This window comes from Glycine max, chromosome 3 (assembly GCF_000004515.6).
Source record: "Glycine max cultivar Williams 82 chromosome 3, Glycine_max_v4.0, whole genome shotgun sequence".
Classification (NCBI taxonomy): domain Eukaryota; kingdom Viridiplantae; phylum Streptophyta; class Magnoliopsida; order Fabales; family Fabaceae; genus Glycine; species Glycine max.
Window position 1 is genome coordinate 31101121 of NC_016090.4, and position 72089 is coordinate 31173209.

At 36.5% G+C, this 72089-nt stretch overlaps 3 protein-coding genes across 3 annotated transcripts; 1 reads left to right on the forward strand and 2 right to left on the reverse strand.

The window, feature by feature from the left end:
- Window positions 1–25052: 25052 nt before the first annotated feature.
- Window positions 25053–25963, reverse strand: LOC102669509 (zinc finger BED domain-containing protein RICESLEEPER 3-like). Its single transcript, XM_014773679.2, has 3 exons — window positions 25318–25963; window positions 25175–25231; window positions 25053–25096 (listed from the first exon to the last, which is right to left on the reverse strand). Exons 1-3 carry the CDS (start codon window positions 25961–25963, stop codon window positions 25053–25055), a joined length of 747 nt encoding a protein of 248 aa, XP_014629165.2.
- An 8316-nt stretch (window positions 25964–34279) lies between these two features.
- Window positions 34280–36283, reverse strand: LOC100779176 (hydroquinone glucosyltransferase). The gene has a single exon (XM_003520996.5). The coding sequence runs from the start codon at window positions 36091–36093 to the stop codon at window positions 34675–34677; it is 1419 nt and encodes a 472-aa protein (XP_003521044.1). The 5' UTR covers window positions 36094–36283; the 3' UTR covers window positions 34280–34674.
- An 18529-nt stretch (window positions 36284–54812) lies between these two features.
- Window positions 54813–57030, forward strand: LOC100779702 (hydroquinone glucosyltransferase). Its single transcript, XM_003520997.4, has 2 exons — window positions 54813–55586; window positions 56109–57030. Exons 1-2 carry the CDS (start codon window positions 54929–54931, stop codon window positions 56861–56863), a joined length of 1413 nt encoding a protein of 470 aa, XP_003521045.1. The 5' UTR covers window positions 54813–54928; the 3' UTR covers window positions 56864–57030.
- The last annotated feature ends 15059 nt before the right edge of the window (window positions 57031–72089 follow it).

Consider the following 72089-nt stretch of genomic DNA (forward strand, 5'->3'; position numbering starts at 1 on the left):
ATATGCATGTCAGTGTAGAGGGTGTCACAGCTTCTCCCCTAATGCTTGTGAGGAGTATGTTTGACTTGCCCCTGGTTGAAGGTCTTGCCAACCAGTCTAGGGGTAGGTCGCTTAACCTACAAAGTTTCTTTGTCGATGGTTATGAGGAATAAGTATGAGTTACACCTGATCAAAGGTCTTGTCACTCAATCTGGTGATGGGTTATTTTTTTCTCCGAAGCTTCTCCTCTGATGGTTATGAGGAGTAAGTATGACTTCCACCTGATTGAAGGTCTTGCCGAATAGTTTGGTAGTAGTTTGTTTTGTTGAACTTGGACCTTTGACGGTGGTTGTCGTTGTTGCTATGAGTGAGCGAACCAAAGGGATACCTTGGGTTTTGTAGGAGTACGTACCAAGGGTTGTCCTTGGGTCTTGTAAGAGTGTGTACCAAGGGCAGACCTTGGGTTTTGGTGCCAAGGGCGGACCTTGGGTTTTTGTTGTTCCAGTAGACTTGTATTTCTACACAGGTAAAAGTTAGGAATAGAAAAGATTGTCGAAGGTAGACTTTGCGTACCTTGAGTTCCTGTGGAGATGGAAATTAGCAACGGAAGGGCTCACCAAGGGTGAACCTTGGGTTTAACGAGCCTTGGACAGAGGACGTGTTTGTCCCGGGTTTTGATAAGCTTGTAGAGTTGCGTCGAGGATTACCAAGGACGAACCTTGGGTTTTACGAGCCTTGAATGTGCAACACATGTGTCGGTCTCTCGCATACATGCCCTTCGAGGAGTGGTGTGTATAGGCATTATAGTCATGCTCTTGCATACGTGTACTCGCAAAGTGGTACGTACTGGAGACATGGTGTTCTTGCAAACATGGCATTTATAAAGTGGCATGTACTGGAGACATGGTGCTCTTGCATACATGGCACTTATGAAGTGGCATATAGTAAAGGCTTGGTGTTGTGTTCTTGCATACGTGGCACTCGTGAGGTGGCACGTATTGGAGGCGTAATGTCATGCTCTCCCATACATGTCACTTGTTGCAGGTGGCACGTATTGGAGACATGGTGCTCTTGCATACATGGCACTTATAAAATGGCACGTACTGGAGGCTTGATGTTGTGCTCTTGCATATGTGGCACTCGTGAGGTGGCACATACTAGAGGCGTAATGTCATGCTTTTGTATACGTGTCACTCGCCGTGGGTGGAACATACTGGAGACTTAGTGGGGTGCTCTTGCATACATGTCATTCACCATGTATGGCATGTACTGGAGACTTAGTGCTAGAATGAGGGCTCGCCTAGGGCGATCCTTGGGTTTTGAGAACCTTGGAGCTACGATTGTGGATGTTTTTGTCTTGATAAGAAAACTATGAAAAGGAAGGGGTGTAGAATTTTTATTCAATGTATTTTATTGAGTACAAATTTCCTTCATTATCCCAGATGTGCCTCGTTAAAACCTCTCAAGCCAAAACCCTGATTTTTCTATTTTTGGGACAAAAGACTTGAGTAGGAAAAAGAGTACAACATTTGGGTTTGCATTAGGTTAATTGAAGTAAAACTTTAGGTGAGGGGCAGTCCATGTTCTTCAAATATCTTTGCCATTCAGTTCTTGTAGTCTGTAGACTCTGTTGTCTAGGCTTACTATGACCCCGAATGAGACTTCCCAGTTGGAACCAAGCTTTCTCGCTCGGGGATATTTTCTGGCTTCACCTTAGACTTGCCATACAAGGTTGTAAGGTTGAAAGGCTTGTGGTTGAACCTTTGTATTGTATCTCCTCACTGCTCGGAGTTTGGTGGCTTCTTCCCTAATCCTGGCCATGTCTTGGACTTCGTTTGTTGTTTTGAGCTCAACCCTTATATTTTTTTCATTTTGCTGTTGTTGGAATAGCAGTATCCTTATTGATGGTTCCCCAACTTCAACGGGGATCATGACATCTGTGTCATATGTGAGTCGGTAAGGAGTCTCGTTAGTTGTTGTCTGGGGTGAATAATGGTAAGTCTAGACTATACTAGGGAGATGCTCTTTCCATAAACCCTTAAACTTGTCGAGTCTAGTACGCAAGGCCTTGAGGATGACTCTGTTAGCTGCCTCTGTCTGACCATAGGTCTGAGGATGTTCGACAGAGGTGACTAGGTGCTTGATGCCTAGCCTTGTCAGGAAGTCTTCATAAGTCTGAGCTTTGAATTGAGTCTCGTTGTCAGTGACAATGGCGTGTGGGAGGCCATACTTGCATATGAGGTGTTTCCAAGTGAACTTTTCCACCTCACTGGCCGTAATTTCCCATAGTGGTCTTGCTTCTATCCATTTGGTGAAGTAGTCGAGGGTGACTAGTAAGTATTTGACTACTCCTGGGGCTTTTGGCAGTGGTTCCAATATGTCCATTCCCCACATGGCGAAGGGCTAAGGGGGGCTCAAACTGTGGAGATTGTCAAGAGGGGTGCGCAAAATGTCTACAAACTCTTGGCATTATCTGCATTTCTTTGTGAAGTCAAGGGCATTTGCCCTGAGTGTTGGCCAGTAATAGCTAGCACACACCACCTTTGTTGCAATGGAGCGTCCTACTGTATGGAGATCACAAATTCCTTCATGGAGTTCTCTCATGATAATGTGCTTGTAGGTTGTTTTTACGTTTAAGTAGAGGTGTTGTCAACCCTCTTTTGAATAGCCCGCCATCGAGGATGATGTAGTAGCTGACCTTCTGTTTCTAGCGTCAAACTTCATTCTCGTCTGATGACAACACCCCCCAAATTTGGAAATTCCTGTAGGGGGTCATCGAATCTAGTTCCTCCTCTTCTTCGACCATAACTTCTTCAATGTCTTTGGTGGGAGTTTAGAGTGTCTCTTGGATGATAGTCTTGAGGCCCAATCTTTTTAGTGCTAGCCAACTTGTAGAGTAGGTCTGCTCTGGTGTTGCTCTCCCTAGGTATGTAGTACATTTTGAAACATTCAAAATTGTCAACGAGAGTTTTGGAAATGTGGTAGTACTTGAGTAGCACTGTCTTCTTGGTCTGGTATTTGTTGGCAACCTATCACTAGACAAGCTATGAGTCTGTGTAGCATCGTAGCTTCTTGGCCCGAACCTTTGTTGCTAGTTTTAGACCTGCAATGAGTGCTTCATACTCTGCCTAGTTGTTTGAGGATTTGAAGTTGAGCTTGAGGGCTTGCTCTAGAGTGACATTGTTAGGGCCTTCAAGGATGATTCCCGCCTCGCTTCCTTTTACGTTGGACGCACCGTCCATGTAAAGGTTCAACCACTCTGGGGTTGTTTTGTCTTTTCCAGCAAATTCTGCCAGAAAGTCTGCCATGAATTGTAGCGAAGGTCAAATTTTGAAAGTTTGACTGACCATGCCACCATTATCCCTGCAAGTTCAGGTGATGGAAGCTTGCTTGTGGAGCTTCTATGGAGGCTGGATCTTTGAGCTTCAATGAGGTCCTTCAATGGTGATTTTTCACCATGGAGATGCAGCGGAAGGCAAAGGAGAAGAGGAGAGGGGAGGTGCCATCCACTAGGGAATAAGCCATGGAAGAAGGAGCTTCACCACCAAGATGAGCCTTGGATAAGAAGCTTGGAAGGATGCTTCAATGGAGGAAAAGAAAGAGGGAGAGAAAGAGAGAGGGGGGGAGCACGAAATTGAAGGAATAAAAGAGGGGGAGAAGTAGAACTTTGAAGTGTGTCTCATAAGACTTTCATTCATCAAAGTTACAACAAGTGTTACACATGCTTCTATTTATAGACTAGGTAGCTTCCTTGAGAAGCTTTCTTGAGAAAACTTCCTTGAGAAGCTTCTTTGAGAAAACTTCCTTGAAAAGCTAGAGCTTAGCTACACACACCCCTCTCATAACTAGGCTCACCTCCTTGAGAAGCTTCCTTAAGAAAATTCCTAAAGAAGCTAGAGCCTAGCTACACACACATCTCTAATAGCTAAGCTCACCTCCTTGAGATGAGAAGCTAGAGCTTAGCTACACACCCCCTATAATAGCTAAGCTCACCCCCATGACAAAAAAAACATGAAAATACAAAAAAAAAAGTCCTTACTACAAAGACTACTCAAAATGCCCCGAAATACAAGGCTAAAACCCTATACTACTAGAATGACCAAAATACAAGGCCCAAACGAAGGAAAAACCTATTCTAATATTTACAAAGATAAGCGGGCTCATACTTAGCCCATGAGCTCAAAATATACCCTAAGGCTCATGAGAACCCTAGGGCCTTCCCTTGGATCTCTAGCCCAATCTACTTGGAGTCTTCTACCCAATGCCCTTACGGGATAGGATTGCATCATTCCCTCCACCTTGGAAAGGATTTGACCTCAAATCCCAAGGTTCTTCATACTCTGGGCTCCTTCCCTCAACACCTGTAAAAAGAACAAAAACATATGTATTAGTGGTGTTTGGTATGTTGAAGTAAGGTAAGGTTTGAAAACCCATTTCCTGGGCATCTTCCCATGAAGGAACATGGTTTCTCACCAACTCAATGAGTGATGCTACAAGTATAGAAAAATATGGGACAAACCTTTTGTAAAAGTTTGTTAAGTCATGGAAGCCCCAAATTTTTCTTATACTTGGTGGAGTGGGCCACTCAGGAATGACCTTTATTCTCTTAGGGTTCATAGGAACCCCTTGATCACTATTTAAAAAATTAAGAAAAGTAACGCAATAAAACATACCTTTTTCTGTATTTTCATATTGATTATTCCTACCAAAAAGTATGACAAACCTAAGGTGTCCCATATGAGTACCTAAGTTTGTATTGAAACTAAAAATAAGAATAAACCTACCTAATGGGTCCCTATGTACACACACCATGAAGATGTTAGGTGTACGAGTGACTTTACAAAAGAGGGTTGCACCACTCAAAACATTCATCATACCACCTATTTTAGGGACTTGGTGCCTAATAATACCTATTTTGGGCACCAAAAAAGCACAAGGATTTAAGCTCTTGCGAACCAAACCCTCATCCAACAACTTCTTTACTTGAGGAATAAACTCAAGCCCAAGAGGTGTGGCAATGCTAGCAAGTGTCTTTTTACAAAAGAGAAAATGTGGAGGTTGTCTAAGAGGGAAAGTTTCTTTAATGTTTGTCTTTATTGTAAAATGAGTTTCCTTCTTAGCTAACCTCTTGGAGGAGACACTTACCTCCTTACACTTCTCTTTAACCACCAATGGTTGTCCATCTTCTTGGGGGTAGATTTCTTCACTAGATTCTTCCCCTTTTGCTTCTTCACTTTCACTAGAGGAAGGTGAAGTAGTAGCCTCATCTTGGCTACTATAAATGTCTTGGTCCCTCATAATCATGGTTTTTGTGGTGGGGCATTGAGAAGTAATGTGTCCTCTTCCAAGACATTTAAAGCACTTTATAGAGCTAGTTTTCTCTTGCATACTAGCCTTAGGGGCTTGCTTTTCTATTGCCTTCCCCTTATCATCTTTGGGCTTAGAAGGTGTCACCCCTAAGATGCCTTGACCTTGGTCTTTCTTTGGATAAGAGTGAGAGCCATAAGATTTTGAAGTAGACTTCTTTTTAAGTTGTTGCTCTACCCTTATTTCCCAATCTAAGTTAGCCTCTACATTGTCCTTCCCATGGAAGTATGAGAGGTTAATGTTAGCCTCTTGAGGCTTTCTTTCCTTTTCTCTTCTATGGGAGTGAGGTCTAAGATGTGACCTATGCCTTCCTTCGTAATAGTCACGAAGTTCTTCACTTAGGCTCTTGCAAGAGTTATGACTACTATAGGAGGCATATTTTTCTCTTTTCATTTCTTTCATTATTTTTCTTCTTTCTTCCTCTCTTATTTTCTTTCTTTCATCTTGACTTATTTCTTCCACTCTTTTTTTTCCTTTTTCTTTTCTCTCTTGTTTTTCTTTCCATAACTTGAGGGAACTCAACTCATCTAAGATTCTAGATAAAGGGTCTTTATGACTAGTACCCTCGCCATTAACACTAGATGAATGATGACTCATGTTGGTTCCTAAGTTGTGGTTCTTTCTTGTTGGAGGTTTGAAAACAAAAGGTAAAAAAAACTATGGTTGAAACTAGCCAAATAAACACTAAAAGAGGTGTGAAAGATAAGGTAAAAAAAATAATTGGTAAAATGCAAGCTATCTAGGCGGTTTGACAATGGAAGGTAAAAGAAATAAGCTATGAAAGTAAGCAAGAAAAGTAAACTAGGTGAATCCTAAGAGTGTTTGGATGACCACATTCAAGGTTCCCAACAAAACACTCACTATCCTAAGTAAAAATTGCTTAAAATTATTACACACAAATGGAAGTTTGGTAACCTATGGAGGCTCCCAACACACTTCCAATGAAAGGCCTTTTTGTTACAAAAACTTGAAAGCAATGAAGGTAAGTAAATTGCAAATTACAAAATTACAAAACGGTCCTTAATTTTGGTGGTTGTTCTCTCTTTGGTGATTCACTCAATTTGGAGTGCTTCTTAGTCCAATAGCTCTTAAGGCGGTTGGCCCCTTGCTTCTGGACTCAAATTCTTCAAGGGATGGCACCAATCCTCCTTCCAATTCCCTATATGGCAACCCACAAACAAGGAAACAAAGAGACAAGCAATAAACAAAGACCAAAAAATATGAAATGAAAGCTAAACCAATGGAGTTTTAACAAGACAATTTTTCAAGGATTATTCAACAATTAAAGCAATGAAAAGGACATAGAAGCAAGCTAGGACTCAAAGAGAAACTTAGAATGGCTCTAGAGTAGAGTAAAAAAAAACTGAAAAAAAAAAGACTCAACAAAACTCTAGCTTTGGCACTTGTCTTCACACTAATTTTGAATTGAAATTTCCAATTATAGAATAAATTTTGAGCCAAAACAACAAACACCCTTCCTTTTCACCTTTTTTTTTCTGGATACTGATTTTCCTGCCAACTTGTGCGATTTTTCGTATTTTTTCCTTTTATCCAAATCACTTGTTTATTTTTTTATAACTTTTTTCCAGATGTCTAGAAAATTCAGTAAAAATTTCAGCTCAAAATTCGAAGTAACCAATTCTCAGTAATTTTTACAAGTTTGTATGTCCAAGCTGCCAGCACCAGCGATTTGTTTCTTTAAGCATGGTATATTGATTGCCTTGGGCTTACTTTCAACCTTCCTATGTATGTTGAACTCACTAGGATTGTTTACCACAGTTTTCGGAGTTCAATATTCACTTAGGATCAACATTTCAGCCAGCAATTCAATCACCAAAACTCAAATTCACAATAGACACAATCATAAAGAAACCTAAAAGTTCAAGAAAAGGTTCACAATCAACGACTCTCTAAGAATTTTGCATGAACATGTTAAGGACTAATTAACATGAAAGATTTGACTCAAATCAAATAATAGGCTAAAAGAATTTCATACACTCATGAACAAATGAGTTAGACAAAGAAACAAGAAAATAAAATTCAGCAGAACATAAGAAATCTTATGTGACAAGTTTCATGACTAGACATGACTTCTATGACAAAACTACAATAGGTGAACAAGTCACTCTAGATTTTTGAGGTTTTCTTCTACTTTAATATTTTTGTAAGAATTTTATGGTTTAGGTTTCAGCCACAAAAAATAACAAGACAAAACTCAAAGGAACCTAAACTCAACACAATCCATGGTTCAAGAACAAGAACAAGAAATTTGAACCATAGAAAATCAAATCTAACTTCTATAGCAAGTTTAATCGGTGGAAACTCTAAAGAATCATGTTAACAACATTTAGAACAAGACATGTGAGGAGATACATGGAGAAAAATGAAGAAACAAAAATGGAAGAGAAGGTAAAGAAAAAAAATTAATGGAGGTTTAAGGAGCACCTACTTGAAGCTCTTGTGCTCTGATTACCACTTGATGGAATCTTGCTTGTGGAGCTTCTATGGAGGCTGGATCTTTGAGCTTCAATGAGGTCCTTCAATGGTGATTTTTCACCATGGAGATGCAGCGGAAGGCAAAGGAGAAGAGGAGAGGGGAGGCGCCATCCACTAGGGAATAAGCCATGGAAGAAGGAGCTTCACCACCAAGATGAGCCTTGGATAAGAAGCTTGGAAGGATGCTTCAATGGAGGAAAAGAAAGAGGGAGAGAAAGAGAGAGGGGGGAGCACGAAATTGAAGGAATAAAAGAGGGGGAGAAGTAGAACTTTGAAGTGTGTCTCATAAGACTTTCATTCATCAAAGTTACAACAAGTGTTACACATGCTTCTATTTATAGACTAGGTAGCTTCCTTGAGAAGCTTTCTTGAGAAAACTTCCTTGAGAAGCTTCTTTGAGAAAACTTCCTTGAGAAGCTAGAGCTTAGCTACACACACCCCTCTCACAACTAGGCTCACCTCCTTGAGAAGCTTCCTTAAGAAAATTCCTAAAGAAGCTAGAGCCTAGCTACACACACATCTCTAATAGCTAAGCTCACCTCCTTGAGATGAGAAGCTAGAGCTTAGCTACACACCCCCTATAATAGCTAAGCTCACCCCCATGACAAAAAAAACATGAAAATACAAAAAAAAGGTCCTTACTACAAAGACTACTCAAAATGCCCCGAAATACAAGGCTAAAACCCTATACTACTAGAATGGCCAAAATACAAGGCCCAAACGAAGGAAAAACCTATTCTAATATTTACAAAGATAAGCGGGCTCATACTTAGCCCATGGGCTCAAAATATACCCTAAGGCTCATGAGAACCCTAGGGCCTTCCCTTGGATCTCTAGCCCAATCTACTTGGAGTCTTCTACCCAATGCCCTTACGGGATAGGATTGCATCATCAGGCTTCCGTAAAATCTATTTGATGGGATATTTCATCTTGACTACCACCTGGTGACTCTTGAAGTATGGCCTATGGTGTCGAGACGAGGTAATGAGTGCTAGCACCACCTATTTTATCTTTTGGTAGCGCTTCTCGGTGTCATGAAGTATGCAGTTAGTGAAATAGATAGGGAGCTGGTGTTTTCCTTCCTCTTGTACGGGGGCTGAGTTAACAACTTCGTCAACTACTGAAAGATATAGGAGTAGGGGTACTCCTGGTCTGGGCTGACTCAGGATCGACAATGTAGCGATGGTCTTCTTGAAGGCTAAGAAGGCTTGTTGGCGTGTTACGTCCCATAGGAAAGGCTTGGTTCTCTTGAGCAATCTGTAGAATGATTTCGCTTTTTTCAGCGAGCTTGGGGAGAAACCTAGACAAGGATACTAATCTTCCATTTAGTTTTTGGACTTCCTGAACATCAGTCAGACTGCACATCTCCAAAATAGCAGTGCATTTGTTGGGGTTGGCTTCTATTCTTCAATGCATGATCATAAAGTCCAAGAACTTGCCTCTGTCAACCCCGAAAGTTCATTTTTCCGGGTTGAGGCGCATGTCGTATTTGCGGAGCTCTCTGAAGACCTATTCTAGGTTTGCCACATGTTGGACTATACTTTAAGACTTGATGACCATGTCGTCAACGTAGAGCTTGATGTTGTGTCCAATCTGTTGTTTGAAGATTTGGTCCATCAATCTCTGGTATTTAGCGCCTGCATTTTTTAGGATGAAAGGCATAACCTTCTAGCAAAAGTTGGCATCTTTAGTGATAAATGTCATTTTCTCCTCGTCTGGAGTGTGCATTTTGATTTGGTTACATCTAAAGCAAGCACCCAGGAAGCTTAGCACCTGGAACCCAGACGCTTCATTGACTAGCCTATTGACGTTGGGCAGAGGGTATGCATCTTTGGGGAACGCCTTGTTCTGATCTGTATAGTCGGTGCACGTTCTCCATTTGCCATTGTCTTTTTTTACCATGATGATGTTGGCGAGCCAGGTGGGATACCTGACTTCTTTAATGAAGTTAGCATTCAGGAGTTTTTCCACTTCTTCTTTGACAACTTTGCATCGTTCTTCTCTTATCTTCCTTTTCTTCTGTGATACCGATTTGGCCTGGGGGTATATGGCGAGCTTGTGGCAGATGATGCTGGGATGGATTCCCGGCATGTCAGATGGCTGCCAAGTGAACAAGTCCACATTTCTTTGTAGTACATCAGCGATACGCCGATGCTAATGGTTGGTCAGGTCCCTACTGAGTTGCATACACTGCTCGAGTTTGGGTCTGAGCTGTAGCTTGATGAGCTCTTAGATGGGCTTTTGTCAAAAGTGTCGTCACATGGATCTATATCAAATTCATCATCCAAGCTTGGTTGGTAGACGGTTAGGGCTCTGAGACCCTTCGCCCATCCTCGTAACTTAAGTACCTTCCGCCGCTGTGGGGTGAGGCTTGGTAGGCTCCTTAGTGGGAGGATATGGTGCTACCTTCTGGCTCTCTACATAGCACTGTCATGCTTGCTTTTGATCTGCCTTGATGGTTACAATCTCCCTAGTCAAGGTGGGAAATTTCATTTTCAAATGCAGCATGGAGACAATGTATGGCTCCAAGCTCGTTAAGTGTGTTCCTGCTGATCAAAGCAAAATATGATGTATCTGCATCAACAAGTAAATATCATACTGTGAAGCTCCTAGAGAGTTGGCCTTGATCGAAAGTGGTCATTAGGTCCATGTAGCCTTTGGTCTCTACTCTTTCGCCTGCAAAGCCAAGGAGTGGACCATCGTGAAGGTGGACAGTGTCAGGGGAGACCTCGAGCCTCTAAAAGTTTTTCAATGCAGGATGTCAGTGGAATTGCCTTGGTTGATGAGGAACTTTGACACCATGAAGTTTGTGATGATGATGAAGACAACCATGGGGTCGTCTTGGTTGATGGGGTTGATACCCTTGAAGTCCCTATCCATGAAAGTTATAGGAGGGAGACTTTGTTGTGATGGTGCGTTGATGTCCTAAATGGCGTGAAGATGACGTTTTTGGGACTGGCTGGACTGTCCTCCATAGGAAAATTTGCCCCTAATGGCATTGATTACACCTCTAATTTGTTGTGCAGCTTCCTATAGTTGTGGAGGTAGTTACTCGCTTCGCTACTGCTGGTGTCTTTCTCTACCTTAATCTTTCACTCTATCTCTTCTTGTGTCTGCATCATGATTCCTCTACTCCTCCTCTTGGTGTCCTTTGAGTCTTGCTCCAGCTTGGTGGTTGTTTGGCCTTTTAACAAATTGGGCTAAGTACCCAGCTTGTATAAGCTTTTCTATCTTGTTTGCGATAGTACCTACAGTATTTGGTCACGTCTAATCCCAGGCTTGGAGGTTTCGTCGGGGGTAGCCTGATAGGTACCTCCAAGTTGAAAGTTTCCTCTAGAATTGTAATGCGATTGGCCGTTAGGGGTGTGTAATGCTCGCACCTGGACACTTTTGGGAGAGATTGATGTTTGTCTAGCTTATGCCTTTTATCTGACTATGAGTCAGTCTTGGTGCCTCCTTCATGCTTGTCGCGATTCTGTCCAGCTTGTCTGACTTCATTCTTGAACTCGAACACTTCTTCCATTTGGATGTAGCCCTTGGTTCGTTTGCATAATTCGTCCATGCTACCATGGGAACTCAAACTTGTCGGACCATAGGGCAAGAAGCATGGAATGCAATGCTACCTTTGGGTTAAGATTTTGAATCTGGACGACAACACGCCCAAATCTTTCCTTGAATTTTTTGAGGGACTTGTCATCTACTTGTCAAAGATTGGCCAAGGCGGCAGAGGTCATGCGGTGAGATCTGCTGGTTGCGTACTACACATTGAAGTGTTTGACGAGGTTGTCAAAGTTATCTATGGATCTTGGTGGGAGTCCACTATACTAGGTCAATGTCACTCCCTTGAGGGACATTAGGAAGATGAGACATAGGATCGCATCGTCATTGGTGTATAGATTCGTTTGAGTCTGGAAGGCATCCAGATGCTCATCTAGATCAGTGGACACCAACTGTACTTAACAAAATCTGGAGCTAGCACACGTCAGGGTGGACGTGGCTAAGATGGGCTTCTGGACTTTGCACGTCGGCTGAAAGTGACCTTTGTTAGGAGGACAAGAGGGTGGACCTGCAAAACAAAAGATTCTGACGCTTAAGTAAGTATATGAGTTAAGAGAATAAGAGAGAAGAAAAGAATACACGAGTATGCAAGCGGGTGTGCATGTGTGTTTAGGATGCATTGAGGGTTCGATGAAACCTGGTATTTATAAGTATCAAACCCTAATTCTGTCCGGGGTCCAAAAAAAATACATTACAAAAAAGAAGAAAATTAAAAAAAAAGAACAACAACAAAAAAAAGAGAAAAAGAAAGAAGAGTAAAAAAAGACAAAAAGAAGACAAAAAAAGGAGAAAACGTAAAAAAAAAAGACTATGTGACCTATGGGGCTCTCAAGGAGAGCCCATTAGGTCAAGAAGAAGGAGCGCAAAGCATAAAAGAGGAAAAGAGGAAAGTTTTTGCATTAGTGGTAGAGAGGGGGCACAAATCCCTAGAAGGAAAAACAGACCAATCCGATAGTGCCATGTAGTAAGCTTTATCAGAGAAGGGAGAAGAGTCTCCAGGTAATCCCCTCATTGCCTCACTCTCTCAAGTTCTTCCCTCTTCTCCCGCTTCCTCTCCTCTTTTTCTTCTTCTCTTACGTTCTTCTCTTATTTATCTTTTTTTAGTCTGTAGCTTTGTTGTTTGTCTCGCCGGTGAGCTCCATGGTCCCCGACGAGATCTGTACATGCTGATATCATCATTTCTTTTCTTGGTGCTTTATTTTGTTTCATGAATTTTTTCGCATTCTGTCATCCTTTTCTTCTTTTTCTATTTTTCTTCTTTTTCTGTTTTTCAGTGAAGCCTCGGGATTTTTTTTCTTGGTGCCTCCGTCGCGTTGTCGTCGTTGCCCTCGTGGTGGCCTTATGCCATTGGGCCATGTACCGATGGCACCAAGGAGGCATGCCACCCTTTGTGGAGGTACTCCTCCTTTCACACCGTTTAAAGGCTGGAACACCTAGGGTTTTCCAACCCTATTGTCTAATTACGAGTTGGGCCGGGTTTCCCTGACCTGGTTCCAACCCTAGCCCAATAACCAAAAAAATGAAAAAAAAAAGAAAGAAAACAAAATAATATGCTGGTGGCCTTGGTTTGTTAAGCTTGAAATAAGCAGTGTTGTTTACACAATTCCTTTAACACATACAACCTCTTTCCTTTTGGGCCTAGCCAGTTGCTGTTAAGTCTGAAATAAAATCAAAATTGCTATATACACTTACCTTTTTTATACATACATTTTTTTTTCATTTTGGACCTAGCCCATTTTGTGAAGTCAAAATAAGATCAATACTACTAGCTTCACCCCTTTCTTCATGTTTGCACCCTTGCCACCAAGGCTGCTGACCAGGCCCACCATGTTAGCATTTTGTCAGTGTTGTCTAAGTCAAAGCCAACTTATGACCTTGACTTAAAAAATAAATAAATAAATTATAATAATAAGTAGGTAAATTTATAAGCGGTTCTTTAGCTTATTTTATTCTTTCAGCTGTCTCTATTATTTTCTTTATTTTTCAATTTGAGTGTCTTTTTATCATTGCCTGATTAGTTAGTTTAATTAATAATGTGTTGTAAGTATTTCGTTACTGATTTATTTTACTTCCCCCGTATTTCAATCCCGCATCCTTAATTACCAAGTGTACTCCCCACTTATATTCTATCTCTTTCTATTCTTATTCTATTTATTTGATTGCATAGCACTATGTCAATTATTTATTTATTTTTGCAAATCCGCATTAGTATTCTTTTGTACACGCTTACGTTACGTGCACTCCATCGTAGGTCACTCCATCCTAGGTCTTCAACTTGCTTGGTGGGATTTCAATAACGTGAGTAAATTTTGTGAATGTCATTTTGAGTCTCCGACTTGCTTGACTTCACAAAGTTTACTACAAAACTAATTTTTTTTCCTAAAAAGGTAAAAATTTTCAAATAACTCAATTGTCATTTTTCGCGTTTTACGCACTCCATGATGAGTTTTTGGCTTGCTTGGTGGTGTTTCAATAACGCATGAGTAAATTTTGTGAATGTCATGTTAGGTCTTCGACTTGCTTAACTTCGCAAAATTTCACAAAACTCAAGTCTTTTCTAAAAAAAGGTAAAATTCTCAAATAAATGATCATTCAATTTTCCCTTTTCACGTTCTGCACCCTCTATGTTGGGTCTCCGATTTGCTTGGTGATGTTTCAATAAAGTGTGAGTAAATTTTGTGAATGCCATGCCAGGTCTCCAACTTACTTGAATTCACAAAGTTAACCACAAAACTAAAATCTTTCAAAATAATAATAATAAAATAAAATAAAATCAACCCAACACATAAGTTTTTTTTCTTACAAAGAACTACATAAGTCTGATTTTCTCATTACACCTAGGGATACATAGAAGCAAGGGCAAACCCCTTGTCGACCTAAAAAACTAAAAAAAAAGTCTGATTACCTCGCTAGCTTTCTTTTTCTAAATAAACAAAAATATAACAAACATAATTAATGTTCTCAAGGGAAGATAAATAATTGAAAAGTCACTTTATTTTTAGCACACTCAATTAAAGGCTATGACTTCATGACAGGCACGTGGGGTCCTAACACCTTCCCCGCACGTAAACGACTCTCAAATCTTTTTTTTTTCCAAATCGTATACCATTCCTTATCTTCTTGATTTTCTCAACGTTTTCCTTAAATAAATGTTGGTGACAACTCAAATTTTCCTTTTTTATGTGAAACAATTTATATAATTTTATCTTGTCATCCCGTTGTGGTCCACGTTGTGACAATAGGAGTGGAATGGAGCTACGGGTCTTTGTTTTTAGGGGCTGTTATAGCCTTTACAATTAATTATTGGCTTGTAGATAATAGTTGGTAGCTTATAGATAATGTTAGAGATAATATGTAGAATAAAGATAAAAAAAAAGTAGTAGATAATTGTATCTTATAGATAATATGTGGCCTTGTAGATAATCGACTATCTACCAAGAGATAAAGAAGTAACAATATATTCAAATATTAAGAGGTTAAAGATAATCTACTGGTTGGGGAACCCGACTGCTAAGGGTCGAACGTTTGTGATTCTGTGCTAGGGTTGACATGGAAGGTTGACACATGTCTCTGAGTACCACATAGGATGTCACATGTATTTTTTGTTAAAGAATTTAAAAAAATAGTTTGCATGAAAATGGATAATTAATCTATTAGCTATACTTTATACTATAAAAGTAAGTCCAGCCAAGTGTCAACATATAGTGCATCATGTGTCGGATTAGTATTTTAGAAAGTTTTAACTAGTAAGTAACACATGTATTTGCACTGATCGTTCCGTTATATTTTGTTTTTTTTCTTTTGTTTTAGTTAACAAAATTGTAATTAGATTAAGAAGTAAACTTTTCTTTTGAATGTTAGAAAAAAATATAATTTGAGATAAATTAATAATACAAAGTAGGGTAGACCTTAGTTGGGGTGAATTAAAGTTTTAATGGATGTAGGAATGGCAATAATTTGAACGCAAATATGTAATTTAAATATAGTTATTATTATACTTCATTATTTACAATATTATAATATATAATTAAAAATGCCCTAAAGTACAGTAGGAATTACATAACTTAATTATGAAAACACCAGCCAAGGCATTGGTAATACTTGGTGTTAAACTTTAGTTCAATCTTGTACTTTTGTGATGAGGGCAATGTTTGATAAGGTGTGTAGTAATCTAAAACCGATGTGGTCACGCTGAGCAATATTTGTTTGCAATGCTTGCTTTCCATATGCATTGATAACCTACAACATATAGTGTGGAATTAAAATAGTAACAATAGTTGTTTTTCATTTTCATTGTCTAGAACAAACAAAAAAAATTGTTACCTCACTACCACAAAAATGATCTTCTACGACGTAGTTTTTACGACGGTTGTACAAAAATCGATGTCGTAAGACCGTGAGCAAAGAAAGAAGGAAGGGATTCAAAATTCCCATGAAACTAACGCATTCCAGAATTCAATCAACCTAACGTCCAAGAAATTGAGTAAAGATTTGGTAGATGACAAAAATGGCCTCCAATTGAATAGGTGTCACAAATATGTTGAGGCTAAAATGGTATTTTTGCATGCCTAAATATTTTATAGAAGATAGTGGATTAATCAATTAAGATTTATTAACATTAGTAAATAAGATAAGAATAAGGAAAATAAATTGAAAAGGAAATATGCTAGTTGTAAATTATTAATTCTTATACCAAAAACAACACATGTGAATTCAAAGATTAAAGCTGGACATTTATGTAAATTCTTCCCATTAGAAGTATTGATAGTTTTCACTTGAATTTCATCCAATTGCTTTAACCTTGATTTCTTAACACCTAACCCACATAAATAGAAACTCATAATTAGTGACAATAGCAACATTTGTTGCATCCTTCATAAAAAAGAAATTTCACATTAAAACCATCATGCCTTGATTCTACTAGGAATCATAACAGAATTTGGGTGAGATATTTTGTCAAACACCCTTATAAGCAAAATAGATTCCAACAATCTTTATAATTTTCCCACCAATAAAATGACCTTCAAGACATAAACACAATAATAAATTGTCAAAAGATCAATAGTTTAAAACAATAAAGAATGTCAATTTTACAAAAATCAATGGCACACATGATCAAAGAAAGTGAAAAAAAATCTGAAATTGAATAGCAATCTCAATCCTTATGTCTATTGATGGAGTGGGAGAAGGAAGCATGGAAGAGAGAGAGAAAGAGAGAGACTAAGGCTATTTCTTTTAGAAGAATAAAAGTATTATTGAGCGGCGATGGTGATGGGAAAATGTTGTTTGGTGGTGGTTGGAGTTTGGTCACGGTGGATGAAGGGTGGGAGGAGATGGTTTTGGTTGGAGATGATGAAGCGTGACGATGGTGGTGCGACAGTGCTATTTGGTGGTGATCAGAGGTTGGTCATGCTGGGGAGTTGGCGATTATGGTGGTGCGGTGACTTTTAAGGGAGATTGTGGTGATTGAGTGAGATTGGTATTATTGGAGGAGTGAGTAAAGATTTGATAGAAGACAAAAATGATCTCCAAATAGACATGTGTCACAAATATGTTGAGGCTAAAATAATATTTATGCTAGCCTAAACATATATAGAAGATAGTAAATCGTTTAATTTTTTCTTTTATCTTTACCTATCTTTCTTTTTAGTTTTGCCTTTTTTTTAAGGTTCTCTTTTTCCCTTTTTATATTTTTTTTCTTTTCTCTTACCATTTTTTAAATTTTTCTTCTTTTTTATGCTTTTTTACGTTTTATTTTTCTTTCTTTTTGTCTTTCCTTTTATGTTTTTTATTTCTTTATTTCTTTTATGTTTTTCTTTCTTTTTTCCTTTTATTTTATTTTAATGTTTTATTTTTTATTTACAGTTTTATAATTTTTATATATGAGAAAACAAGTTATGAAGTAACAGTATAATATTTTATTGATTTTTATATTAAGTACCTTTAAGTCATAATTATTTCTAATTTTTAATTAAATATCTTCTTCAATTCAATTGAATATTTTATTTTTTAAGAATACGCATTAAAAAGAATAATTGTAAGAACAATTTTAAATTTAAACATATTTTATGAAAAAAAACTCATTCTTTTTATTTTCATACAATGTCTTATAATAACTAAAATTTTATTTTATTTAAATTATATTATTTTTTATGTGTTTTATGTTGTATTTATATTTATCTATTTACCCATCCATCTATTATTTTTATTGTTACATATTAAAGTTCTTTCCTTACTCACTCTTGTCCACCAAGTGGCAATGCGTGGTTAATTTTTTCCCGCCCAATATTACAAGGAACTATTTCTTATTCGTTTTTTAATACTCGCATGAATCAAAATAGCATGATTAATGTTTAGTCAAATATAATTATTTTGGTCATATATAATTATTTAAAAATATTAATTACTTATTATTATGTAACATTTCTGTAAGAAATTTTGATTAGGCAAAAAACGGTCCGCATAATTTAGACAATTAGTATATAGGGGAATACTTTTATTAAATTTACTTAAAAACCGTATAAAATTATTTTAAATAATTTCATAAAAAAAATTTATTGATTAATATTTACAACATGATGTTATAATTTTCTTACTAAACATTTTATTAAATTTAAGTGGATATCGTATATAATTTTTATGTTTTAGATTTATATGTTATTTTTTGGGAATTTGATCAACATAAATTTTTTTTAAAAGAAAAACTAAATATCACTTTAGGGTGGTGTAGACTAAATGATTCTTGTCCTATACACTTTAGGGTGATGTAGACTAAATGAGGCAAATTTACTGTAGGGGGCAGTTTTAAAAACTATTTACGGATTGGGGTATGTTTTAAAAGTATTAACGGAAAATGTTTGTTATGTGGGTGGAATCCGCCATAGCCACTGGCGAGAGAGCTTAACCCGCCATAGCCACTGGCGGCAAAGTTGAACCCGCCACTGCCAGTAGCGTTACAGGCCACGTAGGAGAGGAGAGAGGAGAGTGTCGCCTTTTGCATTGGCGACACACCTCCACGTTGGATCCGCCATCAGGACTGGCGATACAGCCTCATCCAAGCCCGCCATTCGTGCTGGCGAGATAGGTGCATCTCGTGATAGCTTGCAGTGTTGCAGATGGCAATTAGGCTTACAACTTTTACAGTATTAGGGTTGCATGCATGGACTGAAAACGCAGAGTAGGCTTAACTTAAATTTTTACGCAAACTTCTCTTCTCTTCTCCAAGCTTTCTTCTTTCTCCTTTATTGAGTTTCAGTGAGTGAGAGTGTGTACGTGTGTGCTGCACTTCCATTGTTTTGCTGTGTATTTGTCTTCCATAATTCATTCCTGGTAAGTGGTTTTCTTAAATAAGATTTATATATTCTGATTTATAATTTCCGTTGTTAATATTATAAAAATAATAGATTAGTTAGTATTAATAGGTATTGTAAATTTAGGTTAATTAGGATTAATATATATTGTAAGGTTAGGCTAGTTACAATGCTGTTTTTAATTTTTATGTATTAATAGATATTTGAAGGTTAGGTTATTCTTAATTTTTATGTATTAATAGATATTTGAAGGTTAGGTTAGTTAGTTTGGTTTGTTGTATATATTTTTAGATATTATATATGTGATATAATATTATTAGCTTTAGAAATATTAGACACAGGTAATATACCTAATATTAGGCAGACACACGTAATATATGTAATATTAGCTAGATGTAGAAATATTAGGCACACGTAATATTAGGTAGTTGTAGAAATATTTTTATTCAGCCACACTTATTATTAGCTTTAGAAATACTAGGCACACATAATATACGTAATATTAGCTAGTTGTAGGAAATATTAGGCACAAGTTAATTTAAGGTTTAATTATATATTTGTAAATTTTAGGACAGACGTAAATTTTGTGTTTTTTTAATATTAGCTACCTGTAGAAATTTAAGCATTTCACACTTAACTCCATACAGGTAATTCCTTTGCTTTTGCTGAGTTTCATTGAGTTTCATTGAGTGTCTGCGCTGCTGGTGTTGGTTCCTTTGCTTTTGCTCATTTTTTCTCTTCCATAATTCCATAATTTCTGGTAAGTGATTTTCTTAAATAACATTTATATATTATGATTTATATATTCTGTTGTTAATATTATAAAAATAACAGGTTAGCTAGTATTAATAGGTATTGTAAGTTTAGGTTAATTAGGATTAATAGTTATTGTAAGTTTAGGTTAGTTACTATTATTAATAGGTATTCTGTTATTAATTTTTATGTATTAATAGATATTTGAAGGTTAGGTTAGTTAGTATGAAAATATTATTTAGTTTGTAGTATATATTTTATTTTTAGATATTATATATGTGATATATATATATATATATATATATATATATATATATATATATATATATATATATGATACTTTAGTCAGCCATAACCAAAGGTATTATTAGGTTTAAAAATATTAGACACAGGTAATATTAGCCTTAGAAATATTAGGCAGAGGTAATATTAGGTAGCGGTAGAAATATTAGGCATAAATTAATATTAGCTTTAGGTACATATTTGTAAATTTCAGGTAGACATAAATTTTTAGTTTTTGTAATATTAAGCATTTCACACGTAAATAAATAATTGTAATATTAGAGTGGCGTAAATTTGCCATATTAGTGTTATATTTTTGTATGTTATATATAGATAGTATAGTTTTAAATAAATGAATTGATAAGTTAATATTGTTTGAGTTAATTATTTTTAGTTTTTAGTTATATATATATATATATATATGATAAGATAGTGTTAGTTTTAGTTTGTAGGTTAATATTATTTGTTTTAGGAAATTTACGTTATTAAATATATGATACATTGTACATTATTATTATTTTTGTATATATATTGTTTAAATAATTTTTTGCATTTTAATATTTGTTTGTATTATAATTAATTTGTTAGTCCATATTTTATTCAATTATTTTTTTTAATTGTAGAAAAAAAATTATTTATTTAAAGTTTTCTTCATATGTATTTTAATTTATCTATAGAATATATTAAAAATTGGCCAGTTTGATTTTTTACAAATTTATTGTTATATATTTAATAATTTTTTTATAAATGTGCGTAGTTTAATTTAATTTATATTATCTACAAATAATGTATAGATTGATTTGTGAATTTATTGCATTATATTTTATTTTGCAGTAGCAATGACATCTTCATCACATATTAACATTAAGTCTGGCCCCATCAATGCTGATGTATTATGGATGCAACCTAAGCATGTTTCAGAACATGTTTGGAATGGGGAAGAAGATCGGAAATTACATATCAGACGAGTTGTCCCCACGTATCAAGGGGAATAACAAATTCCAGAGCAAAATTTTCCTTTTCTTCTACAATCTGGTTTTGCCTGAATTATCAAGATGGGATACTTAAAAATAAATGTCTCATTAATTAGTGCTCTGATAGAAAGATGGAGGCCGGAAACACATACATTTCACATGAGATGCGGAGATTGTACTATTACTCTCCAAGACGTCTCTGTATTGTTAGGTATAAGTGTGGATGGTTTACCATTAATCGGTCTAACAAATCTTGATTGGGCTGATTTATGTGAGGAGTTATTGGGAGTCAGACCACAAGAAGGTGAAATTAAAGGTAGTTTGGTTAAATTAAGTTGGCTGGCTCACCATTTTGCACAAATAAATAACGACGACGATGAAGAACAAGTACGAAGGTTTGCCCGTGCATGGATACTGAGATTCATTGGAGGTGTCTTGTTCGTTGACAAAAGCAGTAACAAAGTTTCGCTAAGGTACCTTCAATTTTTACGTGACTTTGAAGAATGTGGCAGATTTGCATGGGGAGCTGCCGTACTTGGTTTTCTATACAGAGAGATGTGCAATGCCACCGATTATAAAACTAAATCAATCGGAGGTATGTGCATCTTATTACAAATGTGGGCATGAGAACGATGTCCAACCTTGGCTCCAAAGAGGACTCCTTCCCAAGTAAAAAATACACCACTGGGGCACAGGTTAGTCATTTTTAACAGCGTCTTTCATTTCAATAGAATAAATGGTTTTAACATATATTAAATTTTAATCTTTGTAGGTGGCTACGACGTGGAAACCAATATATCGACAATGATGATGTGAGAGTTTTTCGTCGCAAGTTGGATATTATGAAACGTCATGAGGTAAGAACATGCTATTGTATTTGTAAAATAAAAAATTATATATGTTATTTTACTAAAATGTTCACAACTATGTTGTTATATGCAATTTGTGTGGGAGCCGTACCCATCAACCGTTATATCATTGTTGCCTCCCGTTTGTTTAGTCGGAAGTCTCACGTGGTACGCGGTGGTGCCACTAATTTGTTTCCAAGTTATTGAGTGGCACCAACCGGACAGAGTATTGAGACAATTTGGGATGCAACAACCAATTCCAGAGTCTTCTTCACAACCCTTAAACATTCATGGCATAACATTAAAAGGGAAACATGACGAAAATTAGGGGCAATTGTTCGCCCCAATGATTCATCAGTGGAATAATCGCCATGCATTTAGGGTCGACGCTTATCCCCGACAAGAAGGCCTATTGAGCTTTAACTCGGATTACATGGTCTGGTATAGGCGAAAGACAAAGATGTTTGTTGACCCACAAAATGCAAACACGACTACATAGGTATTTTTTAATTTTTTTGAATATTTAACTTGAACATTTTTTTAATGATGACCATTAATTTTGTGACCCTAATAATTCCAGGCTGAAGTTGCGGAGACATTACAATACATGGTGTCTCCTCAAGGGAGGAATACATGGACAGTTGATGATCTCGTGCCTTATGTGGAAAAAATTACAATTTTATCCGAAGAGCAAGAGAGAGTCACTGAGCTAGTGTCACATGGTCCTGCATCAGAGCTTCAATTTCCCGCATAACAGTTTCACATACTTCAGTCAAGTTTTGAAACTCAGGGCATAGACAGACGAAGGGAGACTATTGAAGCGGAAGAATATTCCCAACAAATGGCGGAGCGTGGCCATGGAATGTATTACACGCCACAAACATTTGCTCAGTATCCGACACAGATGTATCAGTATCCTTTTCAGGGTCATCACACTGATACTTCTGCAAGCCAGCAATCGTTTGGTGGTGTTGCGGAAACACAAGCTCATTTTTCATGGCCCATAATGACCCCTTCACAGCAATATCATGGCCCAATTCCAACACCTAATGCCCCATTAGGAACACAATGGAATGTACCGGGACAAATACCTAATACAGGTGACTTATTCGGTGTTGAAATGCGATCAATCCATCTTGCTATGGCTGGACTCAATTGACGAAATTTTTCTAAGTTTTGATCAAACACATGCTTGCAAGGAGTGTACGCTGCATCAAATTTGTTATCATCAGAAGTTGTACGTAGACATGAAAGTCAAATTAAATTAATGTATAAAATAAACCTTACCCAATTTCTTGAACATCTCTTTTTGTTTCGCGTTGTTGAATTTGTGATTGAAATTGCTGGCTATGTGTCGGACACAGTACACATGATAACCGTGGGGAGGTTGCCAACCAAGTGCTTCGTTAGCGACAGCAGACTTTATACTCGCGTGACGATCAGATATTAGACAAATTTCATTCTTATCTGTGACGTGTTCACGCAAGTGGGCCAAAAACCATGACCATGTTGTTAGCGTCTCGCCTTCGACCACGGCGAATGCTAGAGGAAGAACACCACCATTTCCATCTTGCGATGTGGCCATTAACAGGGTCCCACGATATTTTCCGTATAAATGTGTGCCGTCAACTTGTATGATTGGTTTACAGTACTTAAAAGCCTCTTTGCATTGACCAAATGTCCAAAATACTCTATGAAATTGACGATGTTCGCGACTCACCCTATTACCAACAATAAAATCATCATGTAGTATTTGAAAGTAAGAGCCAGGAGAATGATTTTGCATGTGTGTTAGCCATGACGAGAGTTTCGCATACGACTCTTCCCAATCACCATATTCAATTGCAATCGCCTTTTGCTTGGCCATCCATGTTTTTCTGTATGAAACCTTATAGGAAAATTCACTATTTATCCTTTCTTGAATCAAAGAAATTTTTATTGATGGATCTTCTCTAATCATGCTTGTAATTCAAATAATAAAATAAAATTACAAATTAAAATAACAAATAACACAAAAGTAGGATAATATGAACATAAAAAACGTACCTACTACGCAAGTCGCAATTAAATTTGAATCAAGCTTCTCATGGTCTTGTGTCATGGTCATATTTAGACATGTGTGCGGTCCACCCCATTGTGTCACTTTCCATGCATCAGTTCTTTTGGATAAAATTGCCCTCATATAAAAAGGGCAAGGAGACTCTTCGGTGTTGCTGGGGGCAACTAACGATATATTTGTGTGATTTCGTTTCAACAACCTTAAAACTTTGATGCACCTTCATCACATATTGTTTCAGTGCATTTTTGACCGCATCTTTACTGTCAAAATCCATGCCAACATATAATTCTTGTCCAACATTAAAAGTCGTTGGCATGTCCAGACCACAAATGTCCTCCTCGTCCGGATGACTCCAATTGATATTATTATAATGCATAGCATCATTCCAAAATGGATTTTGAATTTCTGGTACACCTAATAATTTAAAAAAAAATCACGTCAACAAACTACTCCTATTTAGTTACCATTAAATACAATTCTCATAAAAAGATAGATGTATTCCACTAATTTTGTATTTCACAAACATTTACCTTGGGTTGGGTGAACAATTGAAACTGGTTCAACGATGTCAGTGACTTCATCGTCTGTATCAGATATTCCATCATCACTATCATCTTCATCGAAAGACTCTTCAACGTATGAGTTAGATGCAAGATAATCATCATCATCATCATCTTCATCATCATGTAAATTGCTTATATTTCTTGCAGTTCCGACTCATGATGAGATACATTACGTCCACATGACTAGACATGGCAATGGGGCGGGGCGGGGACGGGTATTGTTTCCCCAATCCCCGACCTCGACTCCCCGACCTGTCCCCATACCCGTACCCGATACCCGACGGGTTTAAAAATTTTATCCCATCCCCGTACCCGTCGGGTATCGGGTATCCCCGACCCCAACCCGTACCCGATTAGAATTAAAAAAAATTTTAAAAATATTAAAAATTTGATTTTAAAAAAAATAAATTGATTATTAAACATTTATTTTCAACTACTTATATATCATTAAATTTATTATAACATATGTGACTACAAAATTCGTTAAGAAATGAATATTAAATTATGTAAAAATTCTAAAATAAAATTAACTACTAATAAATAAAATAAAGACTAACACATTTGTCTAGCATGATTCCATAATTTTTTAAGGTAAATAAAATACGTCAAATATGAAACAACATAATTCAAATGTTCATTAGTTCAAATTACACCAAATTAGAAATAAATAGAAAATGAAAACAATGTCCATCATCAAAATAACCACCAACTTCACCAAAGATGTCATCAACATTTCTTCTTCAGCACTCAACCTGGTATTTATAAAATCAAACATCATATTTTAGATGTTTCAAATCTTAAAATCACACATCACATTAGTAAATAAGTATAGTTATTACTTTACCGATCAACAATAATGTCTACTAATCTTGCAAACATTGAGTAATGTTACTGACCAAAGATCCACCTATATTTTAAAAAATTTGAAAAATTAGATATGTATAATGATATTAAAAAAAATTAGAACAACTAAAAGTGAATATACCTTCATCATCGGATTCAATCTCATCAGTAAAAGTTGATTCTTCAATTGATCTAGAACCTATAAATAATAATTATAAAATAATAAATAACAAGTTATAAGTTTCAAAAATATAAGCAATTCATAATAAGCATTCAGAATTTTACCTGCATTCTCTGAATTCCATAACCAACTTTTAGAACACATCAAAGCTTCTAAAGTAGTATAATGAAGTCGGCTATGATGAGGAGTTAATATCTGACCTCCAATACTAAATGCCGATTCAGAAGCTACAGTGGAGATCGGAATAGCTAACACATCCCTTGCAATTGCTTGTAGTGTTGGATACTTTAACTCATTCAATTTCCACCACATTAAGATATCAAAATCTAAACTTCTTGGCAAAACTTCTTCCTCTAAGTAATGATCTAACTCTATTTTCATAGTTGAGGTTCTTGCCCTTTTCTTTCTTTCAATGTATCTATCATAATCACACAATTTACTCTTTCCATCACTAACCACATCTTGTGATTCAAAAGAACTAGTAGAATCTTGATGCTTTTTGGCTTGATATTCCGAAACCAAATCATAACACAAGTTTCGGATCCTATTAACTTGAGAAAAAAAATCAATGGGATAAATTGATTCAAAGTAAAACTCAAGCAACTCCATTTTGTATCTTGGATCTAAAGCAGTAGCAACTCCCATGATCACATGAATAACACTCCAATAAGAATCAAATTTTTGTAACATCTTTTCTGCCATATTTTGAATCACTTCATTAGGGGAATTGACCCATTCAGATAAAGCCATCTTGATCTCACAAATTTGAGGAAAATAAATGTTGGCAGTTGGATATTTTGTACCAGAAATCATTTCTGTAATATCATTAAATATGGCCAACCTCTTACACACTTCCTTTGCAAATTCCCATTGTGAATCACTTGGAAAACAAGAGTATTGAGTTTCACGCTGCTTTAATCGGGAAAACACATCCTTATATGATATTGCCACATCAAGCATCTTGTAATTTGAATTCCATCTAGTTGGACAATCTAAACTCAACTTTTTGGTGCAAGGGATTCACAATTGTTTAGCAGTATCTTGAAATTTTTCTAGCCTTTTAGGTGTTGCAATCCAATATGCTACACTATCTCGAATTTTTTCCACTCCATCCTTCACAACTCCTAAACCATCTTTTACTATCAAATTTAAGATATGTGCACAACAACGCATGTGAAGAAACGCTCCTTCCTTAATTAAAGTGCCTAATTGCAACTTATTCTTAATTTTTTCAATCATGCAATCATTTGTACTACAATTATCCAAAGTGATAGTGGACAATTTTGTATCAATGTTCCAATCCAGCAAACACTCAACTAGTGCATTGCAAAGTCTTTCACTTGTGTGAGGTGAAGGAACATAAATGAACCTAGTATATCAACACAAAAATAGCTTAATTACACTATCACAGAAAAAGATCTAACACAATATATCAACACAAAAATATCTAACACAAAAAATTATAAAAAAATATCCAACACAATATATTGGGAAGCTATAAAATTAAGGATGTTGCTAGTACCTCAAAATGAGACTTTGCAAAGTCCATGAGCTATCAATGTAATGAGCTGTGACAGCCATATACCCTTTCTTTTGGTTGCTTGCAGTCCACATATCTGATGTAATTGCCACCCTTCCTTCATTTGTATCCAACAGCTTCATAACAATTGATTTTTCAAAGTCATAAACATTAAATATCTCTTTCTTTATAATGTTTCGTGAAGGACATTGAAATTGTGGTTGGAGTGTAGCTAAAAATCTTCTAAACCCAACATGATTCACTATTGAAAGTGGATATTCATGCATGATAATAGCACATGCAAGATCCTTCCTTGCATTTTCTTCATTATAACCTCCAGCAGTCAATTCTTGTCTACCTTGTGTAACCTTGGGAATAAGAAATGTTTGTCCCTTCCCTTTGTCATGTAACCTTTTCTGAATGCATTTCTCCATATGGGCATGCAAATGCTTTGTTCCATTCTTTGATGCTCCCCCGAGAAGCTTTTTGCAGTATTTACATTGGGCCTTGTCTTGCCCATCAACAGTTTTAATCTTATCAAAATGGTTCCACACAATACTTTTGAGCCTCCCTCCTCCAGTTTTTGTTGATGATACACCATGGTCATCCACCTCCATGCTAGGTGGTTGTTGCATAGGTTCATTATTAGGACCTTCAGCTGTACCGGTAGAACTTTCTACTGGAGTTGGTTGGTGTGAAGATAGCAGAGTAGGATGGTCTGAAGATTGTGAAGTTGGTTGGTGTGAACTAGGTTCTTCAATTTGCATATTTTCTGCCATGGACTTCAACAACAAGCTATTATTTTAAAAACAAAGCAATTAATACAATACAGATTAACAAACATGAATAAAATAGTAATCCATGGCAACTAGTGTAGAGAATAATACTTCAAAACCCTATATAGCAGTAAAAATGTGACAAGAAACTCTATTGGCCAATCATTTAAGGCAGGCTTCCTTCATTTAAGGGTCTGTTTGGTTTAATAAATTTTTTTTCCTGATTTTATAGGTAATTACAAAAAATATACATTGGTTTTTACACTGTTTTCTATTTTCAAATATTAGTACAGGAAGGGAAACAATGCAAACATGTTGTCTTTATCACTTGTATAAATTTTTAAAATCGAAAATGAAGTGAAAAATTGTAGCACCTTTGTAATTATTTGTGAAAAGAGGAAATGGAAACAATTTTTTTTTTCTCAAACCAAACAGGCCCAATTTCATCCTTTTGCTGTAAAATCTTATTTTTCTTTGGGCTTTGGTATGTATATTTTAGTTGATATGTGATGCTGTTCATTTTAAGAAAGTACATCATCCTTGCTGATTGGCTAATTACACTACACAAATGCAACAACAGCAGCAACCATGCAGAGTCAGATTGACAGAGGCGTTTCATACAAAAGAGTATTAATAATAGTAACATATGTGGGTAATAATATTATGAATTAGACTGTGCAAAGAAGCAAAAAGGGAAGGTGGGTAATCTTCACTGAAGTGCATTGTCAGTGGGAAATATCCACCCTCCCAATCAGTCTGCAACATATGACATGCAGAAAAATTACCATGAAGTAAATAACAATGTCCACTATTGAACAATTCACTCATTCATTTGCGAATCTAATACAAGGCATGAAGTCAGAGAACATGACTCACTGAAATAAGCTCATAGTGATAGAATATTTGAGTAATTTCTATGACCTTAATTATGTTGAAAGCAAAAGGTCAATCATAAGCACCTAGATGGCATTGGTTTTCCCTCCTTTCCCCCTTGTTTCCTGGGTGTATGGTTCTCATCCCAACCAGAAAAATTAATTTTAAATATCGTTTGCTGTAAAAAAACTAACATATGTCAAAAGGCTCCTTGCTATCCTAAGGTATAGGGAGGTTAATTATACACAACCTTGGTATCACACGCAAAGAGGTTGGCTTCTAGATTATGTAAAGTTGAATCCTGATATGAGTAATGAAATTAATATTGACTGAACTATTTTCAACTTTAGCTCGAAAGATTCCCTATGTGATTGGTCATTTCCTAGTTTAGCTCTTCCAATGGATTCTAGATCCCAACTTGCTCGAGTAAATTGGCTTGGACAACCTATAGCAGCCGTGCATCAATGTACATTACTCCAATTAATTCCTAGTTTTTTTAATGTATATATAGAAAAAGAGATACTATTGTAAATTCCATCCTGAATATAAAATCCAAATGTTTACTTTCCATTGACCCTCCCACCTAATATCCACATTAGAAGTGATATTTTAGCAAAAATTGTCACATGGTATAGCCGTATAGGTGCTCAAAGATGGAACTGGTGAGTGAGTTGAAAAATATCAATACCCCTTCAGCGAAAAAGTACCTCCCACGTGCAGAATTGTGCAGCAGCCCCTAAACTCAATAAATACTTTCCATAATCCACTATTAGAGTATAAAAAACTGACCAAGAAAAAGCAGGAACTGAGCTAAATATTCTCATGGGGGTTATTGTCTTGAGTCAACTTCAACAGAGGAGATTAGTCAAAACTTAAGATCATCTCAACTGCAAAATATATCAAGTGGCTCTAAATACATCCTTGGATTATGGGAAAGGTTGAGATATGAACTCACATCACATTACATTTTGTGGAATAAAAACAGATTACAATGGCTAGATTTTGTAGTGTGGTTCTCTCAAGGTTCTTATCATGTACCTTCAAAGTTATTTATATAATATATAAGGCTTATGCCTGAAACATCACACAACTAGAACAGTTTCAAACAACTTTACCATCCTCAAACTATGTGACCGCAAAATTATAATTCTGTTGTGCCATACCATCAGTAATAGTAATAAGAAAAAAGCATCTGCCATCACATATAAGGCTCTAAAGCACACAAAACTCTTGGAGGGCAAACATCCAAAACTAACCAAATCGATTCTGTATTTACACCTGGAATCATTGGTCGTGCTATATATTTATAAATTGACGAATAGCAAAGATCAATCCCTCTAGTTTACTTCAAATCCCTGTCATCCTCCCCAACCCCCAATCGCCAAATAGAAAATCAATAATACAGAGATATTTAAGCATCGAAGATGAAAGCGAGTGTAGACAGAAAAGAGATATGAAGAGAAAAAGAACGCACCCCAGCCTTGCCAGGAATAGTGCAATGCCAGACCATCAAATTAACGGTGGCATCAGGGAGAGTCTCGGGCACAAAAATATATACCAGACCACAAAAAGCATAAAAGCAAACATTTTAAGAAGAAAAAGCTTTAGATGGAAAACCTGTGGTGATGTGGTTGGGCAACTACACAAAGCACAGCGCCGTGTTCAACTCTCAGGGGAAATCCTCCTATATCCAAGAGACCACTAATGAAAATCCACATTCAATCCAAAGCAAGGATCATAAAATAAAATCAATGTACTGATCAGACACATACCTGATTACCTGAAGGAAGAAGAAGAGAAAGATTCAAGGTCTGAAGTTAGGGTTAGGGTTGGGGGTAGAAGGTAGGATGCTGTTAAATCTGAATGTGGCTTGGCCTTAGCTTTTTTAATGTGCAGACTGCAGACCCTATTTATTTATTTTTTATTTATGTTATTTTCAGGGTCGGGGTCGGGGTCGGGGTGGATACAGGAATCCCATACCCGTACATGTACCCGACTTTTGGTTATCGGGGAAAACCCGAACCCGAACCCATATCCGGTCAACTCAGGTATTACCCGTCAAAGTCGGGACGGGTTCGTGCGGGTACCCACGGGTACGGGTTTTCTTGCCATGCCTACACATGACGTAACAAAATTTGCAGCATGAAACATAGAACCACCAGCAACATCCTTTTCTACGTACAATTCTAGAACTGACATTTGTTGTTGTTGTTGAAAACTTTCGATCATAGTTTCAACATCTTCGTCATCACAAATTTGCAACGCAACATATTTTCCTAAAACTAAAAATCTACAACTTATAGTAGAAATAATTTCATTATTTTCTAACTTTACCTTATCTCCAATTTTTTTTTCAAAGCATTGAAACTAATTCCGCGTTTAATCTGAATGACCTTTTTACTGATTTCAAATATTACACCATCATTGTCTTCATATACTCTTCCGTTGAAATACAACACTGTAATAATTGAATTCATGATATACCTACATGATCAAAATTAAAAATAATTAATCATAAGAATAGTAGTTTTAAAATAAATAATTACTCATACTAATTTTATAATAAAAATTCTAATTAAAAAAATTAATTCACTTAAACTTTACCTTAATATTTTAGTCTAACAAATAAAATTATTACTTCAATTAAATATTCCATCGATGATACAAATATAAAATATTTATTTGCTTCCTCTATTAAACTTATACTACACATTCATACTTTATTCTAAAAAAAATTACTCTAATTAAATAATTTATGGAAAATTCCTCAACTTCAAAAAAATTCCAGACAGACACAAAATGGAAGGGTTATAAATGAAGGATTACACTTAAAATAATTTCAGACGGAACATGGCCAACACGCCTACGACTGGTAATATTTGTATCTTCGAAGCCGTTTTTCAGTACTAATTAACGAGAACAATTTAATTAACTCAAATGAGATATGTTCGGTAATGAATGATATATCATATATATATATATATATATATATATATATATATATATATATATATATATATACACATATGAGAGAAAATTAGTAGGAAAGTATACTCTCTACATACAGGAGATGAGAGACAAATAAGGCCTAATTGTTCTCCATCTCCGGTCAATAGTCTCAATGGTTAATTAAGTACATGCACTCAGTGAACAACTAATTTGAAACTTAGTGAGACAAAGAGATAAAAGAAATATATACAATTAAAGTATAATAACTAATATTATATATGTGATAAAAACAAAGAGATAGAAAATTAGTGAGTGTTAAAGAATTAATTCAACTATATTTTTTTAATTTTTCTGCACTAGTGATTGCTTTGACAGATAGAATATTCACCTATTATATTTTTCGAAAAGTGAAGAAGTATTAGACCTGATCTAGTGCTAGTTTGTTGTCTCAATATTTTTCTTATTTACCATAAAGTATAAAATAATCTAAAAATCCAAGTAAAGTTCTTTTAAGATTATTAAAAATCAATAAATTACTAATAAATATAGTAACCAAAAAATTGTTATTCCCATGCTAGTTTTTATGTTAATAAATTTAAATGACGAGACTTTTAAAATTGGTAATATTTTTCTTATTGTTTTTATAATTAAAATTACAATTTCTTTTTGTTAACTTATACTAAATTTTATTACAAGTAAAATGAAACTTCGTACTCAGAACAAACCACAAAATACTTAAGAAATAGCATCTAAATAGTTTTTGTCTTAAATTAAATTATATGTCAAATAATACTTCAGACGCAAAAACCATTAACAAAAAGGCTTACAAATAATTACTACTAATAATTTTTAAATTTAAAATCTAATTTACAAAATTAATACACTTAAATTTGAGCTTCAAATTTGATTCTAACCATAATATTTGTTACTTGAAAATAAAAAATTTGTACATGATAAATAAACAAAAGGAAAGAAGACTTTATTTAAATAAATACAAAGCATCCTTACTATATAATCAGCAGCAAACTTCAAAAGAAAGAGATAGAAACTCTCTTCAAATGAAACTCTTTCTTTCTCTTCAGTGCCAAATTTTTGCAAGTGCTGAGTGTTATTGGAAGTTTGTTCTATTTAAAGAAAATTTACACAAAAAGCTGAATCTATGTGCAACGTTACACGCCATTAAAGTAAATCTGTATGCATGTCACCTCCTACATGCCTAGCCCTAATCTTTAACCTGCCATGCACGTGACCTGCTACTGCTGCATGCTTCTGATTGCCTTATCCAATCCTAATATTCTCTAAAGCAAAAACGTGCCCTAGCTGATAAATAACAGTGCCCTAGAACGTGCCTTAGCTGATAAATAACAGTGCCCTAGTCTCCTCTAAAGCGTGGCTTAAGTCAGTGCTGGCATGTCCCGCCAAAACGAAAAGCGGAATGGGGGAGGGGGTGTATCGCCAGCAGGAATGGCGGGCTTAGAAGGCTGTATCACCAATGTTGACAACGAGTCCCACGTGGCCTGTGTCGCCAGTACAAGAGGCGACACTCTCCTTCCTACGTGGCCTGTCACGCCAATGCCAGTGACAGCTTCACCATTCTTAAGCTCTCTCGCCAGTGGCTATGACAGATTCCACCCAAATAACAGATCCCCTCCATTAATACTTTTAAAACAGACCCCAATCCGTAAATAATTTTTAAAATTGACCCCCTACAATAAATTTGCCTACTAAATGATTCTTGTCCTATAAAAAATTGGTGATATCAATTAATTCAATTTTGTTTAGTGACGTCACTTAAATAGTATCACCAATTTAGATGTGTAAATGACTTCTGATGTCATCCCAAATGCTTTTACATTATCAAAATGACAGCTCTACATGCATCTTTGTTTCTGCACCACACTGGTTCTTTTAGAAATGACAATGCTACAGGGAATCATGAGTTTGTTGGAAATAAGTTATCACAAGAGATACAGAGACTCATGAGTGATTTGGGTGGCACCTGGATTTTGCTCTCTCCCAGTACCTTTTTTATATTCCGTAATGTTAATTGAGGGAGGTATATCAATTGAGAATAAGAGTGGAAAATAAATATATTGGGAAGTATGTTTATCATTTGAGGGAGGTATATTTTACAGTACTCTTTACCTCCCTTCCATCCACACATTAGGTGTTTAAACACGAAGTTTATTTCTCCAACTCATGCGTTTGTTCAATAAAACCCAGCCCAAAACGTATGAGGAAAAGCTTAAATGATTAATCACCGATAGACCCAAATCAATTTATGAATAATAAAAAAGATAATGAAACAAAAAATAATAAAATAATAAAAAGATAAAAACGAAATAAAAAATAAATAAATTACATGGAGATTAAGTCCGAACCATAACATTATGAACCATACAATAATTTTTTTTTCTGGAAATACGTGCAAGACCAATGTGGGACATGTATTGGACAAAACAACACAACCAGCCAAATTTGGTCAGAATGCATGGTGTCATGACCAACTCAATCACATTGTAAAGGGCATATCATGTCAGGACCACTTACTTTTTACAAAGAAAGGCAGAAAAACCAAGAAGAGGATGGAAATGCGTGATAACATTTTGTTACAGTTAAGAGTGCATTGTGCAGAACGCCATCTCCATTTTCTGTTTGACTATTATTTAGTTTTTTCTGCCTTTCTTCTTTAAATAACAATTTAACTATAATTTTTATCCTTTTTTTTTAGTTTTTTTGCTTTGTTTTATTTTTTATCTTCTTTTTCTTCCTCTCCTTTTCTTTTATTTTAGTAAAAAAATAGATAAAATAAGTTAAATTAAAATTAAAATAAAGGAAAAAGAAAAAAAAATGTAACACTTCATTTCATTACAAAGCCAGAAATCTAATTATTCTCATAAACAAACTAATAAGCAACGTTTTAAAAAATGGTCTACAACTGTAATTTGGACTGTAACATTAAAATTTTTTTAATTATCCACCATTACAACTGGAATCATATGAGTCGAACGAAATCATAATGGGACCACTACTGATATTTAAAATCTTACTTATAAGTATGCAACATCATATATATCAACCCACCAATCACATTAATTAGCATGCAAATCCAAAAATGGGTTCACAATGTTGAAAATAAGCCCAACACAAGATAACTGTCTAATGAAATGCTGCATAAGCATGCTACAATGTGATTAGCTCAGTCGTTCTAGACCAAGCAATTATATTCAATGCTCACTAATGCAAGGAATCTAGTGAATTATTAGGTGTCTCACAAAAGCAGAAAAACCAGGAAAAGTAAGAAAGCAAAGATCCTACCAAAGCATTTAATAAAACTTGTTTCCTCATGCCAAAATTTTCCAATATAATGGCAACTGAGAAAGGGCCTTTGTAGAAGATCCATCTTCTTTGAGTGCATTAGTAGCATCTTCTTTTAATTCATTCATTCTTTCACGCATTTTCGCACCTTCTTCCCCTTCCATTAGACACTTTATCACGTCAACAATTTCCACCCTTTCCACCAAGCCATTTTCACTAACTCTTGGCCTCACTCCCACTTTGAGACCCTCACTTAGCAAAACCGCATTCATTTTCTGCTCCGCAAATAGTGGCCATGTGATGAACGGCACACCCTTTAGCACACTCTCAAGGATTGAATTCCAACCACAGTGGGTCAAGAATCCACCAACCGAACTGTGACTAAGGACTTGAATTTGGGGTGCCCATGAAGGAACAACCATACCTTTCTCTTTGGTTCTCTCCAAAAACCCACTAGGCAAGAATTTCAAAGGGTCAACATCATTTTGTGCACCAAGATAAGCAGCATCAGATGTTGCATTATTCGGTGCTCTCAAAACCCATAAGAACTTGTGATTACTCAATTCCAAACCAAAAGCAAGCTCAGTTATTTGCTCTTGCGAAAGTGTTCCACCACTCCCAAAAGAAACATACAAAACTGAACCAACTTGTTGTTTGTCCAACCATGTTAAACACTCCAAGTCCAACCCTTTTGCATCATCATCACCACTTTGGACAATTGGTCCAACAGGGTACACAGGAGGGTACCCTTTATCCTCATCTTTCAATGCTCTTATAGGACTTGTTTCCATTTCCAAGAAGCTATTAATGAAGATCCCATCAACATGACGGATTCGGTTAACACGTTGAAGCAAGAATTTGTAAACTGGACTAGTTCTATCTTGAGCTGGACCATAGAAATCTCCACCACGAAATGGTACACAACCTGGTACTTTGATAGGATCTGAGAAATCTCTATACTCACAGGATATTTCCTCGTCCAACTTGGGCAAATGCAAGAGTGTTGACAGTGTTGTAGCTGCTGCTGGAAAATAAACATAGGACAACATGTTGAACTCTTGAGCAAAGTCTAGTGCTTCAAAGGCGAAAGAATCAACTACCATGGCCACAAGGGTAGCCTTAGAAGTTAAGGACTTCAAGGCTTTGTGTATAGATGGCATGGAGTGACTCATTGTGAGATGAATTTTGACTAGTACGGGAATGTCTTCTTGTGATAATTGGTCATTAGGGTTCACCGGTGGAAGCAAAATGGTGTTGATGTAATTTGGTGGAAGAGTTTCTAGGATGGCTTTTGAGGCACTTGGGAGAGAACCAAGTGAGGGAACGATGCATGTGACATGAAAATGTGGATGCAGCTCAACAAGTTGCTTTGAGAACTGAAGAATGGGGGCTAAATGGCTGAATCCTACACCAGGAATAACTGCTATGTACCTTGTTTTCTCCATGAAAATCTGTGGCCTAGCTAGCTCGTAGCTTTTGATGATGAAAATAATGATTATTTTGTTTTGACTTTTCTGAAAGAAAGATCATAGATGTAACTCAATTACTACTCAACTACCCCCCCTCTCTCTCTCCTTAAATTCCGGATACCTAATGACCAGAAGTTAAAATTTCGTTAATCATCAAGACATTCAGTATTTATTTCTGTTCAATTTCTTTCAACACCAATCGTTTACATGCAAGATGAGTTGTATGGTTAGAAAAAAATAAAAGAAAAAAAATCATCAATATTTTCCTTTAATTAAATTAATATTTACCGATAAAAAATAATTATATATATATATATATATATTATATTTTTGTAATATAAATTAATTCCACGTGCCTTGGATGAAAATCGATGTATATTTTGGTTGGGAAAAATATCGAACCTATTATTAATATCCCTTTTGCTTATATATAACAAAAAACCACAATTAGTTAAGAACATGATATTTGAATATATTTTTAAAACACTTAATTAGTATTTATCATTTTTTTACTACTCTTTATTTCATATCATATAATTATCTATAATATTTATATTTTTTTTCCTTTCATTTCTTTCTTAGATACCTAGTGTACAATTACATATAGGTGTCCAATGATAATTTTCCTGTAGTTAAACTGATCTGATATTAGTTACATAAAGCAAACACATGTGACATCTTAAGATTCTTAATCACTTTACTTGCTAATTTTGCTTTCTGAAACATTAGGAAAAAAATTTACCTTGATTTTACCATCTTTCCTGTTGTCCAGTGATGATAATTTCAATTTCCAAGTGTGGGTTAAAAACAAGTGACACAAGTAGCATGTTGAATAATATAAACTTGATTTAGTCGATTAATCAAGTGTTAAATACATTTAAATTTATGTTATTACTCTAAAGAAAATTCTAGAGAAGTATAGAAATAAGTAGAAGTAATATTTAATTGAAATAAGTGTGTAGAACTCTCCCTTGAAATGTGAGGAATCTTTCTTGATGTATCTAGAACTATCCCTTGAAGTCTATAAAAGGGGGAGAGGTTGTCATTTGTAAGTGAACCCAAGGAAGTCAAAAGAAGTCAAAACAAAAACATTTCTCAAGTCATAAAACTAGCTCTCTTTCAAATATTCTCCCCTCCTCCATTTCTCTTAAATACTTCCTATAACCTTATTCTTTCCAACAAAGTGGTATCAGAGCTTAGGTTCTGATAAGAAATTCCTATATAGTTATGGCAAGCAATGAAGCGGTATCCTTTCAAGTTCCACTTCTAAAGGGGAGCACCTATGACAATTGGAGCATCAAAATGAAGGCCCTTCTTGGAGCACATGATGTTTGGGAAATGGTTGAAAAATGCTAAAAGGAGTCACAAGATGAGACTTCACTATCCCAAGTACAAAAGGAGACATTAAAGGACTCAAGAAAGAGAGACAATAAAGCTCTCTTCCTCATCTATCAAGCATTAAAAAATGATGCATTCGAGAAGATTTCTTATGCAACATCTGCTAAGGAGGCATGGGATAAGCTTCAAACCTCTCACAAAGGAGAAGACAAAGTAAAGAAGGTGCATCTCCAAACTCTAAGAGGTGAGTTCGAATCCTTACATATGAAAGAGTCAGCGTCCATTTCCGATTATTTTTCAGGAATTCTCGCTGTTTCAAATAAACTAAAAATAAATGGTGAGAAGTTAGAAGATGTAAGAATTATGGAGAAGACACTACACTCGCTAGATCCCAAATTCAAGCACATGGTTGTGACAATCGAGGAAACCAAAGACTTAGAAACCATGATGATAAAACAACTTCAAGGATCACTACAAGCTTATGAGGAGAAGCATAAGAAGAAGCAATAGATCACTGAGTAATTCTTCAAGATGCAACTGAAGGTCGAGGTTGCAGTCGAGGACAAGTTGGACGTGGCAACAATGGACGAGGTTCATATTTCATCAACAATAGTTACGAGAAAGGAAAAATCTAAACAAGAGAACGTGGAAGAGGCTATACAAGCACAATGTATGATAAATCTCAAACTTAATGCTATAATTGTCAAAAGATTGGCCACTATGCTTCAGAATGAAGAGTCACCAAGAATAGAGTTAAGGAGGAGACTAACTATGTGGAGAAAAAAGATGAGAAGTTTGAAACAATGCTCCTAGCGCGTGGAGGCAATGAAGGAAGCCAAGAAAACACATGGTACCTTGACATTGATGCAAGCAACCATATGTGTGGAAAAAGAAGCTTGTTCATGGATCTTGATGAATCAATAAGTGGCAATGTCTCATTTGGTGATAATTCTAAGACTCTTGTAAATGGAAAAGGTAAGAGCTTAATTCGTTTGAAGGATGGAAGACATGAATTCATATCAAATGTCTACTACATCTCAAATATGAAGAACAACATTTTGAGTTTGGGACAATTACTCGAAAAAGACTATGATATTCACATGAAAGATTCTAGTCTTTCCATCAGAGATAGGAGAAACAATCTAATCACCAAGGTACCAATGTCAAGAAATAAGATGTTCTTTTTGAATATCCAAAACGATGTTGCGAAATGTCTTAAAGCTTGCTACATTGAAGCATTATGGCTATGACATCTTCGATTTGGGCACTTAAATTTTGTAGGCTTAAATTTGCTATCAAAGGAGAAGATGATGAGAGGACTACCCTCTATTAACCTGATCAATTCTACGAAGGATGTTTACTTGGCAAGCAATTTAGAATGAGTTTTCCAAAGGAGTCAAACTCAAGAGCTAAGAAACCACTTGAGCTAATACATGCTGACGTTTGTGGGCCAATCAAGCCAATCTCACTAGGTAAAAATAACTATTTCCTCATTTTCATTGATGATTTTTCAAGAAAAACATGGGTCTATTTCTTAAAGCAAAAATCATACGTCTTTTCCGCCTTCAAGAAGTTCAAAGTTGTTGTGGAAAAAGAAAATGGTTAAGAGATCAAAGCCATGAGGACTGACTGAGGAGGAGAATTCACTTTCAAAGGGTTCTGAGAGTTCTGTGAAGAGAATGGAATTAAACGTCCCCTGAAGGTTCCAAGATCCCCCCAATAGAATGGTGTGGCGAAAAGAAAAAATAGAACGATCCTTGATATGGCTCGAAGCATTCTCAAAAGCAAAAAATTGCCAAAAGAATTTTGCGTAGAAGTTGTGGTGTGTGTAGTTTATTTGTCCAATCGATCTCTGACAAGAAGTGTGTGAGGAAAAACACCACAAGAATCATGGAATGGAAGAAAGTCTGGTATCTTTCACTTGAAGGATTTTAGGAGTATAACTCATGTTCATGTCCCAGACGAGAGAAGAGCAAAAATTGATGACAAGAGTGAGGAATTCATCTTCATCGGTTATGATTCAAGCTCAAAAGGGTAAAAGTTGTACAACCCAAACAATAAGAAGATAGTAGTCAATCGAGATGTGGTGTTCGACGAAGAAGGACAATGGGACTTTGAGACTCATGAAAAGGAATACAACTTCTTTCCTCCACTTGAAGAAGAAAAGACACCTCAACATGTTTAGCAAGAGCTCACCCCATCAACATCAACCACTCACGAAGACACTTTGCCATCTCCAGAGAGTGAAAGGGTTATGTCACGCACAAGAATCCTCTAAGATCTTTATGATCGAACTTAGAGATTAGATAATATCACATTATTTTGTCTCTTTGCAATGGACCAAGAAATTAGATCCATCGAGAAGAATGACACATGGAAACTCGTCTCCCTTCCAAAAGGGCACAAGGCTATTGCTGTCAAGTGGGTGTACAAAATAAAGAAGAATGCCAAGGGAGAAATTGAAATATACAAGACAAGGATAGTTGCAAAAGGTTACAGTCAAAAGGTTGGGATTGATTATGATGAGGTGTTTACTCCGATCGCTCGCCTAGGGACCATAAGACTAATACATTCTCTTGTAGCTCAACACAAGTGGAGAATTCATCAGATGGACGTGAAGTTTGCCCTCTTGAATGGAGTCCTCGAGGAAGAAGTGTAGATCGAGCAACCGTTGGGATACAAGGTGAAAGGAGAAGAAGACAAAGTTCTCAAACTAAATAAGGTGCTTTATGGACTAAAATAAGCACTGAGAGCATGATACAGTTGCATTGAGAAGTACTTCCTAGAAAATAACTTCACAAAGTGCCCAGAGGAGCATGCCCTTTATGTCAAGATCAAAGATGGAGATATCTTGATCATGTGCATATATGTGGATGACTTTATCTTCACGAGAAGTAATCCAAGTATGTTTGAAGAGTTCAAGAAAGCAATGATCAATGAGTTCAAGATTAACGATATTGGATTAATGTCATACTATCTTGGCATTGAGGTAAAGTAGAAGAAAGATGGAATCTTCATTTCACAGTAAAACTACACAAAGAAGATACTCAAGAAATTCAAGATGGATAGTTGCAAGCCAACTGGAACACTAGTGGAGTGCAAAATGAAGTTATCAAAGTTCGACAAAGCAGAAAAGGTGGATGCTACAAATTTCAAGAGTTTGGTGGGTAGTTTGCGATATTTGATGTGCACAAGACCAAACATTCTATATGCTACTATGTGAAGCCATTCCCGTTACCTCTACTTAAGGGAGTGCATAACAAGAAATGATGTAAATGCATAATATGTGAAGCCTCAAGACCAAGTAGTTGGCATCTTCACCAAGCAGCTCAAGCAAGAAGACTCTATCAAGTTAAGAAGCTTACTTGGAATGGTAAATCAAGTTTAAGGGGGGTGTTGAATAATATAAACTTGATTTAGCCCATTAATCAAGTGTTAGGCCCTTTTTAAGTGAACCCAACGAAGCCAAAACAAAAGCATTTCTCAAGTCATGAAAACTAGCCCTCTTTCAAATATTCTCTTCTTCTCCTTTTCTTTTAAATACTTCCTATAACCTTTTCCTTTCCAACATACCATGCAGACTGCAACAATGAGTCTCACTAGTACAATTAATACGCCAGGTCTGGTTAGCTATCTTGTCCCACCAAAAAGCCACTTATGCCATATTTTCACACCACTCTTTGGTCCACATCGCTAACCAGGGTTACTACTTCATTCCATGGGTTAGTTGTTTTACATATGGAGAATCCAACAATGAAAACTTCTTTTTAAACCTAGTCAGTCTCACTCATATATATTCATCAGTGTTAAATGTTCATCAACTTGTGTTCTCCTAAATTCAAAATTCTTTCAATCAAAATATAGGAGAAACAACTTGTGAAAATTTTGTTTCAATTTCCATTTTTACAAGTCTTATAAATTATTTTGGTAGCTTATGAGTTATTTTAACTACTATAAATTAGTTTGATGAAAATCAATACATAATATAAATCATTAATTTCATTGTAATGATTATAACATATACTTATAATATAAAGAATAAAGACAATGCACATCAAAACTGTAGAGGAACTGAAGAAGTACAAAATAATATTATACCAGATCCAAAATAGAAAAGCCTTTCGGCAAAAGAATTCCTAAATCAAAAAACCTGCTTGAAAGAAAAGTCAATCAGGAAGACACCCCATTGCACTAGTGCGCCATGAAGGAAAAAAACACTCCCAATTTCTTGCCATTCTTGTACTATATTATAGCCACTTCCATGAAACCATCTTAATTAATTTGAGCAATAAACCCTATGAATTCAATTGTCCTTTGTCTAAAAATAATTTTGTTTCACCTCTTTAACAGATTGCAACAAGTTAAGCATTCAAGTTTAAGCCTTCAAGGAGATAATTATGCACATTTCAATTATATAACTATTCTATCACACAAGTACGGAGACTTTCCTCCTCCTATTTCACCTCTTTGCAAAGAATTTTTAACATGTTATTCTTTTACAAGATCCACTAATGATAAATTCACTCTTTCTAAATTCTTAAATGCTCAAATTTTCAAAACTTTAGATTCTAGCTATACCTGCGCAACGCATGCATGAATTCTTATCCAGTCATTACTCATCAGTGATTCATATTGGCCAAAGTTTGTTTGTTTTTATTTAACAAGAAACACAAGCACCATACAAGTTGCATTACATTACCTAAATAAAAATTTAAGATACCGTACTGTCCAAGACCCCAAAAATACATATGGCATCCTACATGACACTTTGAGACATGTGTTAACCATCCACGTCAACCTTGTTACAGGAGCACAAACGCTCGATCCTTAGCAGTTAGGCTCCCCAACCAATAGGTTATCTCTGACCTACTTATATTTGAATATATTCGAATATCTTATCTATTGAAAAGTAATTAATTATCTATAAGCTCACACATTATCTACTATGTACAACTATCTTCTACCTTTTATCTATAAGCCACAGTTTATCTCTAACATTATTTGTAAGCTGCATGCTATTATCTACAAGTCGGGAATTATCTGCAAAGGTTGTAATAGCCCCTACAAACAAGGACCCATAACTATGCTCCACTCCTATAAATACCAGGTTCCATCAAACCCTCTACACATCTGCTCACCTCTTAAGCTCACACTCATTCAGTCACACTCGAGCTTATGCATACATGCACTTATACACATATACTTGCTTATTTCTTCTAACTCATATTCTTACTTGAGTGTCAGATTCATTTATTTTGCAGGTCTCCCCTCATATTCTCTTGATAAAGACATATTTCAAAGCCGACATGTGAAGTCTAGGAGCCCTCTTTGGCCACGTCTACCTTGATGTGTGGTAGTTTTGGATTTTGTTAAGAACATTTGGTACCCACCATGGGATCGTGGTAAAACATACCTCACGATCTCTTGTCAACTCTCTCTCTTTCTCATCCATGGTTAGCACTCGGTCTGGCCTCGGAAACAAGACCCCTCTCGAAGACTCCCATCCTCATCCAACAATTATGACAGATACAGACACTTTACAACAACTCCAAAACCACATTGCGGAGATGAAGCAACACAATGAGGAGGAGTTGACAAAGCTCAAGGCTAACCATGACCAGCTAGAGGCTCGTGTCAGATGTCCCCAGGGCGACGAACACTCCGCTCATATTTTGCCTGAGTGCACCCAAGGAGAACCATACCGCGACGCACAATCAACACTATAGATGACTTCAGTCTCTCCTGCATGCACCATCTAGCAAGAAGGACTACCTGTCAGCATTTTTTTATCGACTGCATTGTGAAGATAGACATACGCTTGGGGTGGAAACCACTCAACCTCTAGTGGTACATTGGGGCAATAGATCCAGACAAGCATCTGGATGCCTTCTTGACCTAGGAAAACCTCTACACCAATGATAATGCAATTCTATGTCATGTTTTTCCAACATCACTCAAGGGAGTAAGATTGACCTGGTGTGGTGGACTCCCACCTAGGTCCATAGATAGCTTTGACACCTTCATCGAACGATTCAGTGCATAGTATGCCACCAGCAGGTCTCACCGCTTGACCTTGACCGCCTTGGCTAGTCTGCGACAAGTAGACAACGAGTCCCTTAGAAAATTCATGGAAGTAGTGTTGCATTCCATGCTCCTCACCTTATGCCCCGATAAGGTTGCAAACAATCTATGCAAAAAATCACCCGATAGCATGGAATGAAGTTCAAAGGAATGTACAGACTGAGGAATGAAGTTTGAAAATCTGGACAGAAGCACGAAGGAAGCATTAAGACCGACTCATACAAGTTGGACAAGAGGCACAAGCTAGACAAGCGTCAGCTCTCTCCAAAGGGCCCAAATATAAGCGTTAGACATCTCTAATGGCCAATCGCACTATGATTCTGGAGGAAACTTTCAACTTGGATGTACCCATCTGGCTACCCCCGACAAAACCTCCCAGGACGGGGTTAGACGTATTCAAATACTATAAGTATCACCGTGGTATTGGGCATAACACAAAAGATCATTGGGAACTAAAAGACGATATAAGAACTTATACAAGTTGGATACTTAGCCCAGTTTGTTAAGAGGCCAGACAACCACCAGCAGGAGCAAGACTAGGAGGACACCAAGAGGATCATCATAGGAACCATGAAGCAGACAAAAGAAGAACGGAAGACCGAGGCAGACAAAGACATTAGCATCAACGACGTGAGTAACAACCTCCACAGGAACAGGAACCCACCTAACAAATCAGAGGTGTAATCAACATCATTGTGTGCGGATTTTCCTATGGAGGACAATCCAGCCAGTCCCGAAAACTTCATCTACATGCCATCCGGGACAGGAACCTGCCCAACAAATCACAGGAACAGGAACCCGCCCAACAAATCAGAGGTGTAATCAACATCATTGTGTGCGGATTTTCCTATGGAGGACAATCCAGCCAGTCCCGAAAACTTCATCTACATGCCATCCAGGACATTAACATTAATTTTGTCGATGCACTTCCATAGCGAACTCTCCCTTCTATCACCTTTACGGACAGGGACTTCAAGGGCATCAACCTCGACGACCTCGCCGTTGTCTTCATTATCATTTCAAACTTCATGGCGTCCAGGGTCCTTATCGACCAGGGTAGTTCCATTGATATCTTGTGCTGGAAAACCTTCCAGAGACTCAAGGTCTCGCCCGACACTGTCCATCCTCACGCCAATCCACTCCTCGACTTTCCAAGCGAGAGAGTCAAGACCAGAGGCTACGTGGACTTAATGACCACCTTCAGTCAAGGCAAGCTCTCCAGAGCTTTACCATAAGATATCTACTGGTTGACGCGGACACATTATACTTTCCCTTAATCGGCAAGAAGACACTTAACGAGCTTGGAGCCATAGTCTTCACGCCCCATTTGAAAATGAAATTCCTTACACTGAAAGGAGAGATTGTAACCGTCAAGGCTTACCAAAAGCAAAAGCGACAATGCTATGTAGAGAGCCTAAAGGTAGCACCATATCCTCCCATCTGGGATCCTACTATGCCACACCCCACAATGGCTTAAGGCACTCAAGTCATGACCATTGACGAAGGGCCTCAAGTTCAAGCCCTGACCGTCCACCAAGCTAGCCTAGGTAGTGAATTCGACATAGATCCGCGATACGAAACCTCCGATAGAGGCCCGAAACCCAATGAAGAGCTTGTCCAGTTGCAGCTCGAACCTAAACCCGGGCAGTGCACGTGGCTCAGTAGGGACCTCACCAATCATAAGCACTGGCGCATCACCGACATGCTACACAGAACGTGGATTTATTTTCTTGGCAGCCATCTAACATGTCGGGAATTCATCCTAGCATAATCTACCACAAAATTGCTATCTACCCCAGGCCAAACCAATATCACAGAAAAAAAAGAAAGATTTGAGAAGAACGACATAAAGCTTTCAAAGAAGAAGTCAACAACCTCCTCAAGGAAAACTTCATCGAGAAATCAGGTTTTCTACCTGGCTCGCCAATGTTGTCATGGTCAAGAAGGTCAATGGCAAATAGCGAATGTGCACCAACTACATTGATCTAAATAGGGTGTGCCCTAAAGATGCATACCCTTTGTCCAACATCGACTGGCTAGTTGATGGAGCGTCCGGGTTCCAGGTGCTAAGCTTCTCGGACGCCTACTTCGAATACAACCAGATCAAAATGCATCCTCTAGACGAGGAGAAAATGACATTTATCACTAAAGATGCCAACTTTTGCTACAAGGCCATACCTTTTGGCCTAAAAAATGCAGGTGCTATATACCAACGACTAATGGACCGAGTCTTCAAACAATAAATCAAATGAAACATCGAGGTATATGTGGACGATATGGTTGTCAAGTCTCAAAGCATACCCCAACATGTGGCGGACCTGGAAAAAGTCTTCGGGGAACTACGCAAATATGAAATGCGCCTCAACCTTGAGAAATGTACCTTCGGGGTAGGCGGAGGAAAGTTCTTCGGCTTCATGATCACACACCTGGGGATTAAGGCCAACCCTGATAAGTGCACTGCCATATTGAAGATGCATAGTCCAACCAACATCCAAGAAGTCCAAAAGCTTAATGATAGGCTACCATCCCTGTCTAGGTTCCTCCCAAAGCTTGCTGAAGAGGCAAACCCATTTTACAAATTACTCAAGAAAACTGAGATCTTCTTATGGGACAAGACATGTGAACAAGCCTTTTAGTATGTCTCAGTAGCTGACGAAGTCGTTAGCTCAACCCTCGTACAAGAGGAATGGAAGCACTGATTCCCTATCTACTTCACCAGCCACATACTTTATGGCGTCGAGAAGCGCTACCAAATGATAGAAAAGGTGGCACTAGCACTCATTATCTTGGCCCGACGACTCAAGCCCTACTTCTAGAGTCATCAAGTGGTAGTCAAGATGAACTACTCCATCAAATAGGTTTTGAGAAAGTTTGAACTCGTAGGAAGAATGGTGGCCTGGTTTTTCAAACTTTCAGAGTTTGACATCCAGTACGAACCACACGACCCGCATGGAGACACAATTCAGGCTGACTTTCTAGTAGAATTTGCTGGAAATGATACAACCACCCCAGACTGGTGGACCTTTTACGTTGACGGTGCATCCAATGTAAAAGGAAGCGGGGTAGGGATCACCCTCGAATGCCCCGACAATATTACTCTAGAGCAAGCGCCCAAGCTCAACTTTAGAGCCTCAAATAACCAGGCAAAGTACGAGGCACTCATTACAGGTCTGAAGCTAGCAAGAGAAGTCAGAGCTAAGAAGCTGCAATGCTACACAGGCTTGCAGCTTGTCCAAGGACAGGTTGCCAACACATACTAGACCAAGGAAACAGTATTGCTCAAGTACTATCACATAGCGAAGTCTCTCATCGACAATTTCAAATGTTTTGAAATGTACTACATCCCTAGGGAAAACAATACCATAGTAGACTTGCTCTCCAAGTTGGCTAGCACCAAAAAGGCCAGACACCTCAAGACTATCATCCAAGAGACGCTCTAAGCTCCCATCATAGATGATGCTGGGGAAATTATGGTCGGAGAAAAGGAGGAACCAAACTGGATGACCCTCTACAAGAACTTCTTAATTTAGGGGGTATTTCCACCAAATGAGGATGAAGCCCAACGCCTCAAATGGAAGGCCAACTACTGTTATCCTTGATGGTAAGGTATTCAAAAGAGGGTTGACAACACCCTTACTCAAATGCCTAAACAGTTAATAGGCAGTCTACGTCATGAGAGAACTCCATTAAGGGATTATGGTTTCCATATCGGAGGATGCTCCCTAGCCACCAAAGCGGTGCGAGTCGACTACTATTGGCCAACACTTAGGGTAGACACCTTTGACTTTACCAGGAGATGCATACGATGCCAAGAGTTTGCAGATGTGGCACACACTCCTCTTAACCATCTTCACAGTCTAAGCTCCCCTTGGCCCTTCGCCATGTAGGGAATGAACATACTAGGACCACTTCCAAAGGCCCCAACAGTAGTCAAATATTTACTAGTCGCCATCGACTACTTCACCAAGTAGATAGAAGCAAGACCACTACGAGAAATTATGCCTAGTAAGGTGGAAAAGTTCACCTGGAAACACCTCATCTAGAGGTACGGTCTCCCATAAGCCATTGTCACCGACATCAACACTCAATTCAAAGCTTAGACTTACGAAGACTTCCTGACAAGGCTAGGCATCAAGCACCTAGTCAACTCTATCGAACATCCTCAGACTAACGGACAAGTAGAGGCAACTAACAGAGTCATCCTCAAGGCCCTGTGTACTAGACTTGACAAGTCTAAGGGCCTATGGAAAGAACTCTACTACATACTCTCGGTGAACCACTATTCACCCTAGATAGCAACCAATGAAGTCAGGGAACCGTCGACAAGAAGACTATTGTTCCAACAACAACTAAATGAAGAAAATACAATGGTGGAACTTGAAACCACCGAAGAAGTCCAAGAAACGACAAGGATTAGAGAAGAAGCTGCCAAACTCCGAGCAGCCAGGAGATATAATACAAAGGTTCAACATGAGCCTTTCAACCGGTGACTTCATGTGGCGAGTTCGAGGTGAAGCCAGAAAAGATCCCTAAGTGGGAAAGCTTGGCCCCAACTGGGAAGGTCCCTTCAGGGTCATAACCAACCTTGACACCAGAGCATATCGACTATAGGAGCTGGATGGAAAAACAATTCAAAGAACATGGAATGCCACCCACTTGAAGTTTTACTTCCGCTAACCTCTAAACTAAATGTTGTACTCTTTTTCCTACTCAAGTCTTTTTTCCCAAAAATAGAAAAATCAGGGTTTTGGCTTAAAGGGTTTTAACGAGGCACATCTGGGGTAATGGAGGGAATTTGTACTTAATCAAATACATTGAATAAAATTCTACATCATATCTTTTCACATTTCTCTTATCCTGACAAGAGCATCCATAGTTGTAGCTTTGAGGCTCTTAAAACCCAAGGCCCACCCTTGGTGATCCCCTCTTCTAGAACTTAGTCTCCAGTACATGCCACTTTGTAAGAGGCACATATGCAAGAGCATATCACTATGTCTCCAGTACATGCCACCCACGGCTAGTGACATGTGAACAATAGCACACTACCATGACTCCAGTATACGTCACCCACAACGAGTCACATATATGCAAGAGCATACTGCAAACCTCCAATACATGCCACCTACGTCGAGTAATATGTGCGCACAAGCACCCTACTAAGCCTCCAGTACGTGCCACCCACGAGATGTGTGCACAAGCATCCTACTAGGCCTCCAATACATGTCACCCACGGTATGTGTGCACAGGCACCCTGCTAAGTCTCTAGTGCATGCCACCCACGACGAGTGGCATGTGCACACGAGTACGTCATCATGACTCTAGTGTATCCCATCCATGGCGAGTGACATACATGCAAGAGCATATTACCATCACGACTCCAATGTATGCCACCCACGACGAGTGACATACATGCAAGAGCGTATTACCATCACGACTCTAGTATATGCCACTCACAATGAGTGACATATATGCAAGAGTGTATCACCATATCTCCAATGTGTTCCCCCCCATGGCGAGTGGAATGTATGCAAGAGTACGATGCTCAAAACCTAGGTCAAACAATTGCCTGGTCAATCCTCCAAAGGGCTCGCAAAACCCAAGGTCCGCCCTTAGTGAGTCCCACTGATTCACACCACCATGTCTCCAGTAGATGCCACTTTGTAAGAGGTACGTAAGCAAGAGTATGTTATTACGTCTCTAGTACATGCCACCCACGGTGAATGCCATGTATGCAAGAACACAACCACTTGCATTGTAAACTTGTCAAACCCAATCTCTGCACTTGGTAACCCCCACAAGTTCACAAAATCCAAGGCTCGTCCTTGGTAAGCCTCGACACAGCTTCCTAGGCTTGACAAAACCCAGGGCAAATGTGTCCCCAGTCCAAGGCTCGACAAACCCAGGGATCACCTTTGGTGAGCCTTTTTTATTATTAATTTTCATCGCCACAGGAACTCAAGGTATGCAAGGTCTCCCCTTGACAATATTTTTGTTCCTAACTTTTATCTATGTAGGAATACAAATGCATCAAAAACCCAAGGTCCTCCCTTGGTGCACAAAACCCAAGGTACCCTCTTGGTCCGCTCACTTGCAGCAACTACGACGACCATCGTCCATGGTCTAAGTTCAACAAGACAAACTTCCACCACACTATTTGGCAAGACCTTTAATCAGGTCGAAGTCATACTTACTCCTCATAACCATTAGAGGAGTAGCTTTGCAGGTTAAGACGACCCACCACCAGATTGCATGACAAGACCTTCAATCAGGTGCAACTTATACTCAGTCCTCATAACCATAAGAGGAGGAATTCTGCAGGTCAAGCAACCTACCCCCCAACTGCTTCAACTAGGGGCAAGTCAAACATAACTCCTCACAACCACCAAGGCAAAAGCTCCACAAAACAAAAGGAAGCCCCACCAGATGGGTGACAAGACCTTTAACTAGGTTGAAATGAAACCTGAGATAACTTTATGTCATTATACTCTTTACAAGACCACCATGATCCTACCTCTACATCAACAAGGTCTTGCTTCGTATGCTATCAAACATTCTACATCATGACGGCCTATTCATACGACACAAGTGTTTGAGAGTTGAGGTCATGCGCATGCATTATATTGAGCATGATTGGTTGGAATTATGGAAGGTTAATGACTACTTGTTGAGTGTATGTTGGAATAATGGATGTTTGTGTATGATTATGGTATTTGTTAGTGTTTCTTTACTAATCATGATCATTTGATTTTAGTGTTAATTTCTTTTATAATAAACTCACCCTTGCAATTTTTGTACCGTGTGGTTGGTACCTGTGATGATCGTGAACCTTCGTTTGTAGGAGTAGATGAATAGTAGTATAGTATGTGAAGTGAGATTCTTTTGTGGAGTTGCCAAGCCGACGTGATGACATTAGGATTATTTTTAGTTTTCATTTAAAAATTAAAATTTACGCACTTTAGAGTAGTGATATTGTAACAATGAGGCGGGTCATTACATTCTCTCATTTCTACATCAACCGATTCAGATTGGGACCCCCTCTGCATGTCTGTTAATTCACCATGTCATATCCATGTCGTATAATTCTTCTTAATCCCATCACACAGTAGATGTTCTCGTATGTCGCCAAATACTTGTCATCTCCCATTTAAACAGTTTATATAACATTTTCCATCCTCATCCAGTCAACTTCTTTCGAAGGTGAATTCCGAGAAGTATTCAACGTCTTCCTCATATGTAGGGCTCATGCGACTTGCATTCATTCAACTTTGATCCATATAATTAATAACTCTGTGATAGTCACAAAGTTGTTCTATGCATGAAAACCTCACTTTTTTCCTTAAAGGTGTGACCTTATCTCATTCAGGAAGACATATTTTTTACAGTACATTCATACGTAAAGGTTAACTTTCTTTTCTTAGATTTGATAAAATTTCGGCAACATTTCACATTGATCTCCAAGTACATCACATGAAAAGCGGTGAAAAGAATTCCACCATAATCAAGTACGCACCCGGAGAACAAAGTGAAATGCACTAACCAAAATTTCATCAAATTTAAGAAAATAAATTTAACCTTTATGTATAAATATACTATAAAAATATGACTCTTTCTAAACTGTCCAAACGGACAATTCAAGATTTAATACAATGATTAATGCAAACTGTCCGCAAAAATCATTATATTCAATCTCAAATGGGAATCTAAGGTTCACTCATCATGAACATAACTTGTATATAAGTCAATACTCATTAATCACAGTCAACAAGTAATAAAAACATTGGTAACAAACAAGAGCATCAAAACTTTATGAAAAACATTTGTACCTGTGATGATGATCACTATAATGTCCATCAACGAATGTCGTGATCACGATGCAAACAGGAAAACGAAAAGTGCCTACAAATTACATTGAGCATTGAAGATTACACATCTTTAACTATCGACTCTTAACCTATAACTTCATGACCATTGACCAACAACCAATAAAATTTTATCCCATTAAGTAATGTCAGTTACAAGATTAACAAAAAAATACACACTTTTGAGACCCTTGTTTGTCTATATATATAGTAGCTAATTTACAATGATTCTAAAACTATTTTTCGTTTCTTATATGTTCTTTTCTAACCTGATAATGTTATTGTAAATGTTGAACTTTATACTACTGGATGCCTTGAGTCAAATCCAATTTTGGGAAGATTTAGTCACTCTATGAACTCATGATTGAAATAGAAATTATTGGAAATTCAAGAATTAGGCGGGGAATTCAATATTATAAGTGAAATTATTATAAATTTAAGTTTTAATTCCAATTAAGTCTGTGAGCAAATAAGCTTAATTTATTTGATGCAGGGTCTAAGATCTAATGGTTTCATTTTCCTAAAATAATGTTCAACCAATCAAAATGATATTGAATACCATTGACCACCTCTACACCAAACAAGTACACGACATAGAATGAAGACATGCTAATTTATAGATAGATTTTCTTCAATTCATATTCATCTCATTACAGTTACAAGTTACAACATCCTAGCATTTAGTTACCTCTTCTCCTTAGAGTGAGTGTGTATGGATAGAAACTTTCCTGACCCAATTAGCACTGTCTAAAAACAGAGCAGCAATCCAAGAAATAGCTTAATCACCACTTGCATCAATCATCATTCCCAAAAACATATATACATATAGATACACCGTAACTTGAAAATGCATCCAATTTCAATTAATGCCTAATGAATGGAACTTGCATCTAGTTTCAGAAAATGCACCGTAACTTGAAAGAAAATGCATCAGACATATACATATAGATACTCATAGTCATAGCTAACTAGTGAGGTTAATTAATAACAGAATAAGTCTTCGTGTTGCCTCAAAGGCTCAAATAATCCCATCCATTTTTTTAGTATATACAAATGAAATGATTAAGGGATAACATCAATCACAATAATGCATCAAGTTGACTACTTTTGAGTCACCAAACTATTTCAGAACATCAGAAAACAAAAACAAAAATAGATCAATAATTAAAAAGACATGGGTGGAAATGTGAAGGTAGCAAATGGAGGAACAAAAATTAATGCGGCCCTCATTATATTTCCTCCACTTGTCATCTTCCAAAATTTTCAAGTCAACAACAAACCACCTTGATATTAAAGCTGCCAATGAAATAAAATTACCATTCATTGTTTCATAATTTTTCATCTTATTTTCAGTTCTGATTTGGTGCCTTTGGAATCACTTCATATCAAGGTATTTTATTTTCAACATTTGGAACAACCATATACATATATACAAATTATATTGACTATCATCTACTTCATTGTAGTTTGTCATCTCAGATATAATAGAAGTTAAGGACAGTTTCTGCATTACAAAGTAAGAGCTCACTCAAGATAGAAAGCATACATAAGTGGAATGTATATTATAGAAAGAGACATACACACAAATACACAAACAGATGCTCCTGGCTTCATAAACCAACAACATTCAATCCTAACCATTAACTAGTTTGTGGTCCAGGAATCAATATGCAAATTAGTTGCTTCATAAACCAGTTGCACATACAGACTATCATCCACACATACACATGCACATTTCGTCAAATACGTTGTAAACACTATATATATATATACATACATACATGAAACAGTTATCAGGCTTCACTTCTTTTATAGTGTCCTGTGAGACTGAGAAAGGAAAAAGGACTTCAAATGGTAGTCCGAGAAGGAGAACAAAGTAGAGAAACACGAAGAAAAGAGAAGAAACCTAACCTTTCGCGATCGACAGTTGCCTGCGAGAGTGATAGTTAGGTTGCAACTCGCAGCGAGTGACAATAACAGTGATGTTGCAACGCCACGAGAGGTTGCAATGCTGGTGGTGACAGAGTTACAGTCCCATGAGAGGTTGCAAATGAGAGTGCGGAGGCATTCGAGTGAGAATGATGAGAGTGAGAGGTTTCAAAGTTACTGAGCTTCAAGGTTTTTGACGTCAGACAATGATTAAAAGATCCCACAACATCAATTTTTTTTTAAAATCCAATGTTAATGAAGTAACTCAACATCAATTTTTAAAAAAATCGATGTTGAGTTTTCTCTACATTTTTTCAGTAACAACGATTTTTAATAAAATTGATGTTGAAACGAGTTTGTACCCAAAACCGATATTATCAAAGTTGATTAATATTGATTTTTTAACTAATGTTATCAAAGTTAGTTAACATCAATTTTTAAAAATCGATGTTAACAATTTGTGTTAACATTAATTTTTTAAAAAATCGATGTTAACAAACTCATGTTATTATGAGATTGTCATCGTATCTTTGTTAACATCAATTTTACCTAAAACTGATATTAAATTAATGATGTTAAAAACATTATTTATTGTAGTGGACACACAAAACAAGCGGCACCAAATAATTGACATAAAGAAACATGCAATTGGGCAAAACATCACAGGAGCATGGCATATCAAGTAAAAATCGATAATCGATCGCTACAATGAGATAAATAGATGTCGGATCGATCGCTACAATGAGATAGATAGATGTCGGATTTATATATATAAATGTCGGGTTATATAGTACGTATATGATGTGGTCTGATATTCACGTGATGTAAAACACAATATATATATATATATATATAGTACGTATATGATGTTGTCTGATATTCACGTGATGTAAAACACAAAAGGGAGCAAAATAATGAGTGCTACGTCTCATGATCCGGACAATTGCTTGTCTGTAAATTAAATTAGCTATTAAATAATTTAAGGAACGAGAGATGAACTGTACGTACAAGAAAAAATATTACATGTTTCAGTAGTATTATATATATATATATATATATATAATCTCTACTAATCTTTAGTTAATATATAATTGAAATTTTTAATGTATAGGATTTAATAAAACTCGATTAAGTATCACAAATTATTTGAGATCCTTGTGATTTTGTTACATTAGATTTTATTACATGGTCTGTGATCCCATACTAAACCAAAATTAATTTCCATCGTGTAACAGATTTTAAATTTGGGAAAGGGTACATCACACAGAAACTAATCAGAGTAGACATTAATTATAAACGTGATACTCACAGACGAAGTATATATTTTTTTTTTTTACAGGAGTTCTATTTATTGTTTTTTACTATGTTATGATAGTAATAAATATTAATTAACATTGTTCATGACTAATTTTACTAAAAAAAATCTGAGTTATTCTGAATCTTTTCTTTTAGCTACAAAATTACAGCAATTCAAACAGAGTTCCTTAAGTTAGTTTGGTTGGTTTAGTTCTATTTAACATCTTTCTCTCTTTCAAAAGACAAGACTATAGTAATCATTCTACTTCTTCTATTCCTCCAATAAGCGAATTCTCAGATTTGTATGCATGGAGAAAACAACAACGCACATTGTAGTAATTCCCAGTGCAGGATTCAGCCACTTCGTTCCCATTATCCACTTCTCAAAACAACTCGTTGAGCTTCACCCAGAAATTCACGTAGCATGCATCATTCCCATACTAGGGTCTCTCCCAAGTGCCGCAAAACCCATTCTCCAAACCCTTCCACAAAACATAAACACCATTTTCCTTCCACCGGTGAACCCTAATGAGCTACCACAAGGTATTCCCGTAGTTCTCCAAATTCTGCTCGCAATGGCTCACTCCATGCCCTCCATCCACCACACCCTCAAGTCCATAACTTCAAAGACTCCCCACGTGGCAATGGTGGTTGATACTTTCGCCTATGAAGCACTAGATTTTGCTCAAGAGTTCAACATGTTATCCTACGTTTACTTCCCTTCCGCGGCTACGACACTCTCCACACACTTCTATTTTCGCACGTTGGACGAGGAAACATCGTGTGAGTATCGAGATCTGCCACACCCTATCAAAGTACCAGGTTGTGTGCCGTTTCATGGCCGCGATCTCTATGCTCAGGCCCAAGATCGAACCAGTGAACTTTATAAAATATCACTCAAACGATATGAACGGTACCGTTTCGTTGATGGGATCTTCATTAACAGCTTCTTGGAATTGGAAACTGGTAATTATAAATGTACACTTTACTTTCTTATAATTCAATTTTTGTTCAATTTTACCATAAATTATTAGGAGCTATTCAATCAAAAACAAACAAAAAAAGGTGTTATTCAATCATTTTTTATAGAGATATTAACAAGGACCATAAACACATGATGTTTAAGGCTATTTAATGTAGTAATTCCTCTACTTTCGCCCAATTTATCTTTCTATCTCAGTTTATCTTTCTGGTCACATTGCGTACAAACTTTGATTACTTTCTCTATTCTAAAATCATGGTAGTTTTAACCTTTGAAAATAAATTTAAATTGATTGATTTTGTATCTTTTAAAGAGATATTTAAATATCTTACAATTTTATTCTCTAATAAATATTATTATCTTAAAAGAGTTAATTATGTTAAAATTAAAAAAGAGAACAAAAAAAATGAGTAAAATATATTGTCTCCTAATAAATATTAATTTTCTTGAAATTCTTTGTCTTTTTACTGTGTAAAGAAGCCTTAAACATTATTCATTGGAAGCAGGTCCTATAACAGCATTGCAAGATGAGGAAAGGGAGTACCCACCTTTATATCCTGTTGGACCACTTGTCCAAACTGGGACAGCATCTTCTGCAAATGGGTTGGACTTGGAGTGTCTAGCATGGTTGGACAAACAACAAGTTGCTTCTGTTTTGTATGTTTCTTTTGGGAGTGGTGGAACACTCTCACAAGAGCAAATAACTGAGCTTGCTTTTGGTTTGGAATTGAGTAACCATAAGTTCTTATGGGCTGTGAGAGCACCAAGTAATGTAGCCAATGCTACATATATTGGTGAACAAAAACACGTTGACCCGTTAGAGTTCATGCCATGTGGGTTTTTGGAGAGAACCAAAGAGAAAGGCATGGTTTTTCCTTCATGGGCACCCCAAATTCAAATCCTTAGCCACAGTTCAGTTGGAGGGTTCTTGACTCACTGTGGTTGGAATTCGATCCTTGAGAGTGTGCTAAAGGGTGTGCCATTCATCACATGGCCACTGTTTGCGGAGCAGAAAATGAATGCGATTTTGCTATGTGAGTGTCTCAAAGTGGGAGTGAGGCCAAGAGTTGGTGAAAATGGTTTGGTGGAAAGGGCTGAAATTGTGACGGTGATAAAGTGTCTAATGGAAGAGGAAGAAGGTAAGAAAATGCGTGAAAGAATGAATGAGTTAAAAGAAGCTGCTACTAATGGTCTCAAACAAGATGGGGCTTCTACCAAGAACTTTTCTCGGGTAGCATTCAAGTGGAAAAATTTGGCATAGGAGAACAAGTTTTATTGAATGCTTTGATCAGGATCTTGGTTTAATTTATTAGTTATTACCTTCTTTTTTTTTCTGTTTCTGCTTTCCTAGTAAGTAATTCTGTGGAGTATTGTACTAGAATTTCTGATCTAGAACGAGATCATAATGATAATTTGCACTATTAGGCTCGTGTTGCAGCATGCTTATGTGGCAATATTTTATTCGACAGACGACTTTAGATAGTCTTATATCTTCAATATTTTGCACCATTTTCAGAATTTGCTTACTTCTCTGATTGGTTTAGATCGGACAAATTGTTACATTAGAAATTGCAAATTAAAATCAGAAAATTAGTCACTAAGTTTCTACCTGCGTTATGCAACGTGAGTAGTACTTGTGTGTCGGGCTGTCTTAGATAGACTTTAGCCATTATGATGAATCTTAATTACTATCGTTTTATGGAGAAATTATATGTAGGTCCAGAATCAACATGTCAAATGTGGTTTAAGTTAGTAACAACATAACACGAGGCAACGGGTCAATGGTTATAGTGTTATAGCAACGCTATCAAATTCCATATCTGATGTAATCAATTTATCTGGATATCAGGTTTATGATTAATATCACCAACTGCGGCAACTGAACTCAAATCCTTAGTCTCACCGAACAAATCATCATTTGTTTCGTGTCGTGCCTCACATTCTCACGTCTACTGATCTCCCTCATCAACTTCTCAGTAATTTAAAGTTACGTTTCAGGCAGCTTAAACTATAACCATATTATACATCACAGTAGTGTAATCACTGTGGGATGGATTAACGATAAGCAATAATCTCCCATTAATTCATGGTTGCTTTGCGGTAACAGCAATGGCAAAGTGTCCATGGTTGGTTCTTGTTACAGAGCAATGGCAAAGCGTCCATGGCTGAGAGCGTTCTCTTTTTCTGGCAACGTAAAGTGTAAACGTGATGATCCTCGAAACTATTTTTAGAAGTTTTAATTTTGGTATAATCGTAAATGTGATTTGTAAAAGATATCCAATTAATTTTGATATAATGGTAAATTTGAATAAGATATCCTGATAAATTGGTTAAATCGGATTTGAAATTTAATACCCTTAAAAAGTTATAACATCATTAACCTTTGATCATGTTACAAGGTATCATGTTGTTACCGACCAAGATCACATTGACGTAATGGTCCCGACTAACATATAATTTATTTCTTGGTTTTATGGCTTAACTAGACTAGATATAACTCATGCATTTCACACGTATAAAATCTTAATTTTACAAAAATTCTAGCATTTAAGAATTTGGAAAGAACATCTCGAACAAAAAGAATCTGGAAGGAATGAATTTATCATTATGATGGATCTTGTAAAAGAATAATATGTCAAAATTTAGTTGTGATAAATTCATTGCAAAGAGGTAAAATGGGAGTAAAGTTTTTATTTATCCTTGTTTTTTTTTAAGGTTTTGATCCTTGTGTGGTAAAATAATTATAGAAAAGTGCATAATTATCTCAAACTTTTTTTTACTGCATTATCTCCTTAAACTTAAATTTCTAATTTGTTGCAAATTTAAAACTATAATTTTGTCTTAATTAATTTCTAAATTGTAATTGTTACAACATGTTGTATTTTGTTAATTAGGTATTAACTTGCTAACATTATAATTTTTTTTATTTTGTTAAATCTCACAGCCATCAAATAATATTTCCTTGCTATTCCAACTTTTTACCAATAAAAAAAAATTGATACATCATATGATGTTTTGTCAAATTCTTACCGATATATACTCTTACTTTTTTATATATATACCCACGTGAACTCGTCTAATTAATTTCTGAAATACACTAATGACCCCTTTTATACATTATAGTAAGAAATTGTGATATCTAAGAAATACATTACATTACTAATGTTTATATAAAAAAAATTGTATACCTATGTATAAAGGCCTATGTAAAAGTTAAAATAAATAAATAAATAAAAACATGTGGAAAATCAAGAAACCTCAAGAATTGCTAGTGTAAGTAGCCTAAAAATAAAAGGAAAACCAACAACTTATAAATTTTAGGCTAAAATGTCTTTTTGGTAGTTTATGTTTTTAGTAATTCTCTTTTTGATCCTCTACAAGTTTTTAGTAATTTTTTTTCATTCAATAATTTTTGGTTTGGTCCTTATGTTTTAACATTTCATTTTAATCCTTTTAAAAATGAGTCAATTTGATCTTTTTGTTGGTTTGAAACTAACATTGTTAACAATTTTTATCTTAAAATAATTAATTTTAACGTAGTGACGATTAAATTTTTTTTCACTACTTTTGAATTAACTATTTTATCATAAGAAACTAAAATAATTAATATAAATATAATAATGATTTTTAACTGTCACAATTTTTTTTATTAAATGTTTAAAAATTATAAATCCTAAATTCTTGCTTCTCATCCTTCTGAGCACCTTCAATCATACTAGACACTAATCATCAAAATCAAATGGATTTGTCCAAGCTTCAACAAAGTTAGGTTTAGCAACTTTCAAAGGAGATATCTTAATTTGAACACCCAACATTATCTCTCTTTTTGAAAAAGTGAGTCAAATATAGATTAAAGTAAATTTCTCAAAATTGTGTGTGACATAAAGACAAGCTAACCCTGCTAAAACAAGCAAGTGCTATAATCACTATAAATGTACCACAATAAGCAAAAGAAACACGTAATTGCCAGAAAAACTCAATGGGACAAAACCATGATAAAGGAAAAAAGGATGAAAAATGTATTTATTTCTCCCCCTCATGCAACCAATAATCTTTAAGATGATGAAGTTCAATCTTATGAATCATTTGTTTAAAATTTTTTCTTGACATTGACTTTGTAAAGTGATCTACTAGATTTTCACACGAACAAACTTGTTTTGAACATTTATATTATCATTCTTTTGGAGAACAAGAGTGAAAAAATTATCATTTTTTTGGAGCACATGAGTGAAGAAGAAATTTGGTAGAATATGTTTTGTTCTATCTACTTTAATGTATATACATGCAACATTGTCTTCACATGTTGGAAACCAAACACATTCGTGACTTCCTCGTGTATTGCTAAAATTTCAGCATAATTGGATAATGTTGTGGTTATGGTTTGCTTCACAAATCACCATATGAAATGGTTGTGTCGCTGCATGTAAACAAATATGTATGTGATCTACCATTATGAGAGTTTGACAAATAACATGCATATGCATAACCAATTAGATATGACATGGAAAATTTTGGCTAAAACAAGTCAATATCCATTATTGCTCTAAGAAAATAAAGTATATGCTTCGTTCCATTTTAATATATTTGTGTAGGCAAAGAACTATATCTTGCTAATGAATTGACAACAAATCCTACATCAGGTAATGTGTATTTAGCAAGATATATAATTGTTCTTATAATACTAAGAAAGGGTATTTCAGGACCAAGTAGCTTTTCGTCCTTTTCTTCAGGTCTAAAAGGATTTTTGTCCACATCTAAAGACTTTACAATCATTGGAGTATGCAACTGATGCGATTTTCCATATAGAACCTTTTAAGCATCTTTGAAATCCCAAGAAATTTTTATCCTTCATAGATATTTCTTCTCAAACTTTTTGTTTAAGCAATTTATATCATTTGGAAGCACTACTAAAAATAATATATTTTACGACGTGCAATTAAAGGCGGTTGTTACAAAACCGTCTTTGTTTGGGACAGTGTTATTTTCTTAAATACTGAAAATATTTTAAAGACGGGTTTGATGAAATCATTTTTGAATGGTATAAAACAAAGGCGGTTTTGTGAAAACCGCCTTTGTTTTATACCATTCAAAAACGATTTCTCATGAAAACCGTCGTTAAGTCTCTGTAATTTTAAATTTAAACGCGTGCTTCTTCAATTCCTGTCTCCTCGCTTTGCTTGTTTTCCTTTTTCCAATGTCTCTTTCATCTTCCCTAGGCTCTTGAGAAGACAAGTCCACCGCCGAAACCAAACCCAATGTCTTCTCTCTCGCGTTGAAAGTGAATTCCTTTCTCGCAGCTTCCATTTTACAGAACGAGAAGCAGAGAATCCACGCTCTATTTTTCTCCCTCCCCCTGCCTCTTCAGTATCAAGTTTTTCAACCTCTCGCGATGTTCCATTTTGCTGATAACCAAAATCGACGCCGCCATTGACATTGTCGAGGAAGCCAACCAGCACTGGCATGAAGCATTCCGTTCTGAAGAGAAAATCGCGGTTCTCCTTGGAATCTTAACAGAAATTGAACTGAATGAAAAAAGGAAGTTGTATCGAGAGAGAGAGAGAGAGAGAGAGAGAGAGAGAGAGAAGAAAACAAAAAACAGCTTATGGAATGATCAAAGACAGCTTAAGCTTTATTTTCCAGTAAGTATGGTTTATATACAAAATGGAAAATGAAAAGGGAAAATTAGTTATTCAGTTACAAATGAAATGAAGGATAAATGAAATGTATGCAGCAGTAGTAGCATCCTAAATGCAGTAGCAGCAACTCGAATTCTCATAGTGGCTAAGAGCCCCCCTCAAGCTGGGAATAGATGCTCATCATTCCCAGCTTGGAAACTAGAGTCTTGAATTGAGTAGGAGTTAAAGGCTTGGTAGAAACATGAGCAAGCTGCATGGAGGATCTAACTGGAAGAAGCTTGAGAAGGCCATTTAGTGATTTTTCTCGAACGATATGGCAATCTAATTCGATATGTTTTGTGCGCTCATGGAAAACCTGATTGGAAGCAATTTGAATAGCAGATCGATTATCACAAAATAGATTAGCTGGCTGGGTGAATGGAATGCGAAATTCTTGAAGAAGGTATGTAAGCCATTGAAGTTCACATGTGGTGGTAGCTAAAGCACGATATTCTGCTTCAGATGAACTTTGTGAGACAGTGGATTGTTTCTTGGAGCGCCATGATATGAGAGAATTACCAAGGAAGATGGAGAAGCTTGTAATAGAGCGACGTGTGTCACGAAAACCGGCCTAGTCTGAATCACTAAAAGCTTGAAGTAGAGTTGAACCAGTTGTAGGAAAGAAAATGCCACATCTCGGTGAACTCTTGAGATAGCGAAGAACCCGAGAGGCGACTTTTGAGTGATCGGTAGTTGGGTTAGCCATGAATTGGCTCAATTGCTGCACAGCGTAAGAAATATTTGGTCTAGTGTTAGTAAGATAGATGAGCCTACCAACAAGCCGACGATATGAAGGGGAGTCTTCAGCAGATAAAGGATCTCCTATGCCTGCTTGAATATGAGTAGTACAATCCATAGGTGTTGAAGCTGGACGGCAAGCAAGCATTCCAGAATCAGAGAGAATATCTAGAACATATTTCCTTTGACATAGATGGATGCCTTGCTGGGAACGAGCAACCTCCATGCCAAGGAAAAATTTTAAAGTGCCAAGATCTTTAATCTTGAAGGTTTGGTCCATAAATATGGTAATACGATTGATAGCCATTATATCATTCCCTGTTAGAACTATATCATCAACATACACCAAAAGTGCAGTAAATGACTTATCATTGAAACAGAGAAAGAGGGAATGATCAGCTGAAGCTTGAGTGAAACCATGAGTAAGAAGAAATGAGTACAAACGATGAAACCACTGTCGACTAGCCTGTTTCAAACCATAAAGTGATCATTGTAATCGACAAACTTGATTAGGGTGTGAGACTTGCATTCCTGGAGGCAGCTGCATATAGACTTCTTCATTTAATTCTCCATGAAGGAATGCATTGTTAACATCGAGCTGACGAAGATGCCAACCATGAATAACAGCCAATGCTAACAATAATCGAACTGTTGTGAGCTTCACAACTGGAGAAAAAGTATCAAGGAAATCCAATCCTTCCATTTGAGTATACCCCTTGGCTACAAGTCGAGCCTTATATCATTCAACGGAGCCATCAGCATGATACTTAATCTTATAAACCCAACGGCACCCAATAGCTTTCTTATTAGCTGGTAAGTCTGTAAGGGTCCAAGTGTTATTCGTTTGTAAAGCTTGTGACTCGGCTTGCATCGCTTTAAGCCAACAACCATGTTGAGATGCTTCGGCATATGTCTTAGGCTCAGTAGATGTAGAAATGGAAAGAACAAAATGTCTGTGGGATGATGATAGACGCGAATAAGATAGTACAAAATTGAAAGGATGACACACTGAAGCTGAATAACCGAGAGGATGGCTCACTGAAGCTGAATTGGTATTAGTAGTTGAAGTGAGAAATACATGATAGTCGTGAAGGTATGTAGGAGGTCTTCTATCTCGTGTGGAATGACGTAAAGGTGTGGCTGAATTATTTTCTGTATGTGCACTAGATGTGGGTTAGCTTACCGACACAACATCTTGTGTCTCAAAAGGAAAATGATCAAGTACAAATGGTGTAGGGGAAACCAAAGGTTGTGATTGTTGTGTTTCAAGTTGTGAGGGAAAGTGATTTTCATAAAAAATCACATTTCGAGAAACAGCTAAAGCATTTAAATGTAAATTATATACCAGATAACCTTTTGTATTTGGCTTAAAACCCAGAAAAATGCATGGATGTGCTCTTGGGTCTAACTTTTGTCTATGTGCTGAGAGTGTGGAAATGTAACAAAGACATCCAAAAACTTTGAGATTTGATATATCACATGGACTTCCAAACAATTTTTCATAAGGGGATGCATTTTTCAAAAATGGAGTAAGTATACAGTTTATCAAATATGCTGCATGACTTAAAGCAAAACACCAGAAATTGTTGGGCAAGTTTGCTTGAAAAAGTAATGCTCTTGTTACATTCAAAAGATGTTGGTGCTTCCGTTCAACAATTCCATTTTTCCCAAGCATTTCAACACATGTTGTTTGATGTATAATTCCCTTCAAACTACAAAAATCACTCATAAGAAATTCTAGGCCATTATCAGTTCTAATTTTCTTAACCTTATTGTCAAATTGAGTTTCAACAAGAGCTATAAAGGCTTTGATATGTTCTCGTGTTTCAGCTTTGACATGTATCAGAAATATCCAAGTAAAACGTGAATAATCATCCACTATGGTTAGAAAGTATCGATGTCCTAGCATTGAAACCTTTGAACAAGGTCCCCATATATCTATATGCAAAAGTTCAAAGCTATTCGATGCATGTGAGTTACTGGTGGGAAATGGAAGTCTTTTATGTTTAGCATAATGACATGTATTACAAACAAAATTCTTATCAAGCTTTAAGAAAGGATAGGTTGATTGCATATTTCGTAAACGTTCAGAGGAAAGATGTCCCATTCTAAAGTGCCAAAGATCTATAGGTGTAATGGTACAATATGGATGAACAATGTTGGTTTCAATGTTAGATATGGCCGTATAGTTTGGGGTGAGGTAGTACAATCCATTTCTCACTTCAACTGTACCAATCTTCGCTTGAGTAATCTCATCCTGCATCAAGCATGAATTAGAAGAGAAAATAAGTTTACAGCTATTAGTATAGACAAGTTTAGATATGGAAATCAGATTAAAGGAAAAGGAAGGGACATATAACACTGCTGACAGGATGATGGAATCTGAAATGCATATGTCACCAGAGTGAGTAGCAGTGACATGATGGCCATTTGGTAGTCTAACTATAGTAGGAGGATTTAGCTGAGTGTAGGATTTAAAAAGATCAAGTGAGGCTGATACATGATCAGTTGCTCCAGAATCCAGGATCCATGTGTTGAGTGTGTGTGTGTGGTTTACAAAAGACAAAGACTTACCATGAGCTGGTTGTGTCAACAGAATAAGAGGCTATCTGTTTAAGATTGGATGAAAATTTAGCTAAGTTCCCATCAGTTGGTTGTTAGATTAAAGCAAGCAATGCTTTGTATTGCTCAGGTGAAAAACGAATCTCCTTGGACTCTAAAAGCTGTGTTTGATCATTGGTGACTGCATTATCTCCTGCCACCAAGCTGTTAGCACTGCTCCTTGGGTTAGAAAACCTGTAACCTGGTGGGAATCCATGCTTTTTGTAGCATACATCAATAGTGTGACCCATTTTTCCACAATAAGTACATACTTTCCCACTCCTATGGCTACTAGACTTGTTCCTTTCACTGTTATTTGAAGGAACTCCATGTTTCTTATAGCAAACATTCTCAGTATGTCCAGTCTTCCCACAATAATTACAGGCCAATTTCACTGCATTAATTAAACTACCTTTCATGTCTATGTTATTAGCAGCTATCAAATTGCTTCCAATTTGCTTTTCCTATTGTGCAACATAGGAAAATATCCTTGATATTTTAGGTAGTGGATCCATGAGGAGGACATGTGATCGCACATTTCCATATTGTTCATTCAATCCTCTGAGAAACTGAATTGCTCTATCCTCAAGCTTTCTTTGAGCTACAATATTAAGTGCTAAACATGTGCATCGCGTATTGCATGAGCATATAGGATCAGGTCTAAAATTTTCCAGTTCATCCCAAATTATGCGCAATTTCGTGAAATACTCTGTAACTGAAAGGTTACCTTGCCTAATTGAAGCTACCTCTTGCTGGAGATCAGAGATCCTAAGAAGATCACTCTACGCATATCTGAATTTTAGGTCTTTCCAGATTTCCTCTGCCTTATCCATCCACAAAATACTTTGCCTAATAGTCATGGATACTGAATGAATGATCCATGAAACCACCATGTTGTTGCAGCGCCTCCATCCTCCATAAGTTCGATCAGCCTTTAGCGGTTCTAGCGCACCTCCATCGATGAATTCAAGCTTATTCTTTGCACTCAGAGCAGTCATCATTGATATGCTCCATGAATGATTGTTCGAAGAATCAAGAACTGGTGAAACAAGTGATACCGCTGGATTTTCGCTTGGATGCAAGTAAAGAAAGCTATCCACACCAGGTGTTTGTGAATCTCTCTCACTCATGACTATAATAATGAAGATGAATCAAAACAGAAATCGAAACAGAGACGAAAGCAGGTTGAAACGATATCTTCGAGTGTGCAGCAGCGCTCTTCCTCTTCAATGGAAGAGCTCTGATACCATAACAGAAATTGAACTGAATGAATAAAGGAAGCTGTATCGAGAGAGAGAGAGATCGAGAGAGAGAAGAAAACGAAAAACAGCTTATGGAATGATCAAAGACAGCTTAAGCTTTATTTTCCAGTAAGTATGGTTTATATACAGAATGGAAAATGAAAAGGGAAAATTAGTTATTCAGTTACAAATGAAATGAAGGATAAATGAAATGAAGAGTAAATGAAATGTATGCAGCAGTAGTAGCATCCCAAATGCAGTAGCAGCAACTCGAATTCTCATAGTGGCTAAGGGTGGTTAACGAACATGATAAGTGCTTATATAGCTGGGTAGGCCACCCCCTTATGAACCAGTTTTTAAGGGGACCTTTCGGATGTCTTTGCTGCACTTTAACATGGTATCAGAGCTAGGTTATGCCCGGTGGTGTGGTGGATAGTGCCGCTAGCCCTCGCTTTGTGGTGACGAGCCCTGGCTCGAGGGGGCGTGTTGAGAGTCCCACATCGGGTGGTTAACGAACATGATAAGTGCTTATATAGCTGGGTAGGCCACCCCCTTATGAACCGATTTTTAAGGGGACCTTTCGGATGCCTTTGAAGAGAAAATCGTGGTTCTCCTTGGAATCTTGTGTGAAATGCACGATTTTCAAGAGCAAGTTGAACCGATTGTCGCTATGAGTGTGCAAATCGGAGATGGCGACGATGATGTGGTCCTTGGAGAGGAGTGATTGGGACTCGGTGGAGGTAGGTGAGTCGGGCGAGTCGACTCGGTCAGTGACCGAGTCAGACTAGATCTACATGGAGCCGGTGTCGCGTGCTAATTTCTCTACTCATGTGTATTTAAGTTTTCCTTTGTACATAATCTGTGTTTGGGTCTATGCATATGTGTATTTAAGTTTTCCTTTGTATGTATTATTATCTCTCTCTCCTTCACTGTGTGTGTGAGTTGGTTTTTCGTGATAAAATGAACTTTTCATCTGTATGATTTTCTTGGCATGAACATGTGCTTCAAATCAAAATAATATGGTATTTCTGTTTCATTCTTTGTTTCTATTATAATTTATTAACTTGTGAAAATTGGATTTTAAGTAATAATCAACATCTGATTTATATGTACAATTATTTTTTAAATCTAAATTCGCAGTCATGTATGCAACCTAGAAACATTTTTGTCATAAGTTTCCCCCCTTTCATGTTCTTCATTCAACTTCAAATTGTGAATAAAATTGTTGCAGGTCTTAGAGGCCTTGCTGCCTGAGGGTATGATTATTCCTTCTGCTTTTGAGACTCTTGGTCATATAGCACACCTGAATTTGAGAGACGAACATTTACCATACAAATGACTAATAACAAAGGTTTTTATTTTAGAAATATTTTTGGTTACTATGTTAAATATAAAATGTAAAATTGTACTGCAAATTCTTATCTGTCTTAATTTATGAAAGGCGACTTTCATTCATTTTCAAGTTGCGCTGGATAAGAATAAGCCAAGCATACAAACGATTGTGAACAAGATTGATACAATTCAGAATGAGTACAAGACCATTCAACTTGAGGTTTTAGCAGGAAACCACTCTCTTGTGACTACAGTAGTTGAGAATGGTATTCGCTTTGCAAGAAAGAAAGACCAAATGGAAGAAGTTAAGCATAAAAATATTTGTATCCCAGTAACAGTTCTGAATCAAGGGAATTTGGATTCTGGTAAATTTTCTTTTATTAGTGCTTATGAAGTTTATTCTGACAGGACCTTAGCAATGTTGGACACTAATTGAGTTAGCATTTGTGTATGAGTTTAAATTTTTACACGGATTATAGTTGATGATCTTTATGTTTCAGCTGAGCAACTATTCCTCAATGGAAGGTGTTCTTTATTGTAAGCCTCACTTTGAGCATCTCTTCAAGGAGAGTGGGTCCTTCAGCAAGAACTTCCAGTCACATATGTGTTTTTCGTTTTCTTCTTTGAGAATGAAGCTGTGTTTGTGTGGTTTTTGAATCATATGCCTCATTAATTGGCCATATATTCATTTTGAACAGCTGCAAAGCTAGCTGATAAGACAACACATGAGCTGGTAAAATGCTTAATTTTGCAAATTTCTAACTTCATTGTGATAAGTATGTCTAAAGCATTCGGTCTTATATATTGAAGTTTAAATTTTGAAGTAGGATTAGTGTAGAAATCTACATATATATATATATATATATATATATATATATATATATATATATATATATATATAGGTAATGCTTGTTCTTTCCTATCACTGTGTCACTTATATAATTTTAATCAGTACTGGAGACACCTTAATAATCTTCTTCATGAATATATATATATACAAGTGATAGATATAGTCAAGCATATTGACCTTCTGTAAACATTTAATTAGCTAGGTAGGATGCATTCAATTGAATAGACTAATCCACTGAGAACTGAGAAGAATTAGGTAGAATCAATGAAGCACCGACACCGACACCGGACACGGACACGTGGACACCTGTAATGTTGAAAATGTAGGACACGGACACGGCTATATATATATATATATATATATTACATAAAATTAAATATGAGCGATATGCATAAAAGATCTAAATTGAAAATCAAGATTTATATATTCATCATCATCTCAAAAGAACTTTTCCTATGATAATGAGTCACAAAAAATATTAAGAGACCTCATTATACAATTTGTACACTTTGTTTCTTTACAAAAAAAAATTATAAAGCAAGATGATGAATTAGCAACTTCAAGTCTTCAAGAATTCCACAAACTAGCAATCATCATTGAAAAAGATACCCTTTAACTCTGGTTCATCTAAAGACAAACTAGCAATTTCAAGAATGCCACAATCATCAAGTGATCCAAAATCATCTCTAGCTACATCCCATATTTTAGTTTCCTCTTGATGATATTGTGGAGTATTCCTTGAGAGAAGTCTTAGGTTGCTATGAACAAACACTAAATCTTCAGCTCTATGTGGTGTCATCTTGTTTCTCTTTAAAGAATGGATAAATGAATATGTACTCCAATTCCTTTCACAACATGGAGATGTAAAAGGTTGCGCAAATAGCTTAAGGGCAACCTTTTGAAGTATTGGAGCATTAATGCCATGAACCAGCCACCAAGCTTTTGGATCCATTTGACCTCTATCATTTAAAGAATCAAGATCATCAAAACCTTCTCTTCCATCCGAGAAGTTGGCAAACTCAATATTCACTTTTCTCCTTACATCCACATCAAGAAAGAACCTCTTGAAGCATTTTAATCTTTCACGAGTGAGTTCCATGCCTTGATGTGGAGGAACTCGATTAGAATCTTCACTTAGTCATTCATGACTATAATATCTACAATTAAAAAGAAATATATACATGGTTAAAATTTATGTAATTCTAAAAAAAATGCAAGTAAAAGAGTATAGAGTTAATTACCTAGGATTTAAGGAATGAGCTAAACAATGGAAAGGAGTGCTACTCTTAGTCCAACGGTCAATTAATATGGAGTGCACTACCTCATAAAAGTTGATCCTTCACTCTCCTCCTTTCTCTCATATTGATATATGGCATTCTTCACCTTTTCAATCATTGAATCCCACATCTCATATACTAGATGGAGAGATGAAGCTTCCGTATCCGTTCTTCTAAGAACATCATAGATAGGGCTAGTGAAAGAAAGAATATAATCAACCTTATCCCACCATTTATCATCCAACAAAGTATCTTTCACAAATTTAGCCTTGACAACATCATCTTCCTTATAAGAAGACCATTGGTCACTAATGACCATCTCTTGGAGTCCTTTCTTCAATTGCTTGAATCTCTTGAGCATTACAATAGTGGAGGCAAATCTTGTTGGAGCAATGGATATAAATTTCAATGAATTGAATGAATTGAAAATTGATAGTCTCATAGAGTGACTCATGACAAAGTTTTTCATAAACATTGCATCATCCGCAATATGGGTGATCCAAGAACATTCTTCATAAGCAACATTGTTTTTTTTCTGTATTCTTGGCTGCATATATGTTCTTCAAAGCAAGATTTAATGTATGGACAACACATGGAGTCCAATAGATGGAAGGAAACTCAACCTCAATTATTAAACCTGCTACTTTACAAACAGCTGCATTATCCATCACTATTTGCACAACATTTGAGTGCCCAACCTCCATAATTACCTCCCTCATATGTTTGGCAATGAAATCCTTGTCTTTGATCTCATTTGAACAATTGGTGGCCTTTAAAAACATAGGTCCACTCTCTGTGACAACCATGAAATTAATAAGAGATCTTCTTTGCGGGTCACTCCATCCATCACTAACAATGCTCACACCCTTCTGGCTCCATGCATTTTTAATTGGTTGTAACAAATTCTCCACATGTCTTCTCTCATTTTGAAGTAATGTTGTCTTTAATTTATTATAACCTGGAGGTTGGTAACCACTGATCTGATTGTTGACAGCATAGGCAAATGCCTTCTTATAATGAGGATTTCTTGCTAAATGAAAAGGCAGCCCCGAAGAGTAAAACATCCTAGCAATTTCATGATCAAGTGTCTCTCTAGCTTGCAAATTAAAAACATTTTCTACAGTTGATGTCTTTCTCTTTTTTGGATCAACACCAAGAGTGTTTGTATCCATTTGGTGTTGAGTAGAAATCGGAGGCAATGACACAAATTTTGTTTTTGACCTCTCTACCCTCAATGTAACCTCATTGTCTATCTTCTTCAAATCTATAAGTTTGGCAATTGTTACCTTTTGACAAACTCTAACTCCCTTTCCCGTCATCTTCAACAAGTGTGCCCTCACTCTAGTGTAAGACCCATTAAAGGTAAAATCACAAATATTGCATTTTATCTCATAATTTCCACCACCACCTACACTTTTTATCTTTGTAACATAGGTCCATAAAGGTTTGGTATCATCATCTTGTTCTTTAGCTTGACTAAGACTAGAAGCACTCATCTCTACAACAATTTAAAAAGATAAAAAATGAATGTAAACAATTTCTAAGTAAAAAACAAACAACAAAAAGCAATTTCTAATCAATGTTGTTCTTGTCTTACTGGCCATGTTGTAGCTTAATTTTATTCAAAAAAGGACTATTCAAAATAATTTTAGTTTTTGTAAATTATTTGTTTTATTTTTTATTTTTTAAACAATTTAGATACCTTTTTAGCAAATAATTTTTTAAAGAATAAATAGGAAAATAAAGAAACATTCAAATTCATAGACTTATGTGAAATGTTTATGAATTGAAACATTCAAAATTTGAATTTACAAAAAAAAGTTAATGTAAAGGTGATCTATTACAATTTTTCCCTTTGCAATATGTATGTTATTATTTCTTTAATTCCTTAGCAAATAGTTTTTTTAAGAATAAATAGGAAAATAAAGAAAATTACAAGAAAGGTAATTTTTTAATGGCATCTGCAAAAGAATGTTGCCACAAGATTTACAATAAAATAAAGAAAAAAAATTGTTTTTTATATTTTTTTAACAACACAAAGAAAGAGAAAGAGCCAATGGATAAAATAAAGAAGCAACCAACGGATAACAAAGAAAGAAAGAGAAATTTGCTTTTTACAATAAAATAAAGAATAAATGGTGTTGGGGTACATGCAATAGCCAGCAGATAACAATCAACAACACAAAGAAAAAGCCAACGGATAACAACACAAATATAGAGAAAGAGAAAGAATGTGTAAAAAGTTTAAAGGCATTTGAACAAAGTGGAACCACACTAAACACGGACAAATCAGAGGCGAGGGACCCAAGGCACATCAACCCTTCAAAGGCAGCGAGAAAAACCAGAGAAGAAATAGGGAGCAAGGGCCTACCTGCGCAGGGAAGGAAACGGACGCGGCACTTTGCAGCAATGGAGACGCTTGCGGGAACAGCAAGGAGAAGACGTAGAAGAGTTGTTCATTTGGTAAGCATTTTTAAATAAGTAATAAAAATACCTAAGGCTTGTTGGGCCGTGTCGCGTGTGTCTACTTGGTGGGCCGCGTCCAATCACGCGTGTCCTATTGTTCAACCATGTCCAGTGACGGCAGAGGCAACGGACACCATGTCTCACCGGAGTCATACCCGCATGTGTGTCTGGTGCGAGTCCGGCGCGGGACACGCCGGTGATGTGTCGCATCTGTGCTTCTTAGGGTAGAATGCATTCCAAATTGTTCAATCAGGCAGGGCTGGAACCTATATTAAAATATACAACCCTGCATATCTTTATCAAACAA

Bases quoted from the DNA above. Each gene is read 5' to 3' on its own strand.
- LOC100779702 (XM_003520997.4), top strand. From the start codon at position 54,929: ATGGAGAAAACAACAACGCACATTGTAGTAATTCCCAGTGCAGGATTC. The intron at 55,587-56,108 runs GTAATTATAAAT...CATTGGAAGCAG, and splicing joins CTTCTTGGAATTGGAAACTG to GTCCTATAACAGCATTGCAA.
- LOC102669509 (XM_014773679.2), bottom strand. From the start codon at position 25,963: ATGGCTTTATCTGAATGGGTCAATTCCCCTAATGAAGTGATTCAAAAT. The intron at 25,232-25,317 runs GTAAAATTCTGA...TATTATTTATAG, and splicing joins ATGGAATTCAGAGAATGCAG to GTTCTAGATCAATTGAAGAA. The intron at 25,097-25,174 runs GTATATTCACTT...TTTAAAATATAG, and splicing joins GATTGAATCCGATGATGAAG to GTGGATCTTTGGTCAGTAAC.
- LOC100779176 (XM_003520996.5), bottom strand. From the start codon at position 36,093: ATGGAGAAAACAAGGTACATAGCAGTTATTCCTGGTGTAGGATTCAGC.